The 60948-nt window shown below is 39.0% G+C and overlaps 1 protein-coding gene and 1 long non-coding RNA gene across 2 annotated transcripts; one reads left to right on the top strand and one right to left on the bottom strand.

Moving 5' to 3' along the window:
* Positions 1–271: 271 nt before the first annotated feature.
* BOD1L1 (biorientation of chromosomes in cell division 1 like 1) lies at positions 272–38076 on the bottom strand. Its single transcript, XM_065633419.1, has 25 exons — positions 37870–38076; positions 37307–37431; positions 35815–36005; positions 33950–34582; positions 33317–33466; positions 31790–31959; positions 30569–30692; positions 30073–30217; positions 29335–29410; positions 22308–28455; positions 20127–20194; positions 18579–18648; positions 16020–16063; positions 15023–15110; positions 14048–14127; positions 13386–13470; positions 12312–12385; positions 10904–10979; positions 10789–10823; positions 8386–8431; positions 5469–5503; positions 5270–5354; positions 4670–4823; positions 2816–2959; positions 272–1629 (listed from the first exon to the last, which is right to left on the bottom strand). Exons 1-25 carry the CDS (start codon positions 38074–38076, stop codon positions 1521–1523), a joined length of 9162 nt encoding a protein of 3053 aa, XP_065489491.1. The 3' UTR covers positions 272–1520.
* Positions 38077–38671: 595 nt separating this feature from the next.
* On the top strand, positions 38672–41244 carry LOC135988363 (uncharacterized). Its single transcript, XR_010606136.1, has 2 exons — positions 38672–38903; positions 39006–41244. It is a non-coding gene; the product is annotated as an uncharacterized LOC135988363 (long non-coding RNA).
* The last annotated feature ends 19704 nt before the right edge of the window (positions 41245–60948 follow it).

The following is a 60948-nucleotide window of genomic DNA, read 5'->3' as shown; positions in this document are numbered from 1 at the left end:
CAAGTTTGCTTAGGAAAAAATTATGTGTGCACCTGCTTTCGTAGTGTACTAGGCCTGGTAAATGGTGAGGTCCTTTCCCTACTGTTTATATACCTAAAATATAAGCACCTGTAACCATTTAAAGATACTTATCAAGTAAAGCTTTTAAATATGGCTCCAGCTAAATACATTTGTAAAAACAAGTTCCACAGAAGTACAATTAAAGGATAATAAAATATGGCAACTCAGATTTTTGGCAAACATTTTATAATTTTTATATAAAAATCTCAGTAAGAAACCAAGCAGAATATCTGACGGAAACATCTGCCTTACAATAAATTCAAAAAAAAATCCCCCAAAAAACGAGCCTCACAAAAGAGAAAAAGAAAAAAAGAAAAGTAAAATTCCGCCCCCCCCAGAATCCTTTTTAATTATAAACCAGAATATCAACAAAACAAAATAATCTCAGATTGTTTGGCAACTCATCACATCATAACAAGAGACACATTTGATCATAAGAAAAGTTTAACTTTATATACAACTTCACTTGAACATTTGCTCTTAACCAGAGTTAATATACATTAAAAAACGATTCTGGCAATAATACCAGGTTTTATTTTTAATACCGGTGTATAAAATGTAACACAAAATGCTGAAGCTCTATAGTTAGGAGAAGTGACATTTGACTTCAATGGGTCCCTCTGTTGAAAAAGACAAATACTGAAAGAACAGGTGTTCAGTTGCAAAATAAAACTGTTTCATTTCAGGGTAGCATTGGCTGACTGTGAGTAAATCTAACCTAATACTATTTATTTCTTGAGGTTGGTAGGAAATTCACAAGTGAAAATATAATCGAGTAAGATTACATTTTAAATTTTATACTTTGCCACAAATGTGAACAGAAAGGAGCCAAGTCCCTTTCACTATGCTAAACTACTTTAACGCATGCGAGAAAAATACTTTATCAACTGTCTGAGCATGTTTTAGAGAATTTCAGGTTTTAGACAGCCCTGGGGGAGCAGACGGGAAGTTTCCTACTGACATGTGCATAGAATGTAAAATATATAATTAAAAAAACCTAAGGTATATACTAAAGTTTACAGACCAATGCTTTCCATATAATAAATAAAATGTCCATCATTGATTAGATTCATACACAGAGTAAAATACAACCTATTTTTACAAGTTTATGTACAAAGTGTATTAGTAGGCCCAGGGGTGCCTCGTGGGTTGGAAGCATCTGCATCAGCATGTCACATTGGGAAATCCCAACTTTCCAAGTCACTGATAAAATATATAACTACTTTGTTTTTCATTCAGATACAAAGTAAACTTATTTTTCATTTGAAATAAATGTACATAATATTCTGTATAAACAATAGTTTATAAAGCTGTTTAAAATGTAACTTAAAAAGTACTGCATTGATTAACTTAGAGCTCTGAAACAAGCACGTGCAAATCCCTTTGCTTTAAAAAAAATAGAAGCACGGATATTTTTTTTTTTCCTTGACTCTTCCATGAACAGTACTAGCTGGTAAAGATTATCGTTTTGCTTTCTTGACTGGTGTCTCTTCTGTTTTTTGTGGGCCTTTCCTCCGTACCGCTGTTGGGCTGTCTTCCCTTTTACGCTTGGTAGACTGCACCTTTAACCTGAAACACATTATTAATAAAAAAAAAAGAGATGGTCAGGCACAATCCTGTTTAGAGGATGCAACTTAGCTGTCCATCTCTGATGAATTACCAGGATAGATTATTTAAAAGCTTACTACCAAAACATTATACAAGCGCAGGTCTCTCCATAGGGCGACCTTGCACACTCCCATCACACCTTGGCAAGGTAATACATACTAGTTCTGTATGTTGAATAGTGCGCCAGAAGTAGAATTTGGGGCTAGAGCTCTCTCCTCCTTCCTCCTTTTTCTTTTGGAAAGACTTGTGGATTATAACAGAATATAACGAACTACGTTATCTTGTACCCTGTCTCACAAAGACAGCAGAATAGCAATAGTCTTGCATACAGAAGAGGGAGTACAGGGCAGACATCATACACCCTTATCTCTGTTTAAGCATCCATGTATAAACCCACCACATTTCAGCTGCAACCAATTTTAAGTGTGGCTTAAACTCCTGGCCATTCATAACCACGTGAAGTAATTAACACAAAGTGAACTGTGACAGCCAATCAGCACACGATACGTGTGTTCCTGAGACTCAGTCTGAAGACACTGCCACATTTCAGAGTGGATGACAACCAAATGTATTTGGGCATAAACCCCATTTTACAGGTAAACTACAAGATGAATACCAACTGGGCATCACATTTATTACTCCCTTAGGATTTTACACTGGGATCTCAACTTTAAAAATTAAAGAGTGTACCAGAGCAGGAGGGAAAGGGAAATATTGTCAACACTTGATACAAGGACTCTCAGAGTTTCTCCTCTTTTATCAGCTGATCTTAGAAAGATCTTTGAAGCATTACAATAATGTCATCATATGTTTCTTTAACCTGAAATACAGCCGGTCATCCTCCCATTCAGGAAAGAATCACAGCTCAGGTTAAAATACTGCATAACAAAATTTTCAGATTCCCCCAAGAGGTTTCCGAGGATGGAAAGAAAAAAAGTTCTAGTATTCTAAACATTAAAGAAATGAAGAAAAAGATAAAACATAAACAGAAGAAAATCCTTTAAAAGCTTTTATAAATCACACAAGAACAGAATAGAGCAAAGCTAGACTGCTCTTCAGATTTTGAAGCACTCTTACATATAAGGAAAGGATCAATGTAGTGGCTTCCAAAACAAATAATAGAAGTAGATTCAACTTTAATGCTTACTGTGTCAATGGAGGAGATTTATTAATTTTTGTATCACTTGGAGATCTTTTTTTTGCTGCTAGGTTCTGTCGTTTTCTAGGAGAAACTGAACTTGGACTGCTGCCTTTAGAAGTAGCACGTGTGGTTGGCTTGCTGGGCTGCTTTCTGTAATACAAAAGAATGATGAATGTATATATAACAAAATACTTTTACCAAGTCACTTTCTTGCATTCCAAGCGCAGAAAATTAAGAGTGCACAGTATTTGCAACAAGTAAATCAAAGTTGCCAAAAGAAAGAGTGGAATAAACCCCAACATTTGCATGCTTCAAGACACAAACTGTGACGCCAAGCTGTGTATTTTCATAAAAAATGTAGAATCAAAAGGCTACTTTACTGACAGTATTTAGTATTTAACTAAATAAAAATCATAGTTCCAAATCTGCAATAATTCTGGCACATAAGTGTCCATGTTTGAAAAAAACAGCTTGTAGTATCAGCAGAAAAACAGAAGCAGCAAAGGTGAACAGACTGTAGAAGAAAAGAGAATTTGCTGATCCAGTGTAAAGAAAGAACTCACACTCGCTTCAGTATCCACCAGAAAAACTGGTTATAGGCGAACAGCTTCGCAGTTTGCACAATAGGTTACTTAAGGCAGAAAAACTGACAACCCAGCAATGCTTAAACAGCCCCATCCACAGAATTATCTCAAATGCTACTTATAAAATGCAAACTGTTTGCAGCATCTTAAGATACAGATGCTTTATTACAGTCAGAGCTGGAAGGACAGCATTGGAAATCTGAGACGGAAAACACACGCACACACACCCCTATAAATAAAAAAGTAGATGTCTCCACAAGCAATCAGAATGAAAACACTAATATCTACACTTCTATTACAATTGTAGAGTTAACAATTATGTGAGACTAAAGGAAGTCCTGCTTTGCCTTTACCAAAACAAAGCTGTTGTTTGCGAAGCGGTAGTAGTAAACCTTCACAGTTTTTCCTCAAATAAAGACTACAAAACTGATTTCTGATTCAGCTCTGAAATTATAAGAGTATACTGTAAACAGTGCTTCAAAGAAGCCCCAAAGCCTAATATATAATATGATTTCCTTAGGAATGATGTAAAACCAGTGAATTTACAGAAATCTCACCATGGACATAAAAACAAAACCTGGACTCCAATTCTGTTCTGGAAGGCAGCAACATAAATTAAAGCTTCCCAAAGCTGACATTTTTCTTTGTTTCTCCCACAAAGTCAAGAGAACGAGCTCTGCTGTAATTCAGTTTGCCTACAAAAAGGCAGACCCATGCTAAGAGAGATGAAGATTGACTTATTGAAAACAGAACTCTTGCTACCACACTAGTCTTTTGCAATAAAATTGCTTTCTGAGCTTGCAGATCACCATGCTAGAAACAAATTCCTCCAGTGCTGCAGATTAATGTATTTATCTTTGACAATATTTGGAAAAAGAAACGGACATGGAAAATTATATTCACTCCAAATACCAAATGGCGAATTACACAGTTAAGTCAGAGGTCCCTTTTTACCTATCAGAACTAAGTGCCCTCAGACCCAACTTCTGAGACATCACTAGGATGAAGATTACCAACAGGAACAATTCTTACCTTGATATTCAACTATGTATTTTGAGACCTTAACAGTTTCCCCACCTCCCCACCTTTCTCTTCATCCCTAGAGAAGTGGTACTAGAATTGGAACCAAAATTATTTGGGAAACTCTTATCCATTTAAACAAGCAAAACCCCCAAACAAACTCACAAGCAACAAAAAACCACAAAAAACCCCCCACAATAACTGAGAACAATGTAGAAAAAAAACCTTGGCTATTGGTGTTTCTACACACAGTTACCTTTGAGCCTCTAATCTTGTGGCTGATCTAGTTGTGGCCCCGGAATGCGCTTCATCATCTTCCTCACCATCTTCTTCCTCACCTTCCTCTTGCTCTTTTAGTTCATCTTCAGAAGACGTTAATTTCCGACGTTTTCTTTCTGGCTCCAGTGTTTCTGTCCATGTAAAATTTTACACATGTGCTATCATTTTTCAAAAGCCCTCCGAAAGGATATGGACACTAAGTTTAGAAAAGGTATTCTATTCACAAACCCCATTTTAAGTAAGTAATTTTCCATTTCCTTTATGCTTCAACATTTTTAGTTCATACTTGTTTGACTTCATCTTGCTAACACATTCACAATAGTTTACTTATGCAGCTCATAGCCAGAATTCACAGAAAATTCATGAGGCTTTATAGAAGCATCTGGGATGTAGCAATTCTGACATAAGATTACAGCAATTTACACATATTTACATAATATTTACACTAGCTGTAACTCAATGATTTTTCCTCAAGAAAGGAAAATTGAATAAGGCTTATCTTGTTGCTATTAGTAAACTGAAAGGCACAGTAATATCTTCTCATTCTCTAAGGAACAGCAGAGTTTCATGTTTTTACCAGTTTCCTCTGATTGAACCAGAGAACGCCTGGGCTTTCTTCCCCTTTTACGCACAATCATTTCTGCTTTCTCAGCTTCATCCTCCTGAAAAAATACAATGGAAGCAAGTAAGGCAAGAACAATTTAATTTAAATAGAAGACAGACATTTTTCATTACATACCACTTGTAAACTTACAAATTAAAATGGTTGCACTTACATTTGTTGTTTCTTTCTTATTAGACGTGTCTGTACCTAGAAAGAAAGAACATGACTTAATCCTGAACTTCAAATCTTTTGCCAATCAGTTTAAAAAGGAGTTCTTTCCAACTCTGTCAACTTTGCATAAACATCACAGAAGCTCAGGAAACATTTAAAGTCTCTATCTAATTGAGAATATGGCTTTGTTGTATTTTGTTATATACAGAGGCTGGGACAATGACTAATTTTTTTTTAAAGTAGTAAGGCTTTATATGACTGACATTGTTTATTGCTTTGTTGCATATGTTGTTTTGTTTTAATGGAAAAGCCAAAGTTACTTAGTCCTTCTAAGTACTGTCAACCAATTACAGAATCACAGAAAAATTTAGCTTGGAAGCAGCCTTTGGAGGTCATCTAGTCCAACCTCCTGCTCAAAGCATGGCTAAATTAATTGATGTGATCATACTGCTCAAGACTTTGTTCAATCCAAAGTTGAAAGTCTCCAGGAACATGGTCCCTCCAGGCAACCTGTTCTAGTGCTTAATGATGCCCACGGTGAAGCACCAAGGCAGCTGTAGCTCAGAAAGGCAATATCTAAAACCTGTCTAATATGTGGTAGGCAAATTATGTGACTGTTGAAGTACTACTTAGACTGGCTAATGCATGTTCAGATACATCTATAACTCTCAGACCCATGTCTCAGCCTGGTCTCTCTCCGTGGTAGATGCTTTCACTTCTACCCTGATTAACTCTATGATAAGAAAGATTATTTTACAAAGCTTTTGAGCTTTGTCAAATGGAATTATTTGCAACACTGCAAGGATAAAAATCCTTAGCAACAGGAGAGAAGCAACCTAAAAAAAGCAAGTTTTTACACCTTTTTTCCCCTGCCATAAAATTGCTGCCTATTTTTGTTTTCTGAAAGCTACACAAGAGACAACACAAACTCTAAACCCATCGCTGATTAGACTGATAGAATAAACGACACAAGAATGTTAACAGTTAGATGTAAATAGATCTCAAAGAGCAAAAACATATTCTAAAATTCACACACAAGTTTTTGGAAGTTCCTTTGTTAAAGTTAAGTGGAAAAAACTTGTACGTAAAAGCAAATGAAATAAAACACAAAGATGTTTAACTATTCAGTGAAGAAATACAATAAAACACAGGATTGTCCACTGTGTTAAGTATTTTACACAAAGTAAGTCTAACATATAGCCAACATTTATTAGTTCTGCTCTGTTCAAGACACAGATACTTCAAAATTCTGGTACATTTTGGCAAATTTGTAGCAAAATGGTTTTTGACTGAAGAATACTCCATGTAAGTACAAGACGTGTCTTCCTTGCCAGACACAATCCTCTCTTTAGGATGCAAAAATGTAGTACTTTTGCCTCAACATGAATGCAAAAATAATAAACCATAGTATTTAAATATCTTGCTAACTTTACAGCAGCAACTGCCAGTTAGCGCAAAATAATTTTAATTTCAAGCTCAGTGTCAGTGTTATGGAGGGACGTTGCCTTCAGAAACCAGATGTGTCTCAGCTGCATGAGTTGCACTGACTGAAAGTAAGTTCTCTGCTTCTCACTCTACATGTGAGTCTGTCCTTACCACAAACCCTTGTGCAGAACATCCCAGAACTACCAGAATAAGTGAACTGCACAGAGCGATTCCATTTTGTTTTCTTTTCACTGCCAAGTGTTTTCAGCTCCTTTTCTCACATGAATGCTAACCTATAATGAAAAGTTTAACAGGATATTTCATCCACTTCATACACTCTTCTTAATATTGCTGTGACATCAACAGCCTTTTTACCTGGAAAATGAAATGTTACTTAACACACTAAACCAAGCTTTAAGTACACAGTTAAGTGTCTGGCCTTTTGAATAAAAAGCAAACCGGAAAGCACTTTTACACCTTTCTCGCATTCTTGTCTGTCCTCTTCACAGTTGATAGAAACCAAGTACCACACAACCAGCTAACCCTCCAGAGGCAATTCTGATGTACATGGATTAAAGTCGACATTTTAACAAACGCAGAGAAAATAGGAAATAGTCCATATGTGCAGTGCAGCTAGATTAATATCTCTGTAGAAACCTAAACTTTTGGAAACTCCAGAAGATTTGTTTTGAAGACCTGTTTTCTCAGATTTGTGGCCTGAATGTTTGTATTTGTTTACAAACCCTTTTTTAACCTGCCTTTCAGGTTTGCCTGCTTCCTGAATGGATTTTAAAGCCTATTTTAGGAATGGCCATAATTAAAAAGGGACATTTAAATAACCAGTGCAGTTCAGACTCCATACATGTGAAAAATCGACTACGCTATCTACAATTCACAGATGTATGAACAGGATAGAGAAATAGAAAAGTATCTCACTTTATTTGACTTTTACTGCTTCAAACTAAAGTACATTTCTGAGTAAAGTTAAGTGATCATCTTCTGAAGATCTCACAGCAGTTGTGAAAGGGGAAATAGCCCCTCGAGCTACCTACAAGTTCTTTAGACACATATCCACAGATAACCCAATTAACTGAACAAAATTTGAAATTTTAAAACAGTTAGTGCAGTAAGTGTGACTGAATGGAAAACAGTCACTAAGAACCAGTTTGATGGGGTACCCACCTGCCTCTGAAGCTCTGCTGTGTGTCTATCCACACAAACAAGTTATTTGCTATATTCTGCAATCCATTATTCAGCACTTAACAGTGCTGAGGCATCTGTGAAATAAGTTATTAAGCTGCTCTTTTTTTGAGTAAAAACTCCGTAGAATTAGGGACATATCTGCAGTGTTCTGTTTACTCAGATGTTTTCATACATTGATGATACTGACTGCCAGAGATGATGTTTACGAAGGACCCATGTGGTTTTCTTAAACTCTATTCTATTTCTTCCATCTTTTGTTTTATTTGTTAAAACGGATATCATTTGCTTACCTGTTTGAGGCATTTTTCCTCTATTCGCAAAAATAGGAAACTGCAGCTGAAATAAAAAAAGTAGTTTCTTTAAATTAAAGAAAATCGGAACAATCCAGGATTGTATTACATAAACACAGAAACTTGCTCCCATTTGCAGTAGAACCTACCTGCAAATCTAGAAAACATGGACATTGTAATAAGAATACAGAAAATTTGGAGTTTCTTAACAGTAGCACGCATTTTTCCAATTTATGATAAAAATTTGAAATTAGTCAAATCAGCCCATACACAGAAGAAATTGTAGCAGTTGCAGTGATCTAACTGACACTAAAGTAATAGCAATAAAAGTTAAAAGCAGTTTCAGTCAAAAACATTTCTGAAAACTTAGTTATCAACAATGCAAAAAAAAAATTCACGCAGTCACTTTCGTGATCACACACACAGATTTGCAGAATTATAAATCACTAGAATTTTGTATTTACTCAGAATGCAGAAAGAACTGTGTATAATTACATAATCTCCTATCATGACTGTCCCAAAAATCCAGTTTCTTTCATCACTGAACAACTACACTAAGATATCTGTGCTTCCTTTGAAGTAGCAACATGTTCTCAAAGCAGCCTAGGGAAAACTGTCACACAAAGATAATATCTCATCTTACAGAACCATTATCTCAAATGGAAGGCAGATATTGCACCTCCTGGAGCCAGCCTGTAACTGACTGACACACCAATCAGTCATCACACTAAGAGATACAAGACCTTTAAAATAATCAACCTAGAACAAGGCAATTCTTTTCCAGTACTGAGGGTGTCAAGGTATATCTATTTCTGAGGGGGATTTTAAAATTACTCTTAATTCTTACTTGAAAACAAAACCTAAAATCCCCTGAAGAACACAAAAAAACCCCCGCAAACACCAGAAAACACACTAGTTCAAATTACACTTAATTAAATTAATATTGGGGGGGAAAAAAAAAAAATATTAGGAAAGATTACGAATTATAATCATGGAATGGTTTGGGTTGGAAGGGACCTTAAAGATCATCTAGTTCCAACCCCCCTGCCATGGACAGGGACACCTTCCGCTAGGCCAGGTTGCTCAAAGCCCCATTCAGCCTGGCCTTCAACACTTCCAGGGATGGGGCATTGACAACTTCTCTGGGTAATGTGTTCCAGGGCCTCACCACCCTCATGGTGAAGAATTTCTTCCCTATATCTAATCTAAATCTACACTCAGTTTAAGGCCATTATCCCTTGTCCTATCACTACACACCCTCGTAAAAAGTTCCTCTCCAGCTTTCTTGCAGGTCCCCTTTCGGTACTGGAAGGCTGCTTAAGGTGTCCCGGGAGCCTTCTCCAGGCCGAACAATCCCAGCTCTCTCAGCCTGGCTTCACAGGAGAGGGGCTCCAGCCCTCTTGACCATGTTCGTGGCCCTCCTCTGGAATTCTGAAACAACTCCATGAGACCTGTTGAAGGGGCAGGACTCAAAGGGCTGCCTGAAACGCTGCAGGGACAGACCAAGCAGGGACACAAACTCCTATCTGTCGCCTAGGGAAATTCTCAAGACTTCTGACAGCCGTGCCAGCCAGTGCCTTACCAGGCAAACAGGCAGAAAACATGAGTTTCAATACAACTTCATTGTTCAAGTCACTTATTTTCTATGCAATAACGTTGATTCTGACACACAGGAATTCCCAAGAGAGGAGCCATCCACCAGAATAAATCCAACTAGCTGGAATCCACAAATATGCCTGATCCATTACCACTCTGTGCTGTAATCCAACTGGATTGCAGAAACAGTCCAAAAATAACCCTTTCTCAGCAGTGAATGTACTTCACAAGGGTTGAAATTAAGATATTACTGAGGTACGTTTCATGAGCCTTTAAGTTACTAACCAGCACGTCCCTATCTTTTGAATGAACTGTACACACTGTAATATAGATAATACAATTGTATTACACAATACTTTATTTTACAGATATTAAGACTTACTATGAGCTATTACTATGACAGGTTCAGTAGAGATAAAGATTATCTCAAATTTTTGAAACAAAGTCACCCTTGATACGCAGGCCAAAATTCCTCTCAGCACAAATTAAGAGATGTGTGTAAACAATCAGAATTTCACCCTGTGTACCAGCATATTGCTATCCAGTGTAACACTTAGATTTGTATCAAGTATGCTGTACGAAGTTTGATCCTCTTAGGTTATTTGCTGTGCTCTGACTTAATAGTATATTTTGCTTACAAAGTTCACTTATATTAGGAGATACTATTAATAGTGTTTGTTTGCTTAGACTAAACTCAATTATCAAGTTTTCCATAAGATGTTTCTGAAATATCATTAACTGTTTAACAGATAAATGGCTCTTGAATTACTGTGTTCAAATGCACCCAAACAAAATAAAGGCACTTACATTCCCAGTGCTCATATCAGCTTTTGACTCCCCACCTAAGGGAAGAAATATGAATTCAGAACTTGAATGTCACTATTTTCCTTGTTTTTCCACACAGGTATTGTGAACTACTTACCACCAGGCTGTATAGCTTCAAGAGGATATTTACGAGGCCTTCCCCTTTTCCGTTTCACTATTACAGGCTGATTTTCCTATTAAAAGTAAAGGACAAAAAAATTTTAGCTACCCTAATGGACATCTAGCATTTGTGCAATATAATACAAAGATTACTGCTAACTTCAGAATGTGGTACTGGCGGAAGCAGTGCTCATCAGTTTAAAAATATAGATGAGGCAGGTTTCATAGGAGGAGATGCTGACTGTTATGAAATGCATTGATAGAGCTGAAAGGAAAGAGACAACTCCTAATTACGCACACCTCTCCGTGGCTGGCCTCAGGCACAAAGCATGCCTGAGAACGCAATGCCTTCTGCTCCCTTCCCCCAACAGCTCTATCTCACAAATGCTGCTGGCTTACCCCATATATCCCACTACATCTCTTCAGCTTTAGGAGAACTCCAAACTGTATCTTGCAAGTCCCTTTTCCCAATGCTGTATGGCACAGGCTACGTCTTGTAACAGCTGAGCAAGTGCCATTAAAACAGCTAATATTCTAGTTATCCTAATACACAGGTTGGTGATGTTGTCTGTATAAACAGGGCCTTTCGTAAAAAAGGCCCCTTAAGTTTAAGCTTCGAAAGACAACTTTAAGTAAAGAATATGTTCAGATGTTCAGATCATAAAGATCCACAATCTCAGATCACAAAATCCTCAATAACAGACTTAACCTTCTTTTCTTGTAAATAGGAAAAAATGCCTCATTCACCATTTGCTAAAGTCTAGCGATGTTTCCCCCCACAATGAGTCTTAGTAACTCAAGCCTTGAGTGAACAAATGTGACAATTTATTCTTTAAATTTTCTTCTACTTCCAAATTTGAGGCAAAAAAGTAAATGAAAAAACCTAATGTCTTGATGAGAACTGTGTCCATTTCTAGGGGCCAGCGACAATTTTAATATCTAGGGTTCAGACACTTGTTTACAACCACCACTGCAGACTATCCCCAGTAAATGCTTAATGGATAACAGATAGTTTAAAAATTGTTCAGTGATAATATTTTTGTAAAGCCAAGTCATATTTGTTAGTGACTAAACTGTTCACATCTCAATTACAAGGTTTTCAGAAAACAAGATTTCTATACAACACGACTCTATAGAATTGCTTTTGATACAGTTTATAAGTACTATGATACGTAGGAAGGGAGTTCCTTCAATAATCAGCCACTGATCTCTCATGGTCTTTGAGTTTTATACTTTGTGACACAGAACTACATGTGTCTTTGGTACTTCATAGTGCCAAACAAAACTTTTCACAACTATTTCTGTGTTGGAGACATTTTAATATTGCCATCAATAAAATATATACAAAGTACTTATTTTCAGTATGAACCTGCATTATCTCAGTTAACATGAATAAGACCACTCACCTCTGGAGAGTTTTCATTTGATTCTAGACCGCGCTTTTCCTTTTCGGACATTTCCTGTTCAATGGTAAATTCATCTTCACACATATCAAAAACCGAAAAAAAAAAAAAAAAAAAAAAAGAGAGAAACTGTACACTTTTGTTTAATTAGACAAAGAAAAAGGTACAAGCCACCGCCTCTTCACTAAAAGCGTTATTTCACTCTGTAGCCCAAAATTCCCTGAAAACATCCATCAGAAATTAACACTATTTGCCTTGTAGCAAATAGTGGTCTGCCAGAATGCTGCCCTAACACTAGATGAGTTAGAGAGGTCTTCTAATTTAAGGTAAAAACAAAAGCTCAAGAGTGTGACCCACTGTAAAATGTCAAGATAAATACAAGCCACTATTCAATTTTCTCCCATGTTGCAGCAAACTGAGGATACAAGCTCATTGCAGAACAGTTTCAGACTTCTTAACGTGCTCACTGGAGAGACAGAACTATCAATACGTCAAACTAACATTAAGAAGATATTCACATTGTTCTCACAGAGACAGACACAAGTTACACCAACGCCAATATTAACTCTGTGGACAACACCACCTTTTATTATTTATTTTAGTGCAATTAATGAGTCAACTACCACATTGCAACTTGCACACTCTTTCCTGGTTGGTTTCTCTACAGAAACAAACAGGACAGATTTTGATTGTGAATATGTCGTGTTATTTTTTTAATGAAAAGACACCTTTATTTGTGGTCAGAGTTAGGAGAAGTTCTTGTCACATACGCCGATTGTGCTGTTTCCCTGTCCACCTGTTTATTTGCAATTAGCTTTCCTACCCAAGGCACGTGCTGAAGCAATAAGGGAGTGGATGGGCAACAGCATAGCAGAAATATCAAATCTGCTCTCGCCATACGAGAAACTAGGATTAATACATTAGTTGATAGGAGTAACAGAACAGGCAGCGACTAGAGAATATATGGAAGTATTTGCTGGGATCAAACTTGGATGAAGTTCCTAATTTCTATCAGAATCATTCAAATAGCATTCAGTATAGGTTCAGAAAATTGCCCAGAATGGTCAGTTTCATTACCTTTTTCTTCCATAGTACTTTTAGGAGGTGTATGCTTTACATCAATTTCTTTGGACACTTCTGCTGTATCACCTGAAATAACTTCCTACATTATTTTGAAACAACAAAGAAAATAACATCTTACTACAAATTAAAGATAATTGTCAGTTACTTATACTAAAAACAAACACACACTCCAATACATGAGTAATTATTTTATTCATCAAGATTTTGTAATGTCTTAAAAACTTTGATGCTGAGAAGCTTCACCAGAATCAACGGGTGAGACAGTCTTACTCTTAACAAGAACATCTATTTTGTTCTGAACACTTGTTTTGACTTAGAAAGGATCAGAGCAAACTCAGAAGTCAGGTAACTGGTCAGCTGGGATCCAGCTATTCTCCGTGTGATCCCAAGCTCCTCACTATTGTACAAATCAGTTCACGACACCTCAAAGGGATTCAGGTGCTAAGCACCACACAGATTCCTGCCTTTTTTTTTTTTAATTATCTCCCCCTTGAAAAGGGAATATCATTCTGTAGTAATTTAATTTGTATTTAAGACAATGCAAAAGTAGCTTACAGTTAATAATGAAAATACCTCCCAAAATAAACTGACATAGAAATAAAAACTTCCATCTTGTTTACTATTGCAGAACACTAAAAAAATGTTCTTGAAAATACCTTGATGTTATCAGATTTCATTTCAGAACACTGACTTTCTTCATCATCTTTTCTCACATCCTGAGCAATCAGCTGGTTGCCTGCAAAAACAAACAACAGTTCAAGTGCTAAAAAAGTGTCTTCTGCATTTGTCAGATTTTGATGTCACTTCTATATCAGCTCATTGTTACTGTGATTCAAAAGATTCTGAAAAGAAGCATCTTATTTACAAAAATGTGAACAGAACGTTATGCTAACCACTCTTCAAAAAAGGGCATGGCTTCTAATCCCTCACTTCATCAAATCAAAATTCTTACAAGCAGAACAAAAACTGTTATTAAAAAATGACACCATTAATTATCCTTTTTAAAAATTATTCTGATGCTGAAAAGACAAAAGCAGTTGAGACCAGAGCTTGAATAGATGTTACATAGTCAGTCTCATAATTATTATGTCAACAAAATGTTTAACTTAAGAGATAAGTTAACTTTATCTAACTTTAACTTAGAAATGTTTCTGCCACTTAGTGGACTGATTTCCTTCTCACTTCTTACTTCTAGACAGATAAAAGGTTGCACTAAAACTCAGTTCTTTCCAATTTAACAGAAGGAAGCAACCAGCCTCACAAAGTCTATTGAATGGCTAGATTTTCCTGAGATGATCAGCTTTCCTCAGCTTTGTATTCCTTCCCTGTGTTTTATTTAAAAAGGATAAAATTAGTAATTATTTTGAAGACTAAACAGAAGTTTGTTTACTTATGATCAAAAGAGCTACTAAATGCTCTTCCATGCAGTATTAGATTTGTTACCATACTTTTATCAAATATACTAAGTGTACTTTAAAAAGTTGGTTTGGGAAGCACAATTGCTTTTGAGTTTAGAATTCTCCATTTTCTATTGTTTCCTCCAAAATACCATTTTATGGCCTAATTGCTGTAGAACTTTGGTGTGCAGCAGAAAAGTTTTACACAAATTCACATAGTTCTGTATCACTTACATTTTTCTTTATCCATTGTTCCTGAAGATTTACATTGTGTACCTCTGGATCTATGTTCTTCAGTTATCTGGGTATCCAAGTTTTCTGCCTACACATAAAACACAGATATCTCCTTACCTTCTTTTTTCCATAAAGTTATAAACACAAAAGGGAGAAAGTTTTTTCTACTTGCTACTTTCAAGTAAAACATACACATAACAGTACCACAAGAACAATTTATTCCTAGAGCTCAAGTAATGTTACTGCTATAGGATAGCACCATGAAAGAACTTCTGACTCATAGCATTTTCAGAATTTCTAGTTTCTATTTTTAATGATAAAACTCTCAGTTATAATTAAACACCCTACTGTGTGCTTTAAAAGCAGTTTATCGTGGCAATTCTCACAAAATATTTTTTGATTTAAAAGGACAGTCTCCTACATGCAGAAACAGAAGAATTTCACTAGCCCCAGAAACATGGCCAACCACCATTACAATACAGTAATAAATAAATTTACTACAAGTTGAAGAAATGACAAACACATTTTTTAGCTTGTTATCTGTACTATGTCTTGTTTCTGCTCCATAAGAAACACTTTACATTTGCAACTTTCCCAGTCATCCCTTTTATACCTACAAGCTCCAAGTTCTTGTGAAACCACAGCAGACTGCATTAGAAGAACAGGCTTCTAGTCCTCATCAAAAGCCCCAAGAATAATCCCTACTTTTGTCCCCTATTCTCAATGAGGACAATCAAGCTTCTCTTTTCTGCCAGTTAATAACAGTTATAGTTATAGACTGTGGAACAACAATACAAGAAGATTTATTTACTGGCAAATTTGAAAGAATAATTAGACATCAACCTACACAGCTGCACAGTCTCAATATACATAGGCTCTGCATATACAAAAATAATATTTTCCTTTAGAGAATATTTAATGTAAATACAAGTAAATGCAAGTAAGAAAAAAAAGCAGCACAGACTTAAGAGAGTAAATTTAAAAACCAAGAACTTACATGACAAGTTTCTCTTTCTAAAGCAATATTCCTCTGCAGCAAATCTATTAAAAATAATTACAAAAATAATCAGAAAAGCTAAGCAAGAGTAAAGTATCATAGTATCTTTTACCTCACCTTCCTGAAAGGATTCCAGAGTAACTGAAACTATATAAAACTTACTTGCAATGTTGGAAATAAGAGGCATCCAATCTTTAACAATATTTAAAAAAGAAGAAGAAAAAAAAATACGGATTTCTAAAGCCATTTTCTGAGAATAATTTTATAGCTAAAATACAGGCAATCATGGGGTTGTCATCTTTGAAACTTTGACTTTTCCAGTATAATTCTACCATTTGAATTAACCTGAATTTTACTTATCACAACCTTAGATGCTGGATCATGGGATGAAGTAAGATGCGATGAAAACTATGCCGTAACATTGTGCTTCCATACAACTGGAGTTTGCATAATTGTACTAGTAAGACCTGCAGCTGATGCAGTGCATACACAGAAATTGTCCAGTTGCTAGATTCTACTGTGCTCTAACTCTGGCTCAGATAAAGTAGAGCCTTACCCTTCCATACCACAAAAATGTGGAAGATAATTATGAATTAAGGGAGCTGATGAGTGCTCCACACTTTTGAAAATTTCCATAGCTTTAAAAGCCATTTCATATAGATACATAAAGAGAATCTTAAAAATGCTGCTCCGTCAAGTGTGCTACAAAACCCTTGAAGTCTGATTCACGGGGCACTGAATTAATATTTTAATTAAAAAAAAAAGCTAAAACATTCCGAGTGGTGTTTCAGCTACAATAAGAACATAAACCTATGATCCAATAAAACCACTCTATTCTACATAGAATTTTATATAATTAATATCTCATTTCTTCAATCTACACGTTTTAGCAACAATTCTTCCACAGCTATACTGTTCAGTTGCACAACATCTTCCAATTTTTAAAGCAGTGTCAAATGAAGAGCTAGATCCTACCCACTCAAACAGCAATGATCTGTTTACATTCCAAGGAATCTTGGACTACTAAACTACTGTGTCTGCTGTTCATACTCATGACAGGACACACATTTGTCTTTTAAACAACTTCCTTTTACGTATGTTGAGCTATATGTATATATGCATGCATATATATAGAGATTATTGTGTGGTGGGGGAGAAAAAGAAAAAACCCTCTACCAAGAGCTATGATGCATTATTCTTCAGTGTGTGTCATATCCAACATGATTTACACAACAAATGGCTTTTTGTTAAACATTTTACATGGAGCAACATTATCACAGCTAGTTCAATCTGCACATTTTAAATTTTAAGTACTGTCTGGGTGACCGAGTGATGTGGCCCAGTTTTTCAAATAAAGCTCACAGTAAAGAAAATCTGATCATAGTTTTGGATCTGCTGTCTTGAAGACCACATTCTTCTAACCCCTTCTAAGGGTTTCCATTTTCTTTCTGGTGAGCAGAGCATGTCTCTTATCACTTACATGAATACACATCACCGCTAAACCAGGTATGCGCATTTGGCCTACCACAAGGATAAAAAGGAACCTGGTTTTATACCAATGCTCATATCTCACCTTACTCTACTCATTTTGGTGCATGTCTAATTTGGCAAGTGAGCTTTACAGTGTGTCCTTTCATAGCATTTAGGCGTTCAGCTGCAACCCTCCACAAGAGGAAATGCATCTTTAACCTCTTTGGACTCCACATACAGCAGTGTCACTGGTACCTCTCGTATTTCACTTCAGTGTTGCTTGTTATTCCATTAAGTGAGAATTAACTCTTATCTGGTAGTGCTGTAAACACATTTGTAATGCATCTGGAGCATGAAATCCCTCAAGATAGGAACAAAGTAGGGGTTTGTTTCTGCTTTAAAAGGAAAGCCAAACAATTGCGACACATTTTAAAATACTGTGGTTTTGAGAAACAGGGACTTTTTTTTTTCTTCCATTTAAGATTAACTTAATACACAGAAAAGGAATTACTGAGTACAGATTCAAGTTGACTAATTGAGATTTCTAGCTAGGTGATTATCTACTTATAAATGTTCCTCAAATCTCAGTGGATGGCCAGAAATATTTTAATCTTCTGCAGAGAAAAAAAAAAAAAAAAACCACTTTCTATAACCTCTGTGACTTAAAGTCATACTCCATTTACTGTTGTCATATCCTCGAAGGGCCTGTCACAACACCCAAAACAAGGATATTCTAAGTTAGAAGGAAGAAAGCCATTCTTTGGATAAGTTTCTAAATTTTTCCCAAGCTAATGTTTTTCTGTATTTACCGATTTTGAACAGAATGTTAGCAGTCTACTTCGTTAAAATCCTAAATGCTTTCCACCTTTCTTTCAGCATATCATATTGGAAGAAAAAGCTGACCTACCCCGAGCCCCTCTTTCCCACACACCAAATGCAAAGCCACATGAACTCCTAAAAACATTTCAAGAAGATTTCTGAAGGCTTTGTTTCAATCCCTCTACTCATATCAAATCTAGATCCCCTGCCCCATCATAAGTAACAGTCAAATCAGTATGAAAAGTAAACTGCTATCAGTGTAAAAGTCACCTTTTTGAAACTCTTTAGTATGAGGATCCACATATCCCTCTTCACTTCTTGGACTTTCAGGTTGTTGTGGCTACACATAAAATAAAAAAGGAGACAAAAATAACACAGACATCCAGAACAAGTATGTCTCACTCCCTTTCCTCATGTCATGACGAACATTGGCTTATCATAATCTACAACAGGCTTCCAAAGTTCTTATTAAGACAGCAATACAAATATTAATAAGGAACGCTGGCAGAACTTAGTCACATTACTGTTGAACAGTACAGTGCCATAACCTTGACCTCAGGGTTAACACTGGTACCAGAGTTCAGTTTAACAAGTAGATCTCAAGAGAAATATCAGGAAGTCGAGGTGCAATGCCTACTCTAAGATGAGCTCCAAAAATGAGCAATATTCTAGAAATGTTCACATATACAGAAAAATATGTATCTGCAATGTATAACAAGGTACAATGAACTCTTTTCAACTTTTTTTTTTTCCAATTCAAGTTGCAGATCAGCTATATGTTACTGATGCACAGATAAGTAAACTTAGCTCCATATAGCATTAAGTCAGATCTGAACATTGTAAATTCAGATACAGCATCATGTGAACATGGCTATGCTGACTCCAGGCCATCTTATGCTGGCAAAGAGTACAGGTGTTTGCAGGTGGAACTGAAATCAATAAAACCTACTAGACTGAAGCTGACGTGGACTTTCCTGAAGTGCATGCCAGGCATCAAAACCATAGTTCAGAAATACTCAACTGGTCTGCCCTGGAGCTGAAGTCAGTAACCCTGTGCAGATCCACCCTTTCAGACGTGCTTGGGAGCCTCTGAACCATGCTCTCCCTCAAAATGTTTATCATGAAAGTCTGGCAAGATATGAATACACGGATCCAGTCCTGTGTCTGAATGATTAACCCATCTGGAATCCTGGCTAGCATGGACCACAGCACAGACACACAGCCTCAGCTTTGGTCTTACACAAGCTGTAAGTGATCGTGAGCTCCAATACTCTGGATTATCCAGGATGTCCTGCTCTTCTGTTCCAGTACATAACAGGCTACAGTTATCACAGCACAGAACAGCAGCAAGTGTTCCACAAACACAGAGAGAAGTGGCATGTCTGAAGACTGACATGGGACCGATACAACAAAACGAAGAGCGGTGTGTGTTTACAATTTCAAACCACTAAACTAACAATTGTCAGCAACAAGTGCTAAGGCACGTATGACTATTTTACAAGTACTGTCACAAGCAACATGCATACAGTATGACCAGTTCTAGAAAAAAAGCACACTTGGATGTCATGGCCACAGGAAGAGCATGGCTGGGGGCGCAGGGATTGGTTCTACCAGAGTTTAACATGGACAGCCCACAATTTTAATGTCAGCTGCTTAGGAAAGCACAGCTGAATAATCTGGAAAATTACCCTTTGAAAGTTTTGAAGTTCAAATGACACTTTGCTGCACAAAAATCAAAAGATATAGTAAGAAACCCTAACAAGATGTATAATTACACAAGAAATAGTATAGTCAAAATTTTCAAAATAACATAAATACCTCTTCAGGTCTCAAGTTAGTTTCAAATTCTAGTTCTTCTGCCAACTTTGGTAAAGCTGCATTATTGCCTAATGAAATACAAATATGTTAAAATTATTAGATTACATTATGCTGCATTTATCTCATGCTACAGTAGGATGATATTTCTCAGTACCACCTCGTGAACACAGCACAGGAATTTAATCCCTTCCTGTAGGCAATGGAAACAATAGCAAGTCTGTCTGCAGCAAACCAGCTCAAAAAATAACTTGGCATCTGCAAGAATACAAGTACTTCTATGTTTTCTTTAAGAATAAAAGGATTGGAAAATATGGGCTATCAGGATTTACCATAGCTTATTTACAAATTCTGACTTTGGCTTTTTTTCCTTGCTTCTCCTTTAAAAAACACCAAAAGATTTTCTGACCAAATTCCAAATCACCACTGTATTAATTAATGCAGAGTAAAGAGTTGACATCAAGGATAATATTTTTCTTTAAGTGACAATAATACGTAAAACTGTAAGTTCTAACACTGTAACCACTGAAATAATCCCATTTCCATAGACTGAAAGCTCAGCAGCTCCTGTTAGTGTTAATGTAATTTCATATAATCTTCAAACCCCATCCATTTCATTCCCCATGGGAACAGCTGTACACTTATAATATCTGAAAAACAGGCCACACTGACAGCATCTTCACATGACTTCTACAGACTTTTTGGGCACCTAGTTCAAAAGCCCATTTATACAGCTTTTCCTAAACAAAAAGAAATAGTTATAACATGACAATGCATCAATGATGCATGTAAAGTGATTAAATTGTGGTTGCAGTCCACGAAATAAGGCTACCATTGCCACTGGTACTTACAGAGGCTACATTGATGGACAACAAGGATTGAGCAAAACATCAAGACAGAAATACCTAAGTGTGGCAGTTTACATTTTCGTGGCTCATGTTTGTCTTTGTTTTATAAATGTTGAATAACATTTTTCAAATTTACTAGATCAGCATATTTCCTTGACAAATTCGCAAGATGCCCAAATCTGCAGAGTGAGCTTTCTCATCCCAAATATCAATAAAACTAGAGAATAAAGCCAACTTTTGAGGAACTGGACCTATACTCACATTATAAAAAGGTTAGTGTATTTTTTGAAATAATAGCAAAGACAGACATGAGAAGGAAAAGGTTTTAAAAGCAGTGCTTGATTGTCATCATTCCATTTCCCTTGGTATAAACAAAGATAAGCAGATTTCTCTACTGTGTTTCTACAGTTTAATTTCTCCAAAGTTTATAATGAAGTCATAATCTTGACTTCGTTATGTCATCTAGAGAATTTACTAATTTTCATAAACTTGGTGCTTCAGCTACTCTGGAGGGTCAAATAGGAGAAAAACTGAAAATAGCAGGATGTTCATAACATGATATTTTAGGAACTAACAATCATGCAAGTTCATTTCAAATGTTAGTTTCCAGAAAAATGGATTTGGAAATAAAATACGATATCCTTAAAGTCATATACTATCATAACTAAGGTTTTCTATTTAAAATAGATAGCTTTCATAATTGCTCACTTAAAACATTCATTTATTTAGGATGACTGCCTGATTCTTTTGTAATATGAAGTAGGACCCTGTCAAGTGTATTCACAACACAAAATTCAGCCTAAAAGAGTGAATCTGAATATAACCATTAAATAACCATCCAGAGAAAACCTGCCCTTATGATAAAGGATGGCCACTCTTACCTTCAAAATTACTAAGAAATTACCTTTTTAAAAATGTTGAACATATGTATAAAATAAACTGTTTGCCTATAAAAGCATTTTTGGATTTCAACACACATTAATAACAAAACCCTTCTGTAGCTTCATGATAATTACCCCTTGCAAACCACTTCATACATTAGTTCACAAATTTACATCACTGTATTTTAATATCATTTTTGGACTCTAATAACATTTGATTCTTTTCCAACATACCTCACATAGTTGTGTTCAAGCACTCCTATACTCCCAGTCATAAGCTTATTTAAATATTTGTCACCAATTCTTAAAGATATTATTAACAGTTATTTTGCAACCAACAAAGAAATCAGATCTATTTGAACAGTGTACGTTATTTCTAACTATAATCACAGTAAAATGCATCTATTTATGACAGCTTATAAACTGAAGAATTTTAAAAAAAGAAAAATCCTCACCTGAATTAAAGTTTGAGTTACTTTTTTGAAAAGTAACTTCAATTCCAATATCATCTATTTTGACCAAGTTCGTTTTGTCATCGCTGCCACAAAGCTCTTCTACATGTAACACAGGGAAGTTCTGTTTTTCCCCTAATTCTGCTTCTATTGAAACTTCACCATTGTTGGTATTTACAGTCACTTCATCTGCAGAAACTAAGGAAAGAGCCTGTGCCTCAGGCAGGGGAGTCCTTATTTCAGAAAAGTCACTTTCTAAAAGCAAGTTTGAGTTAAGTTTATAGTTTACATTCCTTAGAGTTTCACTCTCTACTGTTGCTTCTGAAATCATGCAAGAGAGTTCTGATGTAACAACCTCATGCAAAACATTTTCAGCTTGCTCATCATCCTCGCTTGCCTCTGACGAAGGACTTGGACTCACAGCAGTCTCCGTGCTAATCTCCACGCAAAGGGCTTCATCTACACTCATGAGGTTCACTGAATTTTCATCTGTTTCTGTGATTTCACTGTCTACTGTTGTCTGAGATGCTGCTGATTCTCCCCTCACAACACCCTCATGGGCCTCATTCTCTCTACCAATGACAAGCAAAGAATTACTGCTGTTTTCTGGACCTGTAGTCGATAAGATGCATTCGATTTGGTTAGCAGTACTGAAAATTTCCTCACTTTTGTCTTTTACTTCTGTACTCTCAGCAGCAAGCTGACTTTCTTCTATGACTGCGAAGGTGAAGAGACTATCACATTCTTCCATTGTGCTCAGAGCAATCACTTCCCCCTCCTCCTTATCGCCTACACTTGAAGCAGCATGTTGTTCTTCGCTGTTGGTGGCAACCCTCAGCACAGGAGCTCCACATTCTCCCACAAAAATCACAGAACCTTTGCTTTTTGCATCTGCATTGAAAGCAGCTAGTCCAAACTGTTCATCTACAGTTGCAGTGGTCTCCACTATCTTACATTCCTCTGATGCATTTGGCGAGATAATGGCATCTTCATCTCCGTCTGCTACAATGAGCTGACTTTCAGCTTGTGGTGCTGCGCTGATCAGGACTATCTCGCATTCTTCTGTCATGCTTGTAGTGATCATAGCAGCTTCATATCTTCCTTCTGTTTCTGAAGCAGTGAGTTTGTTTTCTTCTTGCATAGCTACACTAGACATAGGAGCTTCAAAACATTCTGCTGTACTTGTAGATATCATGACTGTTTCATTTTTTGACTCCGTGTCTGACACATGTTGAATCGCTTCTTCTGTGACTTCACCTGACATCAGGATTACTTGTTCTTCCACAACACTTGTGGAGATCATAGCACACTCATCTTTTTCTTCCTTACCACTAGCAGTTGGGTGACTTTCATCACTGTCATTATCATCTCCTCCTGCACTAGATTCACTAGGCATGGGAACTTCATATATTTCCATATCTATAGAAACCATAGCATTCTCATTTATTTCTTCTGTTTTCACAGAGGGGAGCTGACCATCATATTCAATAGCCGCACTTGACATAGGAGCCTCAAATTCTTCCACAATACTGGTGGAAATCATAGTGCATTCATCCTTCTCCTGCTTACTGCTACAAGTATGCACACACTCTTTGAACTCTGTAGCTGTACTGGGCATGGGCACCTCTGTGTCTTCAGTGTCTATTAAGATCATAGAGCTTTCCCGACTTTCAGTGGCTCTTGCAACAGTAAGTGGACCTTCCTCAGCATCCAAGGCTGAATGTAAGGGAACATCAGTTTCTTCCACTGTACTGGTAGAGATGACATCACCTTTTACTTTTTCTTCTCTGTTAGCAGGAACAGAATTCTCATCTTCTGTTGGAACTGCACTACTTATAGAGGCATCAAGTTCTCTGCTGCCAAAGGAAGTCATGGCATTCTCATGTTCGTCTTCAGCATCGGACTGACTCTTATCTTGCACTGCCATAGCACTGGTCATGGGACCCTCACATTCCTCAGCATCTAAAGGAATCAAGGTACCTTCGTGCTTTCCTATATGCGGAGTCAATGCCCCCTCATCTGCAGCACTTGCACTGGTTACACTGCTTTCAACAATCCCTTTACCATTTTTGCAGTTTGTGCCACAATTAGTTTCTTTCTCTGCACTCATCATGCTGTCAACAGTAAGCTTATTTATATTTATGCCAGCCACTCCTGACTCTGCTTCCATTTGTTCAGCAACTATGCAGATAATGGAACTTTCACCTTCTTCTGCACCTATACAAATCAGTGCATTTTCACTTTCCATTCCTGTACAAGTAGAAGCATGCTCATTTTCTTCATTTCCTCTTCCTGTACTGGTCACAATGTCCTCACCTTCTTCATCCTCTTCTTTTGAACCTGTACTAGTCACAAAACCTTCATCATCACACAGACCTACACTGACTGTAGCGACACTGGCTTCTTCCTTTGCTCTTGTACTGTCCATTAGACTTTCACATTTTTCAGCTTCTAAGCAAACTGCAAATCCCTCATTGCTGTCTTCTAGACCTGTGCAGACTACTGAAATTTCAGCATCATCTTCTGGAGTTATGCCTGTGCTGGTCACTGCACTTTCACCATTTACAGTATCCTCAGATTTGTCACCGCTAGTTCCAGTTGTGGCACTGTTGTTTGCGACCATTGCAATACAAGCGCCAGTTACAGTGCTTTCTCCCTGGGCATCTGTACCAGTAACTGAGCAGATGATGAAGTTATGACCTCTTTCTTCTGCACCTGTGCAAGTCACAGTACCTTCATGTTCTTTCACTTGGCCAGCTGTCACACTGCCCCTAAATTCACTTGAACTGTCACCACTCGTTGACCCTTCACCTGTTTCTGTCCCTGCACTAGTTACAGCACCATCGCTCTCCACTTCACCTAAGCAGGATACAGAACTTTCAAATTTGCCTGTATCTACACAAGTTGAGGTCTTTCGCTTTTCTTCAGAGCCTGCACTAGTCACAGCATCATCTTTTTCTTCTGCCCCAGCACTATTTACATTATCTTCAATTTCTGCTCCACTTGCATTGACTGAATCCTTATCACTTTCTTCTGCATCAACCATGGTACAGTCACCATTTTCTTCTCCTTCGGTACTTGTTAGGAAACTTTCACTTTCTGCTAATCCTTCAGTGACAACACTGCCACCACCTTCTTCAGCTGCTGCAACAGTACACTCACCAACATCTGCTCCTGTGATGAAACTGCTGCCCTCACTACTTTTTACCCATATGCCTGTTGTGAAACCTTCATCAGCTTCTATGCTTGTGCAGATTACTGTCACCTCACCTTCTTCTTCTGAGCAAGTGGTTGTAGCATCACTGTCCTTTTCAGAATGTGATGCACCGTCAGCTCTTTCTTCTCCTGTACTAGTGGCCATTACAGTGCTCTCGATGATCTTTTCTGTGCTAGTTCCTATCACAGTGGCTGGAGTTGTTTGCAGGCCACTGTACGACAAACTAAATTTACTACTTCCTGCACTGGTACCTACTGCACTGCTTTCATTTTTATCTTCCACACCAATCACGCTATTCTCTTCTTGCCCACTGGCTATAACAGAGTTTTTGACTGTTCCTTCAGGAACTCTTTCAAGCACTAACACAGAGGAAGATTGTATCATATCATCAATATCATGCACCTCATTCTTTTCCATGTTATCCATCACTGAGCTGCTTTCTCCCTTTGTGGAAGGATCACTATTCAAGCACTCTCTTGCTTTTCTTTTTAGAAGTTCTTTTGTTGTTATATCTCCACAATCTTCGGTTATGTCAGTCATTAAGTTTTCCTCTTTCATTTTCAACCCACTTCCCTGAGTGCTTTCTAACTTTGCTGCTTCATCATAATCTTGACTAGGTAACCCAGCTGTGCTGTCTTCCATTGCAGGTTCATCAGGCTGGGGCACCTCGTTATCTTTTTCTGTATTTTTTGTCATACTGTTGTTGTCACCACAGTCTTTCATGACAGAACTCAGCACTGCACTATCTTGTTGCTTCATGTATACAACCTGTGCTGCATCATTCTTCAAAATAAAAGTATCCTCAAATAAAGAAGTCCCATCTGAATGATGGCATTCTTTAGACGTACCACTACAGGAATCTATAAAATCTGAGATATCCATATCCATGGACTTTGCATCAGCAGTATCTTCTCTGGAAGAATTAATAGCTAAAGGATCATCATCTGAATTAGAATTTATCACAGTTTTAAAATTCTTTGGTCTTCTGCTGTCTTCTGAAGCTTGATCCTTACTGGGAACATTCAGTAAGACTCTGCTGCTTGTTTCATACACAACACTCATTTTATAAGCCCCTTGTTTATTGGGTCCTTGATCCATGGAAGCTTGTTTGGACAAAATGTCTAAGGCACCAACTTGTTTATCAGAGATATCTTCTTGTTTAATAGTTTTTTCAGCTGCAGGTAGAAACTGCAATTCACAAGCTTCAGGATCTGCCAAGCTGTATTTTAATTCCTTATTTGAAACAGAGAGAGGTATTTTTTCATTTGCTGCATATTCAGCATCTGTGGCTTGGATTGAGTTTTGAATGTTTTTTCCTTTGACATTAGATGCTTCCTGTACTTTCGTTTGTTCCAAATCAAGTTCCATCAGCTCTTCCCCATGACCAGAATGCAAGTCATCATTATTCATACTTGACTTCTGAGAGGCCAGAGCATGGCTGCTTTCAGTTGTGCTAGCTGTTTGCTTTTCCTGTCCAAGTAAATTTTGGTTTGATATACTGCCTTTTCTGTTTTCACTGGGTATTTTCTTACTTTGTTTTTTATCCATTGCCACCATGATGCTCAATGCTTTTTCATGCCCACTATCCATTTCTTTAATATCTTTATCTTCCGATTTGATACTCTCTTCCTTCTTCTTTATTTCCTTGTTGCTGTGCTTTAAGTTTCTGCTTTTGTGACCTTCAGCAGAGAACCTCCTTTCTAGTTTGGAATTGCTTAAATCTTTATCACCTCTATATTTCTCTTTCACAGATCCTCTTTCTCCAGAATGTGACTTCACTTTGTGACTGAAGTCTTTTTGTGATCCCTGAGTCAATTGCGTACCACTTACAAGCTCAAACTCAGCACCACTCTCCTCAAAAACTTTGTCTTCATTCTTGGATTTACGTTGCTTATCTGAATCATTCTCTTCCATGCTCTTATCTTTGTCTAGTTTCTGACCAGTCTCTTGTTTTATTAAAGTTTCCGGTAATTCTGTTTCAGATGCTTTGAATTGTTTACTATGACTCTTTGACTTAGACTTTAACAAAATTTTGTCTTCTACAAGGCTCTTAGATCTTCGTCTGTCTTTATGAACACCATCTTCTTGTTTCAAATTATTATCAGAGTTAGTTGATTCTATTTCATGTTTATCTTCCGAGTAGCTTTCGCTCCTCCTGTGCGTTGCAGAAACAAGTTGCTTTGAGGCACTTAGGGAATCCTTTTGTGGCCTAGAATCACTCAGGGACCTTTTGGACTTGTATTCTGCTCTTGATTTTTCTGTTGAGAGATGTCTGTCTTTTTTATTTTCCTTACGCAGCAATTCTTCAGCTTTTAAAGTTGATTCAGAAATATTTTTTCCATCTTTCCCTGTTACTGATATTTTCCGTTCACTTCGGTGTTTATTTTTTCTTTCGGATTTGTCATCTGAAGAAACCTTTATTTGTTGATTATGTTTCTGACCCACATCCTCTCCTTTCAAACTTTTCTCAGATGAATGGAGTTCAACATCTTCACTTGATTTGTGAAGACCATCTCCTTTATACTTGTGCTTTAAAGAAACTTTATCTTCTAAACCAGTTCTTTCCTTTTCATTTTTGTCTCTGTAAGACTTGGCTTCTTTTTTGGCAGCATTTCTCGTATGTTGAATTTCTGTGTCACTATCTTTTTTGGGGTGTTTTTCATTTTTAAATATGGATTTCTGCTTCTGTAGTTCTTCAGTATTGACTTCTGCTCTATCCAGTTGTCTTTTTGGATCTCTCATTTCACTGTCCTGCTGAGCTCCTTCAGCCTGAAGAGAGGTGGAGGTTTTTCTTTTATGTTCTTTTTCTGCTTTAGAATCGCTTTTGCTTTCCTCAGTTGAATGCACTGATTCTGAAAGTCTTCTAAGCTGTTTAGAGATTTCACTTTTCCCATGATTATGCTTCAATTCTTTGGAAGAATTTTTTTCACAAGTCTAGAAAAGAAAGTTTATTATATATATATAAGCAAATGTTACACAGCTCCTTTGCCACATGACCAAACAGAATTATTAAGGGCAAACTCTCCATAAAAACAATATACCAGAGAATACACTTAACATTGCAATAAAAATTTACCTGAAATATAGTCAGTAAGAAAATGAAACTTGCCATTTTCATCCTAACTATCTGCCATTGTGGGAAAATCCAAAGAAACAGAAGTCAACCTTAAGCAGTCTGTTTGAACTTGAGTATCTTTTCTTTATAAAGTGATTTTTCTTTCTAAAATGATTTAAATGGCTTTTAAAATGGACAATCACAATTGCAAATACTCCATAAATTATTTCAAATAGCCATTATGCTATCTGTCTAAAAAAAAAAAAAAAATACACAAAAGATAATTCTAGACTTCCAGTTGAACTTCCAACTATCGCTTTTTCTTTTTGTTAATAATATTGTTGGTAAAAACTCACCATAAAAACTCTCTTTACTGTTTGCACTACATTCAGTTTTCATTTAACTTCCTAGTGAGAAGTTTACATAGATTGAGCTCCTCAAGTCTTTGCCTATTAGACACACTTTGATCTTTTATAAAACTCAACATGCTTCACAGAATAGGGCTTAAATTATGTGTCATGTTCTACTACAACATGCATCAGCACCAAATACATAAACTGTATATTCCAGTGGCTACTGGAATTCAGAAAACATTACTACAGCAACGTCAGATCATTAACCCAACGGAAAGAACTAGCAGGAAAAAACAAACTAGTAAGAACAAACTCAATATTATGCAGTTCGGTATGGACATATGAACAAGTACTGTTACAACTAAAAAGGAAGATCATAAGGTTTATAATTTAAGAGACACATACCTCATTTGTCTTTTGCATTTCTTTAGTATCTTCTTCAGATGGCTCATACTTCTTTTTGCAGCCATCTTCAGCATGCCTGAAACAGGTATTTGGACAATTAAGAAAATAAAAATGAGTATCAGCCTAACATTAGTTTGTAAACTTTCTGCTTTCAAAGCTGAATGAGAGAGAGTTACACACACTGTCACATAACTTTTGACAAGCCAATTTGTCAAAGCTTTTTTCTCTTGGAAAATTCCATGTGCCAACTTCACAGATATTCTCTGGACATCAGTGCTTTAAAGCAGAGAATACCTGTATGACAATATTAGTACTACAGTTGCTCCTGTTAAATAGGTAAGAGATCTCCTTGCCTTAGAGAAAAGTCCACTCTGCCCTTATTGTAGAGAACCTTATAATACTGGTTTTCTCTTTCAGAAACCCGTATGTAAACAGATATATACATGTGTACGTATCTATGTAAAACATCAATTTAAAGACCAAGCCAAGTTACTGATGCACAAACATCTAAAAGCTGTCCATTCTCATGCTACTGCAGTCTGAGCTGCAGCATACTTAAGCAGCTATAATTTCATTTTCTGCCTGAACTTCATGCTTACTAGTAACAAAATTATGTGAATATTTTAAGAGCACATTGTTAAAATGGGTAAGGCTAGCTGCAAAGTTGAAGAGAACCTTTTCAGTCTGCAAAAATGAATATTCAAAAACATAATTCCTTTTGAGCAAACATATGAATACCTTGAATCTCTTTTTCTTTTCCTGCTCAAGGCTACTTTTTTTTCTAAAAATTTCTGTTCTTTAAGCACATCCTTAATGCTGGTACCAGTAGCTTTTGACTCAAGACTTCTTGATGAAGGTTCTTCTAAGTTCAAGCCACTTTTTCCTAAAATAATACACAGATGGTAAAATACATAAGCATGTAATTATATTACTGTTTCAGCTACAAATGTGACTGAAAGCGGTACAGAGAGTACTCACCTGTAGCAGAGAATACTAGTGTATATAGGTATTGTGTTTAAGTAACGTAATGATATACGAAAGGATATATGAAAAAAAATACATGTAATTTTGCATTAATAATTTGAATTATAAATTTTTCTGTTACATCACTGTTGAAATGTTGGGTTTTGAAGGGAAATTACTAGAGACCTATTACAAATATTTTGCCCTGAATGTTTTTTTCCACAGGAAGAGAGCACAAGACGGGTGGGGGATAATGTTATACTTCTCATACCTTTAGCATTTTGATTTCCAGTTTTTAGGGATTTTGTTTTTTCTGCAGCCTTCTGTTTACGTTTTTCTTCAAGTCTCTCTCTGTTAATTTGTCTTCTTAGGAGTCTCTCTTCCTTTTCTTTGGCCTGAAGATATAAAATCAAGGAAAACAATTAATTTATCATTAGGTCAAAGAGTATTCTTTGAATACAAAGGTATGTCTAAAACTCACTGAAAACAGTAGCTTAGGGAAAAATAAAAAATAAATAGTCCTTAGAAATGATTATATGAAAGTTAATGGAATCCTCTAATACTTCTGTGAAGTGAAACAGCTGAGTTTCAGAGTTTCATTGCCACTTAATACTGCGGATTGAGGCTATGAGACCTTCTCAAAGAATATATATATTTAATTATTTAAAAAACATATATAATATATACATAGAATACAAATATTAGAGATATATATACAAATACATATAAATTTAAAAAAATATTTAGCCAAAGGAAAAATATGTACAAGAACTGCTGTTGTCTCTTCTGTGTGCTGGTCTTTCTTCCACATAACATAGCGAACATGCTTAAACTTCTCTCTCCATTCTCAACGGCTGCAGACATGCTACAAACCACTGATTTCATGGACAGGAAGAACTACATTAGTAAAGAGATGACGTAATGAATTAGCCTGCAGTAGCAAACACAAGCCCAAATTACACAAAACCACATTGAAGGCAGGCTGCAGATGGATACTTTTTCCACTCATATTGTCATTACATACACTAAATCTGCTGAAGACCAAGCTTTTCATGTGTGTCAGTTTTTACTCTCCGTATCAAATCACTCAGTTAAGAAAGAATCCACCTATTGCTGTGATTCTGCAAAGACACTGTGTGTAATTAGTAACTCCTCTGTCAACACCAAAAGACTATTCATTTTAGAGCAGGGGAAAAAAGGTGGAAAAGTGTGTCATTGCTTTCACCACCTGAATCCTTCAAACTATTTTATATATATGTGTGTGTGCGTGTATATCTGTATAAAAATAACTATTCCCTGGAGAGCAGGTCATGCGATATTGGTGGGAGTCTGAAAAAGGGGCAGTTGTAACACATAGGGAAAAAAAAACCCCAGTGAAGTGAGAAGAAACAGAAGACTCCCTCTCACAAACCATCACCAAATAAGAAGTGGAATTTCTGTGCTGAAAAGTTTAAGGAGCTAGAATGCGAGCAGTAACAAAATCCACACTTACAATGGACTGACGGCGTTGTTCTACAGTTCGTTCATCATCAGAATCACTGAAGTATTTGGAGTACAAGAAAGGCTTGCGAACATAAGCGTGACGAACAGGCTTGGCTTTTCCATCACTCAGCTCACTAGCATGAGGCTTTGTCTTATGCTGACTGTTTTTCTCCTCTTCATCTGATGAAAGGTTAGTGAAGTGCAGAGATATACTCATAAATTAGAGCAGTGTTTTCAACGTAACTTTTAAGGAGGCAAAGCTACTCAAAATATATTAACAATTATTTATTCTAAAAACAAACAGTTAAAAATATTTAACTCTTTAAAAAAACCACCAAACAACACAAACCCACATTAGATTATGAAAACCTGAAAGGTATATTCATGTATTTGTGCACACCATTCAGCCAAAAAATTGCAAGATACAAACCGCAGAAAAAAATGGGATATAACAATTGGGCTTACCCTCTTGCCTGTGATCATGTTGCCTTTTTACATATAGTACTTAGTAGTTAACACCACATAGTAAATCAGAATATGATTTCTGCTATGTATTAAATTAAGCTTCTTCCCTACACCCAAAAAATTTGTACAGTATTTGAGAACATAAAAACTAGATAGGCTTATTGAAATACACGCACAAAACACACTGTTGTTTATACTCATGTATTATTCAAGTAGAAATAAATAAAGGTATTTCAGTTTTATCAGGATTATTAGAAATAGAGCAAAACCATTTCTGCTCCATACTGTATAAATTATTTGTATCCCTGAAATATACTTAGGACTTGTTTTTATTTCACAAATATTTAGTCAGAGCTGAACACAATATGTTGTGTTTAAAGATAACACCAAAGCCAGAGAATATGCAAGTAATTCAGTACTTCTAAATAATATTCTTAGAGCAGAAAAGATAAGCTCACAGCATACAAGACACAACTCATTCAGATATTAATGCACTCTATATCATGAAGTGGAAAGTCCTATTAACTGCAAAAGCCACATATCTGCAGAAATCAGAGTCTGAGGCCTGCTCTAGATAAGGAGAACACAAAAAGGTAACCCAGGCAGTGAAAAGATTTGGTGTTGCCAAACTCTTCAAGCTAAATCCATTCCTGTTCCCTCTACTGTGGTCAGGCAGAATTTGGAGATCCCTGCAGTCCTAAATCTGTAAAACCAACCTGATCTGCAAAGCCAGCTACAACCACTACCCTGTGGTCACAAACCAAGCACTCCAATGTTATAACATAGGAAAGTGACATATCCATCACCATTATGTGTTTTTGTTGCCTATGAAATACTGTAGTACAAATGAGATTTAGAGTGCTTAGAATACATAAAGCTATTAAAAAAATACTAAAAGCATGTCCACTACTCATATTTTGTAAGTTTGTAAAATACTATCCATTCCGCATCCAAATTCCTTCTCTAAATAAATACAAAAAAGCATACTGCAAAAACTCGAATTTATGATACAATGCATTCAACAAAAACATTGTTAAGTAGAAAGGAAGAATATGCAATCTAATTATTTTACCATCTGACGTGATCTCCCCCTCTTCAGTACTGTCAGAAATTACAGTCTCCTCTTCAGTCTCCTCTTCAAAGGATGAAAGGTCACTGGTATGGACAGAGCTGACAGTGATGTCACTGAGTACATCCATATCTGAATCTACTGATGTATTTTCTTACAAAGGAAAAAATAGAAAGAAATGGCTGTAATGCAGCACACCGTATTTGACAAACTTTTCCTACCAAAACAGTGATTTTGCCACTGAAAACAGATTTATCTTAAGAACAAGATATAAGAAAAAAAAATTGTAACACCTTAGTGAAATGTGCTTAGGCTAATTCTGACTTACTTAGAACAAAAATCGCCCTGAGGTACAATCAGAAGCTTTAAATGCAGACTAGAATCTTTGAGAGAACTTGTCAGAGTAAGGCAGATGAACAACCACACACTTGAGGAATCAAAGTTCATCCAATTCCTAATCGGGGTACCTCAGTTAAAGGAGATGAACGAAGACTTAGCTATGGCTAGCTACACAAGTTGGCTAGCACTAGCAGAGAACATACATTCCAAATATACTTCTGATTCACCTGCTCAATACGCTTAAAAAAACCCCAAACGATACGCGTATTTTAAGGAAGAGCATTGCCCACACCATACCTTCTTTAGTTTCTTTAGTGCTTTCTGTTGTTTTATGTTTATTGCTATTTTTTTCTGAAACTAACTGTTTCACTGGTTCTGACTCTCTTGCTTGCTTTTCTTCTTTTGACTTGGTAGTATCATCACTTTTCTTCGAATGCTCAGACTTTTTGTCAAGTTTTTCCTTCTTTTCTTTCCTTCTTTCACCTTTTTCACTGCTGTCTGGTTTCTTGTCATATTTATCCAATAATTTACTCTTTTGATCTTCACTTTCCTGTTGAATTTCTTTACTTGTATCTTTACTTATAAAAGTCAAATTATTAGTATCCTTTGCTGAAGTTTTTATTTCTTCACTTTGGCAGGGAACATCATTTAAATCTTCACACTTTGCAAATGTTTCAGCCCCTTCTCCAGAAAGATCACAAATTGCTTTCTCCCTGTCTGGCAAGTCCTCCACATTTCTCTCTCTATCAGTGCTACCATCCACACTTTGCTGAGATGAGAGTCTTTTTGCAACTTTGTCATTGTTCTTGGGATTTGAGTTCTCCGTTGAAGCCCTGGCAGCACTTGCTTCTTGGTTAAGAGAAGTTATTGTTTCCAAAATGGACATTGCATCACTAGCTACATTGCCACTAGGAGCTGTAGCAGAGACACCTTGAACAGTAAGGAAGAAAATAGTTTTAGTTCATCTTAGTTTCTGTAATTCCATTCAGATAGAATTTTAATCAACTGAAAGGAAAAACAATAAATTACTCTATTTGAAACAAGTATAATTAACTAAAATGATTGACTAATTTTGCATCTAGAGGTTTTGGTTTAAAAAAGAAAAAAATCCAAGAAGATGCATTCCTGCAGTGATTATGATCTGGTTACTGGAGATTCATTTTGCTCTGTGACATACCGCTGTTCCTGAGATCAACTAAAGGAAGCAGGGGTTGTCTATGGGTAGGATTTTCTGAGCACAATCCTTGTTCAATTTCACCACCATCCCATTTGGGATGATGACTCTGCAGAAGCACAATATACAGACTTTCAGCTACAGTATCTCATACCTCTGATTATCTCCGTGAGTGACATGGAAAATGGACTCAGCATATTTATTATATAACAATAGGACTATCAGAAATACCGTGTCACTTTCCCATCTTCTTAGAAGTAACTCTGAAGACGGATGAGAAAGGGTTAACTCGACTAGCACTAAAAACTGCAACTAGGTAGTTAACCCATGTACTTTAAAGGAAGTGGGCCTCACAGGAAAAGGGGTAGGATTTAAATAAAGGCTCTGGTTACAAATAGATGGAGAGCTGTGGAGTCTCTTAAGCAGGGAAAGAATGGACAATTACCTGCAGGAGTGTTTACGAGTCAATATCTGGCAACATGAATGAAAATAATAAAGAAAAAGTGCTGTGTTTATAAACAAACTAAAGATTGGCTGATTTACAGCAAAACTTAAGCTCCCGAGAGGACCTTAGCCATTCAAATTTCACGGCACACAGCAACTGCATTAATACAGCTGTCTCAGATTTTTTTTTTCTGATCTACCCATGCATACAAAAATTAGATCATTCTTCTGTTGAAGATATGTCTTATCTGATCCTATAATACTTAGAGGGCCAAACCCTGAGACCAACTTTTTTCCCCTGTAATAAACTCATCACTCATAATCTCAAGCAGAAGTGACAGAGTGACATGGTGGTACCTGGCGACATCTCTCTTGCCTTCTACCTTTATACAGACAGTAAGAGACAAGTATTATGGTACACTACTGGGAGCTCAGCTTGTTAATACTGATGCCAACAATTATGTGCTAGCATCAAACCTAGTCAATGTTTCCTCTCTCTTGATAAACTTTTGTTAATAGACTGCTCAGAGAAATGGCAGAATACCTTGTACTGAAATAGAACCATCTGTTTTCTCCTCACTTGGAGCTGTACTGGGGCCTGCCTCCTCTTTGTGATTCAATGTGGCTAAAAATTCATGGACAGCTTTTTCCACCTGAGGTCTGAATGTATGGTTGATCTTTGGGTCCACAACCTGAGAAATAATCCTGTCAATTCCAGATTCCAACATTCCAGACCTGGAACAAAGTTACATGAATACTTAATAAGAAAAATTACTTTTCAAGAACATCTTAACAAAATATGCTCATTTAGATGTGATGTAATCACTCTTAAGAACTTCTAATGAAACATTAACATTTTCTGAGCATCACTTCACATACGTATTTAGCCAGCTGCTCTAAGCCTGGTAACTAGGAAAAAAATACTACGGAAACAAAGCAATCCAACTGCACGGAATCAATGCATCAAACAGCCTGTTGTTATGTCATTAGTGGTCATGCCTAGAAGTATTATTTAACCATAAAAGGGACGTTTGCAGAAAAAAAATAAGAACAAAGATGACGTTATTATTTCCCATGGCATAAACCAGAAGAATTATAGAACGCATGAGGGACAAACAACTACTACACCTGTCATCATCACCCTAAGTTACATTCTTCCCAATACAGTGTAACATCTCAGAGTTCCGCAGCTTTACAGAACACACCTAATATTCAGTAAAATCAAGTAAATGGCAATAGAGAGCCTTGTATATGTGAGTTCCCTGTAGACCCCTGTAACATTTTGTGGAACGTACACTGCCTCTTGTCCTCATTGCTTCTCTAAAAAGAACCAAAAGCCCCCCAAACAACAACCACTCCCCTCCAAACAAACGAAACAGCTCCTCAGTACCATTTATCAATGGCATCATTACAGCATAACTGAATAAGTTCATTCCCAAATCTCGTTTGACCCAATTTAGTGACAAAACTCATGCTACTTTGAAGAAATTTCCTAGTGTTTGACTCTGTTTTGAGAAGAAAAACTTGAGAAAGCCCTCATGAAATAATGTAACATTAGATAAGTGATTGACATCATTTTGACATAACAGCAGTTCTGAAAAGTCTCTTCTCTGTCTAGCTAGATTTACATCCATTTTTTTGATTTGTAAATTTAACTTTGTACTCTGCAGATGTTAGTTTGTCAAATACTTTTTTCTTTGCTCAAAACTTGATGATAATCGCAGTTTTATGAATATCTCCCTTAAAACAAACAGGAAAGGCAAACTTTAGCTAGGGTGTTGCATCTCAAGTTATAAACAAGCTTTCCACCTCTGCATCAACTTGGATCTGATAAAATAATATTTGCAGTGTAATTCTGACTAACACTGATGGCGAGTCGCTATCTGAAATAATACCACGTTTTAAATGCTAATGAAAAAGCTTCTTCAGAAATTCCTTCCAAGAAAGCAGATACTTTACAATTGACCTAAAGCTTCTGTCACCTCCTATGGTATATGAGCACGTTCAAATAGAGAAAGCCCAGGGCTGTCACTTACTTGAGAACCTGCTGCCTAATGTTATTTCTCAGCTGGTTCTTGTTGAGATGAGGACTCCAGGTATGAGTTGCCAAGTGATTGGAAACAAAGTTGTCAACACGCTGTCTCAAATTCTGGTAGGCAGGCTAGAAAGCAACAACAGAGAGATTGGACAGGAGGGTTTTGGGAAGCAGTCATCCTCCCGGAGGCCGGGATGAAGAGCTGGAAGCCCCAACGGGCCCCATAACCCCCCAAAAGTGCAGCCACTCCCTTGCAGCGACCACAGCGCGTTAAACAGGCCCCTGTCGCGACAAGCACCGCACAAACCCGGGCGCGCCCGCACCGCCAGCCCGCGCTCCCTGTGCCAACAGGGGCTCCGCTCTGCCCCGGGGACACCGAGCACAGCCCCGGGCCCGGCCGCAGCCCCGCGCGGATCTCCCGCACCCCGCCGCCACCCCCGGGCCGGGCCCCGCCGCTCCCGGACGGGCCCGGCCGCCCCCGACGTGCCGGAGCCCGGGGAGAGCCACCGGCGGGACGCCGGGAGCCCCCCCGAGGCGCCGGCAGCCGGGCCCGCCCGCCCGCACCTTGGTGTCCACGTCGGCCAGGCAGTCGCGGCGGAACTGGTCGAAGAGCCCCTGGCTCTTGAGGTGGTTGACGATCATGGAGACCAGCTCGGGCTCGGCCGCGCCGCCCCCCACGGCGGCCCCGGTCCCCGGCAGCGGCGGCGGCTGCTGAGGGGGCGGCGGCGGGGGCGGTGGCGGCGGGGGCTGCGGCTGGGGGTTGCTGGCCATGGGGACGGCGGGGCGGCGCGGCCTGCGCGGAGCGCGGCTGCCGGCTCTCCCGGCCGGACCCCGGGACGGGGCTTGTTACCGAGCAGCGGCCGCGGCGGCGCTGACCCCGGAAGCGAAAGGGAACGGAGGGAGGAAGCGCCGGCCGATGGGAAGGGAAGCAGCGACGCCGCCGCCCAGAGCGGCGCCATCGGCGCGAGGCGAGCACTGCCGGAACCGCGCGCAGCCGCCGCGGGCCCTTTAAGGAGACGGAGGGGGCGGAGCCGCTGGCGGCCCGCTCCAGTGGGGCCCCGGTCCGGCGGCCGGGGCGGGGGGGGGGGGAAGCGACGGCCGCGGCGGCCCTCAGCCCCCGCCCGCCTTGCCGGCAGCGGCCCCCCGGACCGTGCGGCCGCGCCTGGGCGCTGCGGACACCGCGGGGGCGCCCGCCGCCCCAGCCGCCCGCCGCCCGGCGCCGCGCAGCTGCCGCGCTCCCCGGCGGTGCCCTCGCAGCTCCGCCCCGCGCCCCGCCCCTTCCTGCGCTGGCCGCCATCATGGTGGGGGCAGCGTCGCGCGCTTCCTCCCCGAGGCGCGGGGCGGGGCAGGGGGCGGGGCCTGTGAGACGCTGCGTCCGGCGGGGCGGGGCCCGCGGGGTGCGGGGCCGGGGTGCGGGGCCGGGGTCTCCTCCGCGGGGCCGGCGACGGACGCTTCTCCCGGCCCGCCCCGCTCTGCTGCCGCGGACGCTGCTGCTGGCCCCCGGAGGCTCAGGTCTTCGCATGGGATCCCGTGTCTTACGTTTCCTCAGCCGCCGCGGGGCCGTGAGAGGCCTGGGTGGTGGCATTTCAGACACTTCAGTGAGTTTCTTTTAGATTTCAATGCAATACAAATGTTTTCAGGCCGCGCCTTGTATGCCACGAGATCTGTTAACGCCTTCTTTCTATTGTCTTTGTGTTCAGTCACAGCTGTTTCATACGCTGTACTGGAGCCTTCTCTGCGGCTGCTCTTGTCGCTCCTCTGAGTATCTTCTGTTTCCACGAGTTGGATTCAGCGCAGACTGCAGCTGGCGGTGCCCAGGCTGACCTGTTGTGACTAAACCAGGACCCCAGAGGCAGGAAACAAAATCTGGAAATAGAGAAGTTAATACGTGAGACAATAACGAGGAGCAGCGCTGCCTTACTGGGTGTAATTTGGCCCTCCGGGCTTCTCTTGCCAGGGTGGCTGAGCTCCTGTCCTAACCAGGATGGGGAAGGGTGATAGGAAGTATAAAAATGTACTTATAATAGGAAGCGTGACTAGCTTACAGTAAAATGAAAGGGACTTGGCAGTAAGAGTGTTTCAGTTACAATAATTTGGTGGCATAATGAGTGGAGATCTTGTCCAGCTACAAATGTTAGGAATCGGCCTCTGCAGTAGTAATTAAGAATCAGTTTGATTGTAGTGGCAGGAGTGTCAAGATGGTTATTGTAGACTTAAAAGTAGATCAGAAGTGTAAAGCTGGCGTCCAGTTTTCCTACTGTAAACCAAGTACTCCTAGACTAGAAATCCACAGAAGGAAACAAGTCTGACAAGTATTTAAAAGTATTGTGAGATTTTTATCTCTGGATACCAGAGTAATTTTAAGAATTGGTCATCTTTTTGTGTAGTTTCTTATTTTCTGCACAGATGTCTGTAAGGATTAAAGCACCAAAGCTTAAGAGGGGTGAGCAATCTGCAGCTCAGAGCCTGGTACAGCCCCTGCTGGTATATCCATATGTGTGTTCTAGTGACTTTGTGATATGTCGTCTCCATAAAGAAAAGTTTATTCACTGCTGACTAAAGATCATGTAGCAGTAAATGAGAAAGGGCAGAAGTGAAGGGTGTCATTTTAGTAAATGCATCTACTAACTTTAGAAATAGTGTGTGACTTACTGTGATAGTGTCCTGGTTTTGTTAAAAACAAGACCGGTTCTCTTTTAGTGAATTTTTCTTTCAGCTAAATTCTTCTAAGTACCTCCTAAGTAACTGCACTTTTCTGAATTTAGCTTCCTGGTTTTTGAGACACTGTTCGCTCCGGACTGATAAGATGACCGATGGAATGCAGGAGAGGCTCATGTTTAGATTGATTGCTATAACAACTAAGAATTCTGATAACATCCCATAATTGAGAGGGGCGTATTTGCAAGGAGGGGCGGACAGAACAGGTGACTAAAACTGACCAACTGAGTATTCCATCCCATCCACATCATACACCCTATAAAAGAGGGAGATCACAAGGGTCTCGCTCTCTTCGACCATGGCCAGCATCTGATGAGGACCTGCCAGCCATGCCTGCAAATTCGAGGCCTGGTCCCAGTCCCTGCATCCCTGAATCCACTTCTGGTTTGCTGTGGGGTCCTGCCCAGGACTTCTGGGTGCCTGCCCTGAAGCTACTGGAGTGACGCCAACTCCATGTCAGGCAAAGCTGCTACTCCGGGATATTCAAGATTGGTTTTGTATATTTTGTATTATTTTCTCTATTTGTTAGTAGCATTAGTAGAGCCTTTAAAAAACTTTTTTTTCCAACTTGCAAGACTCTCTTTCTTATCCTTCTTATCAACTTCTCCGGGCAGGGGGGGGATTAACAGAGCATCTGCCACGGTTTATTGTCGCCTTGCAAATAAACTTTGACAGATAGTGAACAAAAATTTCAGACTTTAGTGGGAAGTTAACAATTTGAGAACTTTGTGTTAGGAAAAGTGACTGCAACTGCCTGTGCTTTCCTTTTTTTTTTTTTCTTTTGTCTTTTTTAGTTTTGTTCCCCAACTACCAATCAAGGGTGATGCAGGAAATGAGAAAAAAAAATCTTATTTTAACAGCACAAGCAAGATACCTGCCCCACAGAAGGGTGTACCGTTCACACACAAGATGTCATGGGCAACCTGGGATATCTGTGACCTTTGTCTCAGACTATGTCAACGAATGCGCTGGGAAGGATACGTACTAGGGAGCGGGAATCCATTAGTGAGATGGGGAATTTAACGGCTATTGGGGATCAGTTATGCCCAGTGTTCTGAAACGGTTGCAACAAGCAGTCCATACTCTACTTGATTCAACAGTTGAGTGTAAAAGATTGTTCTGTGCTCTGTATTCTGTATCATCCCATGTTTCATGCAACATACTGAGTGTTGCAGGCTTGTTGAATATCTTATTTATCAAATAAAACATCTTTATCCTAAATGCTGGCTGAAAATGGCTCTTTTGTTGCCTGGGTCTGACTACATTGTCCTATGGGAAGATGGTGTAAACCAAACTGGAAGCTGCCTGAAAATAACCAAAACATGAATTTGAATTAAACTGAAATCAGTCCTTTGTTGTCTCTTTGTTTGAAGGTTGCTTTGCAGTCCTATATTAGCTGAGATATGGTTATGTGAAGTCTTGTATGCTGATAAAAAGGTACATTACTTGTTGTTTGCGCTATGGTATAGCTATACAAAGAGTTACGAATGCATAACTAAATGTTAAGCCATCTTGCTGTTTTCAGTGAGCTCACAAATGAATGTACATATTTAAGTGTAATTATTTCAGTTGTTCCAGAACTATTCAGTACTTATAGTTGTCCATTTTGTACTTCGTATTTATCTTTGTAGTTTAGTGTAGTTATTACTGTCATTTGATGTAGTCACTTAGTGATGCCTGATATTCAGTGCTAGTTTTTTTTTTTTGGTTTGTGAGATAACAGATGGAAAAAGACTTGTCAGATAATTAACAAACAGTTTGGAGTGAATACAAAGATTTCTTTTCTTCAGTATTTTGTTGTTCTGAGTTATCTCCTTGTTTACTTTCATAGTCCCAGTTGAATTTCCTAAACTATAATTCTGTTATCACGTGAAATTTGCACATGCTTGATATCTTGCCTTATGCTTGGAACAATTCTTTTTCCAGAGAGTCCTAAGAGTACCTTCCCTTAACTTCTGCTTTTTCCATATTCACCTCATGTGAATAGTTGAATTACATGTAGTGTCTGTTTGACTTATGTGTCGCACTACAAACTTTCTGTACAGGTAATTATACTTTTTCTAAAGTCATTTGGAATATTTCCAGTGTTGACATCTGTGACTCCTAATCACTGTATAAGAATCTTCATTTTATACTCTGGGTTCTGACTGTGGTCAATTTTAATCTATCTGGAACTTTTAGTGAAATATTTTTGTTTTAAATAAATCACAGATTTGTTATTCGTTCATTTTTTTACATCCTGCAACCTGCTATGAGTATTTACAAACTGATAATGACTACAGTTGCTTTTTCATTCCCTTTTAGGGAAACAGTCTCATTTTAAAATACTCTTGACATATATTTAATATTAAAAGTCCCAGCATTTTCTTAATAATGTAGATAACAGATATTTCTTAGTTGCAGCTGCCATTCTTAAAGTTCAAGCAACATTTAAATTACTGAAGAAATACTGAGACATGAGACAAACAAAAAGGAGGTGTGTATGATACTGTGGGAACAAATGGCTGCAAGAGGAGCCTGGACAAGGACATGTAAGTACGAGAAGTTGCAAAATTCAGGGAGAGTACTTCTGGCTCCGAATGTCCCTGCACTGTACACTGCTGTGGGCTGGGAGAGTGCTGGAGTCTCTGTCTAGGTCTAGGCTTGGTTTTGGTCTCCCTGAACCAGACACGGGACTGTAAGGCTGAACAGACCCACATCCGCCGTTGTGGTTGTGGCAGCAAGTCACACAGCTTGTGAGTTCAGGTTGACGTCTTTTTGTCTCAGGTTATGGTTGAGTAGTTGGGGACATAAATGGAGTAATTATGCCACCTTCGAAGCAGATAATCTGCTCCTGAATAGTAATAAAATAATATGTTGAATTTGGAAATACTGGTAGTATATAAAACTCAAAATAAAGCACTTGCAATAGCTCTTTTTTAGACAATGTTGCAGAAACCTTATTCTGTGAATGCATACAAGCATCAAATTCAGCGTGGCAAACATCCCCAACTGGTTTCCTGGGCATTAATAAAATTAATCTCTCTTGAAACCGGCTCATAACATAGCTGATAAAAGTGGTAACAGAACTTGGCAGGCAAGCTTTTTCCTCTCAAAAACTTCGTTAATGCAGTGTATCCTGTTAATGAATCTAAATTTATAAAGTATCTGAAATACAGGTGACAGCTAGATTAAGAAGGTAAAAAAAAAAAAGTAAAAATCCTTCACTTTGCATAGGAGTGAAGCACCGATCTGAGTAAGTTTGGTTTTGATAAGAGACACCCTTCCTCCTTGGTGAGCTCCGTGTTGCAAAGTTCTGTGCTCTCTGAAGGGTTGCTGGCACTGTTGAGTTACAAGGCCGCAAAGCTTACTAGGATAATGTTCCACTTAAATCTCTGTAGTCTTTTATAAATGAGGATATACAGGAAGGGGAGCTCTTTAGAAGCAATTTGAGTTTTCTAGGAAAAAGAAATTTTCTAGGACTTTGCACCATGAGTGACTGGAATTCCTGAGCAGATTCTTGGATAGTAAAATCTCTAAAGCTGCCCAATGCCAGCCAGAGATCTGGCCTGGCTGAATTGCTCACTTCTTCCTCTGTGAATGTGGTAACCTGTCTGTGCCTTGCACCATCTGGGTTACCGCTGTTGCTCCATTCTCTGAAGCTTATTTTCTTCTGGTGTGTAGCTCATCTGTTGTTTATTGTGGGACAATAAAACCCAGAACCCAGGGTGATAAATTGATTTGTTATATAAATATGCATCTCCTGATGCATATTTCATATTTGCTTCTCCCTGTGCAGAAACAGTATATTTTATGATCGCCTCTAGTTAAAGTCTCAGATTTTCTGATGCTTGCTAATGTGGGACTTTTTTCCAAAAAGGGCAAAGTTATTATGCCTAGGAGCAACATCAGTAATCACAATCTAGTCCAACCTATTTTGAAAGAGCAGAGAAATTGTGCCAGCACTGCTGAGGTTTTATGCTTTGTCAATAACAGCAAAAGTGGCTTCAGCTGAGCTGCAGCATGAAACGTTCTAGTTCCCAGACTAAAGTGTAGCCAAGACATGGACTGTGCCGTCAGCTGTGATGTGATCAGAGTGATGTCCATATCCTGACATGGCGATAGTCGCGGTGGGTGAAATGCTCTTGAACTTCCAAGACTGGAGGATATGATTTTTTTTAAAATTTTTTTTTTTTAGGGAAAATAAAGAACATTTGGACAAACTGCTTGTTGTTTAATAAAGAATGCTTGAAGTGCTCTTTCTAGCTTTACAACCATGGATCTTTCCAGGTGTCGGTAGTGTTTTTATTTGTTCAGGCACATATATACATACAGACATTTTTCATTTGGCACTGGCAAGTAGCCCCTATGTAAAAGCTGAAGCTTAGTGGCTTATCCATGGAACGACAAACGTATTTTGATTCACTAGGAGGCTGCCTGTCCTATGTGTTTTCCACAGGCAAGCCTTTGGCAAATGAAAGACTTGTCAGAGATGAAAACAGTGACAGGACAACGTGTTTTAGAGTGACGAAAGGAAAGCTTTTATTTAAACTAGCCTGTCATGACCTTGTGCTGACACCTCTAGAACTTTTCAGTCACTTCTAAAGAGATTCCTTGAGCAAAACTAGAACTAGTGTGAGATCCTGGGCCTCCCACCGGAGCTGAGCAGGGGGATTGTTGTCAGTGACGCTTCAGATCAATGGAAACAGCACGTGGTGGCTCCTCAAAGTGGCTAGTCAGATAGACTGAGGGGCTCTTTAAAAATCTAAGGTTTTCGTGTTCAGTAGCTAATACTACTGGTTGTATTTACTGGGAAGATTGTTTGGTTAAAGTTTAAAAAAACTTGTAAAGTTGTAAAGTCGTCTTAGTCATATTTCAACAAACTGCATTTTCTAATGCATTGATGTGCAGAGAAATGAACTCATCTTTATTTATCTAGTTTTAACATGTAAAAATGATTTAAAGTTACACTTTTTAGTGTAACTATCTGAAAGGTTAGGGTTATTTTTTCCAATTTCAGAACTTCAGTGTGACACCTAGTTTACAGATTATACTTTTAAAGTACATTATATTGAAGGTACAGCTAATGCCTCTTTTCCATTTGTTCTCATTTTATGTCTCTGTCAAGGCCAAAGAATGAGTTCCTGGATCCCCAGGTTTTGCAAGAAGACGAGTAGTCCCCTGCTTAGCAGATGACATCTGAGAGCAAAAAAAAAAGATTGCTGTCACAAATAGCTTAATCCACAGACTTATTTGTTTTGGTTTTTGTGTGTGGGTGTTTTGTTTTGTTTTGTTTTTCTGTAAGCAGGAAGAAATCTTCAGTGGGAGAGGGAGCCTTGACCTGCCTGTGAGAGGAAAGCCCATCCATGTGGCCATGGCTGCGACTCTTGTACGGCTCCTTGTGCTGCACTCTTCTATGGTAATGAAGGGAGAGAAGCAGTAAAGCTTTCTCACCTCTTCACAAGCCATCAGTGACTAATTGATGCAATATGCTTGAGATTGTTATTGGCATCTAAGGGATTGGACATCTAATTCTCACTAATGTGATTGATGATCTCAGCATTTTTTTTTCTTTTTTGAAATGTAGGTTCCTGCCTGTGAGAGAAATACCACTTTATTTCTCCATTCAGATGAAAAATGTTAGAATGAGTGATTGTGCTCCGTTTAATAGACTTTTTACTTTTCTGTTTGTTTTTGACTGGAAAGTACATGGTTTTGCTACTTGTATACAGGGAGGTGGAGAAAAACTTAATGGATGCTTGTTCTCCAGAGAGAGCACAAGAGATTATACACTCTTTCACTTTTACCTAAATGTAATTTTAACGGTAAGGTAAAATGGTACAGCTTAAACATGAAAGCAGAGTGAGTGGATACACGAAAGCATGACACCTTCTATATCAGCATTCTTTGCTGACTGCAGCAAGGTGAAATCAAGGTGAAGGCATTGCTTAAATGGGATGCATGAAGCCTAAAGTAGAGCCGATGGACTGAATTTTGCTTTAATTTATACCTAGTGTAGTTCCATTGAAGTCAGCAGGGAGACGGATCAAAGCAGGACTTTGCTACTAAATAATAGGGTGCTCAAAATTGCTCATGCCATCATTTTTGCAACCTTGGTTGTAATCCTCAAGTAAAAATTAGGGTTATTGTATCTAGTACAAAAATAATGTTTTCCATGGACAATTTTGAAAATGATGTTTAAGGAAATAAAATTTAAAAAGGAAAAAAAATAATTTGGGCTTTTGACTTGTTCATTTTTGTTGGGGGTGCCACACATTCAGAGGGGAAGGGATGCTGAGTCACCTTCCAACAACATTCTTTCAGGAGAAGCGATGTGGAGGGAGGGAACAAGATGGGTTATTTTGTTCCTGTTGACCTACTTTCTGTGCTTGGTTTCCTGTACAGCTGGGCAATTAGGAAAGCTCTGAAGTCATCGGTGCGGTGGGAGTGTGCAGAGCAAGGGCCGGTGTGATGAGGCGAGGGTAGAACACACCACCCTGCTGGGTCTGGCTGCGAATTGGGCTGTGGGTCCGGTGCAGTCGAGGGTGTTCCTCTGTTCCTAGTCTGTTGCAGATCCCACTGGCTACCCCAGCAGCACGCCTGGGATCCTCATCTGGCCCTTCATCAAGCAGGGGAGAGAAGAGGAGAGAGTTGGGCTTAGGACCTCAGGCTGGTCCCACTGCAAATCCAGGTGGCATCCAGTGAGAGCCCAGAGATTTCCTTCCTACCCCGAGGAGTACCCCAAAAGAGTGCACTTTGTGGCCAAGGGCAGCTCTCAAGACTTGTTCTGAAGAAGATGGAATATGGGAGAAAAAAAATCTTCAGTGAAATAGCAGAAATAATAGTGCTTGCTCAAAATCTTTCCTCCTCACCTATTGATTTGCACAAAGATGGCAGGAATTTAATGTCTTTAAGGTTCCTGCTTTTCTGCCAGATTTCATTAAAATTGACCAACCGTTTCAAAAGTTATGGGGCAGGGGTTGGAGAAAGACTGACAAATAGTGAAATAACTGTCTCTTAGGGGAAAAAAAATAATAGAAGCCTGGATCCGCTAGGCTACGTTGTATATGGAGATAACCAGCTCTGAATATATTCAGAGACCAGCTGCTGTCTGAATAGAAACTGATGTAGGACTCAGACAAGGGGAACAATTCCAGACTAGTGCACCCGCTCACTCATGCTGTGGAGTGTGAGAAATGCAAGGTTTTCCGTTTCATTTGTTTCACCAGAGGAAAATAGAAAGTCAGGGAAAAATATTAACAGTATTACCAATGCTAACCCCAAACATTCAAGCATCCTGAGTTTGATCCTATAGTAGGAAGACAGCATTTTAAAAATTTATTCTCATGAATGTGTACAAGAGTAAGAAATCTGAATGTATTGGTGTTTTTTACTTTTATTTGTTCCTAGCAATGTTTGAAACCTTCCTGAAATGGAGAAGTGTGATGTTCACTCCAGCAACAGGATTAATAAAAAAATATTGAACATTTTTTGTGCTCAGTAAAAAGGAGCTGTTGAGGCTGTAAAGGAGGAAAACAACTTTGCAAGAGCCTTTTTCTCCTGTTTTACAAGTGTGCTGGCTGGCAGGAGGACGGAGGCTGAAGCATAGCACGGCTGTCACACAGCTGCTGGATCCAGCCGCTTGTCTGCAGCGCCTTCGAGCACAGAGGGCAAGACTGCTGTGTCTGCAGCCTCTTCAGCAGACATTGCCTCAGGTATCACAGATCTGTCCTTTTTCATTCTACCCCATGGTCTTTCTTGCTGTGTGTTAATGATCATCACCTGACTGGCTTTGTTAATGTCATGCAGCTTGTTTCGTAAGAGTAATTCTTAAGAGAGCAGCATTGCACTTCAGTGGATTTATTGTGTAGTTAGAAATATCTTCAAGCTATCTCCATTTGCTGCAGGCTCTTTTAACCAGCTGTATCGTATGTTTTACATAAAGACAGTTTTAATTTCTTTCTTGTTATACACTGACTTAAAAGGCGTATTCTTCACTTTTATCAGTAAGGTGCTGGGAAAATCCTGTATGTTGTTATGTGACAGTGGATCAACCAAAGGGAACCCCATCATCCAAAGTACCTGCTTGCTTAGGGTTCCCTGAAATGTCTTAGCAATTCAAACTTCAAGAAAGGCAGGCTTAGAAAAACAATTAGAGGCTTAGAGAATTAAAATACAAACTGTATACCGGTAAGCCTCTGCTCTCCTCTGCATCCTAAGCTTCACTTGCCCCTCTGTCCTAAGGACTGTTGAGCAAGAACCTGCTCTGCATCTCTGTCTTTTGCTATTGCAGTAACATCAGTGCTTCCAGCTAGCGCTAGCAGATGTTTTTGTGTAGAGGGAAGAAAATGCTTCTGCATGCTGCAGGGGCTCGACGTGTCTTTTGGTGTGCCAAAAGCACGCGTGTCAGGTTCAGAGGCTAGTAGCTGGGGTGCCTCGCCTGAGAAACAAGGACAACTCTCTTTGGACCTCAGACTGCTCTGCTGCCCTCAAGTGATTGATACCTGCGGTGGGATGTTTTACAGTGTTTACCACTGATAAAAACTAGTCCAGTCCTGCCAAGGCTGCTGGCATCAAAGGAAATAATCTAAAGTGATTACAGTTTTCTCAGTCTGAACATTGAGTATAGATGGGAATTTATTTCACTCTCTATAATTCTGAAGCCCTTTCCCAGGACTGTTTGATTTCTCTTGTGAGAAAACAGAATCTGAAGTTTTCCAGAGTTTTGATTGTATCTACTTCTGTCCATTAATGAAAAAAGCATCAGCTTCCAACTCTCCCTCCACTGAGACAGAATGAATAATTGCCCACATTGGACAAGGATACTTTAGTCTCCTTTTTGTTGCAACAGGAGAGAGACCACGAAGCTGTGTGCTATAGGGGAAAGAAACTTCTCAGATCTGCTGCTACAAAGTCCTTCCTCCAAGTCCATCTCTGTCCCTCTGTCTGTCTCTTCATACAAATAGAATGACTCTCCGTCTGTATCCTGTATGTTTCTCCTGGCATGAGCTTGGGAGTTGTGTTGTTGGGTTTTTTGTTTGTTTGTTTGTTTTTTTTTTGTTTTTTTTGGTTTTTTTTAACTTTGATTGTTAAAATCAGCTTTATTTAAAAACTAATACAAAGATCTCCCTGGCAAGATCTGGATTTTTTTTTAAATTCAAAATATCCTTCTGTACTTGCTTGTTTCAGCCAAATTTGTGATTTACTGCTTGTTGAAAGGAGTGCGAAGAGACAAGATTATCAAAAATACGATGTACACACACTCCCCGTAAACTCAGATCCTATACAGAATAACAGAGCTTTCTTTACAAGCCTGCAATAAAATATCTCAAGAGCAGAAGGGAGTCAGGAGAAAGATACATAAAGTCTCAGAACTCAATGAAGGCTGGTTAATAGTGAAAGTTTGTGATATCTACCATTCTCAAAAATTACCTATAGCACTAGATTATGCCTTGACTTTTCCTGCCACAGTTCCATTAATTGCAATGGTGGAGTACTGCATGTAAACCAGAGTCAGATTTTACCTTATGTATAGCAGAGGAGGGAAGGACAGAGTTGCCATATGCCAAATTTCTCTCTTTGCCTGGGGGATGGATTAAAATAATTTATTAGACAAGTAATCCAAACCTCTGGGGCAGGTGCAAGTATTTCTAGATTCTCCTGGGATGTATATTATAGATTACTCCTCTGATACTAAAACACTCAGAGTAAACCATGGCGGGGGGGGCACATCTGTTTTCTCTGTAGAGTTATTCTCAAATTCTCTTCCTGTTAGAAAATAGCAAAGAGAGAGTCTTCTGACTAAGAATTTTGAAGATCGATCCTTCCTTCCTTCCTTCCTTCCTTCCTTCCTTCCTTCCTTCCTTCCTTCCTTCCTTCCTTCCTTCCTTCCTCCCTTCCGTCTCTCCTTCCTTCCTTCCATCTCTCCTTCCCTCCTTCCCTCCCTCCTTCCTCCCTTCCTCCCTCCCTCTTTGTCTCTCTCTTTGTCTCCCTCTCTCCTTCCCTCTATCTTTTTTTCACTCTAGTTTCACTGCAGTTAGAACTTGCTTCTCACAATTACATTTTATTGAATACTACTCTGTGTAATTGCGACACTATTTGAGATGGCTATTTGCACTAGCATATGAGCAAGCTAGAAATGTAAGTAGTGCATTAAATGAACAGGGATTTTGGATAATTTTAAAATACTAATTTTATGCTTTTTTGGATCCTTTTGCTCCTGGGTAGACAAAGAAAACTTAAGTTATGGATACTAAAATTATTCCATATACTCATCTAGGCTTATTCTTCCGTTCTTCAAACCAGCTCCCCACAGACACATTTGTATAAACAGAAGCATGCTAATTAAAATTGCCAGGGAGACATGATCTATTTAAAGTCTCAAAGCACAATTTTACTTTTAGGCTTCATATTGTGATAGTGTAAAAGAGCAAAGTTTCTCTTCAAGGTTTAAATATAATGAAGTGAAATTTTTCGTTAAGTATGTGCTATTTGGCTGCATGCTGCTCTTATCTCCACTAACATGCACCTGATTTCCTTTTCTATCTTGCCTTTGTTCGTTGTTAAATCTCCAGTGGTCTTTCATGTTTTTTAAAGGTCTGCAAAACTCATTAAAACTTTGCAATTGTTTATTTCCTTGTGCTTTCTCATTTAACCCTCCTTTCACAGTTCCCTCAGTGTGACATAAAGTAACAAACTTTAAACAGTTCAAATAAGCTACTGTCTATACTGATGGTATTTACGTGTCTATCTATTGTAAGTCTGTTTATTTCTTCTGCCAACATGTAGGTTTAGATCTGACTTTTTTTTTTCCTGTTATCTTAATTTGCCAAACAAGGACCATGTAATTCCATTTCTTCTGATCTGTAACAATGGTCATCGCTTTTTTTTTCCCAGGATGACAGCTCCCTTATGTTTTTTTCTCTTTATGTCTTCTCCAAGATGCTGTGTCAGTCTTCCTTTGGGGACACTCATGTAACTCAATAGCTAAGTATATTTGAACCTAATTTCATAGGTCTTCAGGGGAAGAACCTCTCCACTATTTATATAAAGGGGCACATTCTCTCCTGTAGCTAGAAGATTAAAATTTGTTGTTGAGGAAAGTGTTCCCACATTCCCTGTAACAAGAGGCAGGCAGTAATCCACAGAGCTCATCCAACCTTCTTCAGCCCAAAATTCACCTCCACGACAAAGCTCTCTGTGCAGTGTTGTGTGACTTATGCATTTTGGCTAGACTCTCTGAAGCAGGCAGAATTGTTAGGCCCTCATCAAAACCAAGTATAATAGCCAATTTGGGATTTGTGTGCCACTTGCAGCAAAATGGCAATTCTGAGACAAACATCAACAGCTTGTTTAGGGAGTGATAAGTCTGTTGGTGGTGGGGGGGTTGCAGGAGGAAGCAAGAGAGTAGAAGAATGAATGGCTAATACCTAAAATAAATAACTTCCTTAAAAGTCATGAACAAAAGTTGGTGGTGGAAGATCTGCAAGCTCAACACATACGCTTGTGCCTGTAGCACAGAAAAGTGCTTTTCACTTGGAGCGTAACTGCAGCAATGTTTTGTTCACAAGAATAAATTGTTTTCCGATAATTTGGGAACTCCTGGTTTTGCTTAACATACAGTTCTAAATAGAATAGAATAGACCATTTCTGCTGGAAGGGACCTACAACAACCAGCCAGTCCAACTGCCTGATCTCTTCAGGGCTGAGCAAAAGTTAAAGCATGTAATTAAGGGCATTGTCCAAATGCCTCTGAAACACTGACAGGCTTGGGACATTGACTCTAGGAAACCTATTCCAGTGTTTGTCAACCCTCTCAGTAAAGAAATGCTTCCTAATGCTAAGTCTAAACCTCCCCTGGCGCAGCTTTGAATCATTTCCATTCAGCACCTCCCTCTCCATGTCCCCTCCTCAGGAAGCTGTAGAGAGCAATGAGGTTGCCCCTCAGCCTCCTTTTCTCCAAACTAGACAAGCCCAGAGTCCTCAGCTGCTCCTCACAGGACATTCCTTCCAGCCCTGTCACCAGCTTTGTTGCCCTCTTGGACACACTTGAGTACCCGAACATCTTTCTGAAATTGTGGGGTCCAGAACTGCACACGTTTTACTAAGCCTGTAGTGACAGGACAAGCAGCAACAGTTTTAAACTGAAATAGGGTAGATTTGCATTGGCCATAAGGAAGAAATTCTTCACCATGGGGGTAGTGAGGCACTGGAACAGACTGCCCAGAGAAGTTGTGGATACCCCATCCCTGGCAGTGTTCAAGGCCAGGTTCGATGAGGCTTTGAGCACCTGGTCTAGTGGAAGGTGTCCCTGCCCATGGCAGGGGGGTTGGAACTAGATGATCTTTAAAGGTCCCTTCCACCTCAAACCATCCTATAATTCGATCACTATGATCATAAGAGCTCATCAGCTGAAGCCAACAGAAGCGGAGACCTGCTGGCTGAATATGTTTCTTGTTCTGACAGATGTTTTCTTCTGCAGATAAAGTAGATAAAGTAGACAGCTTTGGGGTTTTACGAGTGCATGTCTTGGTTTGGCTGGCGAGGGAAGTTAAGAGCAAGGGTGGGATCTGGATTCTGCTGAAGGTAGCGGCAAAATCCCCATTGATTTAGTCAGAGCCAGGGTTTCGCTGCAAATGCTTCTTTTTCTGGTCCCCGTTGCTACTCTCCATTTGGTCAGCAGGTGGCAATCTCTACTTTTCGTCTGAACTTCAGAAAAGTTGTTCGTGCACAACACAAACTCTTTATTCAAATAGCTGGTTTTGCTTTGCGTCGGGTATTCTGGCTGGGAGCTGTGCGAGATCTCATTCCAAATCTCTCTTAACATTTAAACGTTTACTTAGTCGGAATATTTTTAAAAGCAGAACTTAGAAAGCCTATTGCTTTACAAGTTGTAGTTGTTCCTTTCCCATTCTCAGCTCCGGGCTAAAGACAGGAACTCTCACAACTCAGAACTGAGCCAGATAAATTGAGTTGTGTGTATCATATCTTTTACTGTCAACCATAGACATTAATTAATATGCCAGTACTCAGACCTCATAAACTTGCATGTTCTAGTGTCCAGACTTAATGTCACTTATTAATATTTCAAATGAATCTTGTAAACAGATGATGGAACAAGGGAAAAATACAGGTATTTTCATGCCTGTTGTTGAGCGTTTGTCTCACTTGTTAGGTCCAAGCAATCTAATGTCCTTTGCCTGTGAAACAATTGGCAAGGTCAGCAAGTCCTTGAGCTCTCTGCTGTGTAAGTGCCAGTCTTGCAAAGCAGCTCTAAAGCTATTTCAGTGCTGACATCCCCTCTCCCTGCCCCACTCTGAGACCTCTTTTGCATACCAAAATGTTCAGCAGTGCATGGTTTCATATGAAAGTGGATGAATACTGATTTTTTTGCCTAAGCTTTGTGGGAAATTTGAATTTCTCATCGTAACTGGGAGAGACGTGTAAGTCTTTTCACAACAGGTATTTTTATTTTAGCCTTGCTGTCTGAGGGACACAAGCAAGCTAAAATACTTGTTGATTGCTTGTCTATCAGCAGTGGCAAAAAAAAAAAAAGTTTTTCATTGTTTAACTGCCATTTGCTCTGGACTATTAATACCTAGAATCTGCTATTTAAATATGGTCTCTATTCTAACAGCTTGAGGAAATTTGATGAGGATTACTAGGAAATTAAGTTAAGTTACAGCTAAGTTAAACAATTATGCTAAGGGCATGCAGTCCACCAGAACAAATGAACCTGCACAGATTCACCATGTCTGTTGGTTGAAAGCAGAATATGAAACATTATTTTTGCTCAGTTAAAGAAGTACAGTGATGATTTTCTGGAATTTGTGCAGTAACATTAACAGATAAAGAAAAAATGTGCAGGTCGCTACATTTTCAAGTGTAATCTCTCAAAGAGAGGTCCTGTTTTTAAGAACCTCATCTATTTTGTTTATGACCTGCCTTGTCGCTCTGCCTGTGCCTGCGAGTATTTGTGCGCCGCTGGTGATGATACCCGAGCATCCGCTGACAGCTTGGGAAGCGCCGTCTGCTTTCACAGCAGGTGGTCAGCTGAAGGTGTCACACCCGAGTCACCCAGGTTTAGGGTGAAATAAGAGGGTGCTGTTAGCCCCTAGCAGATGCACTGGGCATTGCATTGCCCTTGAATCCTCTTAGCTGTGCTGGAAGCTGCCTTGCAATTTCCATATTGTCCCTTAGGTGATTGTTCCAGGTGCTTGGATGCTATGGTGATGACTTCTGTCAAGACAGATAAGTAGGAAACAGTTGTTGCCTTAAAACCAGTGGTATATTCAGGCCTGGAAAAAATTCTGTTATGAGGCAGCACTTGAACAACAGATGTCTTAAATGACACATTTTGCCTGGAGAGGCTCTGCAGTCTCTGTCCTCAGAGGTTTTCGAAACCCAACTGTATAAAGCCCTGAGCTACCTGGTCTGATCTCACAGCTGACTCAGCTTTGATAAGGAGGTTGGACCAGAGCCCTTTGGAGGTCCCTTCCAGCTTGAGTGGTTGTGGTCATGCACGTGGACTGCTGCAATGCCTCAAGGCTTGAACCTGGTTAAGACCTCTTATTCCTCTACAAGTCCCGGCCATGAGAGCTACATCTCTGCCAGTACTATTAATTTCCAAGGTGTGCTTCAAACAGCAGTCAACCTTCAGTAGTTATGTGAGCTGTTATCTCATGTTACTATTTGGAAACCATGGAAAAGGCGGCCCTGGCTGAAGCCCCAGCAATGCAGCTGGAGAAGGAACTGTTTTCCCACCCCAAATTCTTTTCTTGCTTTCTACTAGGGTGAAACCAGGACATTTCAAAGGAAAGATAAAGAGGAAGACCTTTTTTTCAGAGCAAAGAATACCTAATAACTAACTGGGAAGGGCACTTACGGAACATACAGGAGACAAGGTTAACATCTCCAGGCCAATGAGACACCACACAGATCTTTTGACCTCTAGGTATTCTGGAGTTGCCTAGTCTTTTTCCAGTGGTTACCAAGAGTTTTTCCAGCTTCTACAAACTTCGTTTGGTTTCTCCTCCCAAAACAATAGAGTCCTCTTATATTTTGCCTTGTTGTTAATCTGTCTTTTTATCAGAACATGCCTTTTTTTAAATTCCAGCTCCTAATCATGAGCTGAAAGCATTAGAGAATATAGTCTCTTTCTTTTGGGAATAGCATTGTTTAAATTGAATGGCTGTTGTATGTGGAAATCACAGGTCACTTGAACTAGAAACTCTGGTTATCAGTGAATGAAATCCAGACACCATAGAGTCTAGCAGATTTTGCATTCAGTTGAATTAACATCTCTTAACCTCAAGTCTTGCTCTATTTCTAGTTTGCCTACAGACGTTTAATGCTGTAATAATTTCCTCTAAGAGTAAAAAGACAAAACATGCCTTTTCTTGTTGGAGCAATTTGCCTCTAAGGCAAAGCAGAACAACCCCGAAACAACGGCTTTTGTCTTTTACACCTTTAAAAAAAAAAAAAAAAAAAAAAATATATATATATATAACGTACTCCTTGGTGCAAGAACATTCAGAATATTCCTTCCAAAATTAAATAAAAACCCCCAATAATCATGTAGTCATCTTTTTCCGGCAATTTGTTCATGCAGTTATTCTGTCTAAATAGTAGATCAGATTTGAAATCCAACTAACTGCCGTGTTTCACTTTTGAGACAGCATCAGGTTCCACAAAGGTGTTTTACAATGTTCTGACCTCCAACTAAATGTGCAATAAATGGCCACAGATTTTTCTCTCATATTTGGACCTAAGGAAGGCAAAGTGGAGTGTAATGAAAGAGGCTCATGAAGAACAGATTCTGCTGGACTTCTCTGGTGTCACTCCTTGATAAAAGCGAACATATGGTGCGGTCCCAAAGTGAAAGCTGCTGGAGCAGTGGTGACCTGAGGGAACTAGAAGGCAGAGACCAGGGCAACAGTCATCAGTGCTGGGAAAGGAGAGAGAGAGAATCAAATATTGTTCTCATTGGGCTTTTCCTATTTCATACCTTCATTAATACTTTATTTGAAACATAGGGGACCATGCTGGCTGGCTGGAGTTTGGAGGCACTGTTCGTCCAGAAAACGTCTGCGATATAAGATGGGAATGAGGACTGGAGTAAGAGGAGTGGTATGAAATTCAGTAGTTCAAAATGCGTATTATATAATTCTTCTGTATTCAAGGTAATTATCATGAGGAAATGCATGAGGAAGAGATAGATCTAGGCATACTACCTGAATGGATCATGATTCCAGTCTTATAACATGATGAATCTGTGAAAAAAATATATGTGGTGCATCAAAAGAGGTGCTTCCAGTGGAGACAGGGAATTCTCTAGAAGAATTAAAGCCTGGAAGGGAATATGATTGTTCTGTATATCTATGTGGCTGTAATACTTCTGTGACTAGTTCAAAGCGCTGCTATAGTTTTCCTTTAGAAATGATGCCATTGAAAAGTCAAGACCCCTGTTTTTGCAGAAAGCTTAACAGGACCAGTTGCCTGCAAAAAGGGGACAGATTTGCTCTGTGACTTACTAACTATTATTTTATTGGTGCATGTTCAGGAAACTTTGTAAGATGAGCCTTGCAGAGTTTCATGGAAATTTCTGTCCCACAGGAGGAGAGCAGTTTGGCTAAGCATGAGGTTCATTAACTTTTGGGTGACCTTTTCACAGTAGATGCATGGCTGTTGCAGAAGCAGGTAATGAAATACTAATAATTTTGCAAAACCCAGAAAAAACATTCCGTAAATGTGGCTAGTGGCAACAATGCAAAATCTGAAGAAATAGGTTTCCTGCTTCTCATTTATAGTTAAAAAATAAAGCTGAATTAAAGGACAAATCAAATTGTGAAAGATTATGAATATGATTTAAAGAGAACCAATGTTGTTGGAGGTTTTGTTTTGTTCTTAGCATGGAGACACAGTATTTTCATTAAATGGATGAATAATAAACGGATTAACCTGTCAGGAAGGAAAACGGCATACTATGCTCAAATTCTGCAGCTATTTTGGGGAAGGTGAAAAATGTGTGAGTGGAGATTATGCTGTTTTTCTTTTAACTCCTTCTTCCCTCCACCAGAAAATGCCCTGTAACTGCAAGCAGAAAAGGCAAGAAAGGTGTCTGTAGAAGGGTGGGGGGTACATTTTCTTTTGGTGGGAGCAATTTGTTGTAAATAGGAGGTGACATATTAAGTAGCCTGGGATTCCAGCAGCACGGGAACAGAGCATGCAGTGCTGTGGCACATCTGATTATGTCTTCCTTGGGAAGAGCCTCATGGATCTCATCTTTGGTAGGGTTTGCTGATGCTAGTAATGCACCTCAATGGTTAGTTTTGTACAAAACTTAAAAATCCAAAGGAAGATCTGTTAGTTTGTTGACCAGCTATATGCAACAGTTCCATCAGCAAAGTTGCATTTTCCACCTGAGTCCAAATGAACCAGAAATCATTAAAATACACCAAATCTCATATGAAGTGTACTTTTAGTGCCACTGTTTTTTGCTAGAGTGGTTATTACAAGTTGAAGAAGTGAGACAAACCTCCAACCTAGTTTTTGTTTGCAATGGAATTGGGAAAGGGCTGAGAAATTCTGGTCTGACTCGTGAACATTTTTGTATACAACTTCTCGGCGATTAAGGCAAAGAAACATATTTGTCATCCTCTAGTCCTATAACAAGAACTTTTGAAGAGCTATCTTCCATCAGTGAAATTCCATTGAAGGTATTGTAAGTAAGTGTGAAGGCTTTGTGGGTTTTGAGCTGTCCTGAAGAGATTTGCTCTGACCTTCGGTAAATACACAGGTCCTTACAGGATGGATCTTTGTATATTCCACAAAATTATCATAACAGAAGCTTAGTGTTTCTGTTACCATAAAATGAAATGCTGACAGGCTCATGATAATGATTCAGATGACTATCATCAAAATAGTGATGTTTCTGCTTTAAAAAATTAGTCTAAAATATATATCGGTAATCAGAGGTGGGGCTGAGCAGTTGTCCCTGACCTCTGGAGAGAACTGGAGTGAAGCTCTGTGGATCATCCTCCTCAACAGGTGTTTCCAAGCACGAAACAAAGCATTTAAGATGGAGGAGAGAGGAAAAGGGAATATGAAAATCCCAGTGAGACATCCTAGCTTTCACATTAGTTTATTTGGTTTACTTTCCCTGAGTGTTTCTGGGGGGAAAATGGCTAAGAAGCAAAGCAGGTGTCATCTTTTGTCACCAGAGCATTTCTGGGTTTTATCTGTAACTTGAATTAATTTTAGAGTGGTTTATATAGCGATAATTGGCCGTTTATAACATTTTTCTTGACTTGCTACTCTCTGAGGAACGTTTTGAGCTGAATTGGTTACAAAGTGTTAGCAGCCTTACAGAAGGGAGCTTGAGGCTTCCACTATCTCCTTCACAAACATTTTTCTTGTTATATTGAAGACATATATTTTATAACCTCATAATTCAGAGTTCTAAATTGCCATCTCAGAATATTGAAAACAAACTGAACCACATCCAGTCCCTGTGTAAATGCCCTCAGCCACTATTTAGGTGACTTGAATTTTCTTGGCGAAGTACGGCAAGGGCAAGTCTATATAGATAAATTCAACAAAGCTGAGCCTCTCTGCCCTCACAAGTGGGCTGTATGGCAATGTTAGTAGCTTGGACATTGAATGCAGTGATTTAAGCTTTGTCAAGATACTCTGTAGATCAGAGCTAGTTCATGTTCACACAGTTCAAAGATTTACCAGTGAATTTCAGGGACCGTAAGGTAAACATGGGCCAAGCATTTACTTTGGGCTGTGTTTGTACCACGTGTTAAGCCTCAGTTTGGGCTCTGGACTTTGGTCGAGCAACAGACTTGAAGTACTGTTATTACATCCTCGGATACAGGTCTCAGCTGGGAGGGAATAGGTACTTAACATACATGATGCAGGTCTAGTTCTTAATAGGCTAGAAATAAAATAGACTCTATACTGATTGTTGATGCACATTTATAGATCTGAAATTTGTTGTTTGCATTTGTTTCTTTTTCCTTCTTTATACCAAAAAAACATTTCTACATTGCAGTCAAAGAGAATATTTAATGGAACTAAACTGAACTCTGATTGTATTGGGTCACTCACCCAATTAGACCCAGGACAAGGACATTGTCTCTAGTACAACAATAGATTGGTGTTCAAATTTTTTAAAAATTCTTTGATTGTTTAATAAAAATTATGCCAAGTTCCTACCAGAATGAGATCATTCAGGAATACACATTGTTAAACTTCTTCCTTAAAAATCAAGAAAAATATATACAGGATATGTTAATATGATGAATGCTATAAGCATATATTATAGATGCTTTGTGATGACATATCAAATGTAATTTATACATGGCGGCAGATAATTCTTCATTTTTCGGAGATGATCACAACCACTTAATGTGCCAGAGCAGGGAAGTGGAATTGAACTGGTAGTAGGTGAGTGAATGAAGAACAGAAACTCATTGAATACTGTGGTGTTCTAATGGACAGAAGTTGGAGAAGACAGAAGAAAGCAGTAGGTGAGTGTAAAAACCCCACATATATATATATATAAATAAAATTATAAATATTTCAGAAAATAGAAGTAAAAATAGAAATTAAAAAAATCCTAGTTGTAAAAGGATTGCAGAGCTCTACCATTTGTAAAGGGTGGGGAGAGGCTCTAATAGGTCTTGATTTGTAGGAAAGAATTAGGGGAATTTTATTTTTACCATCCCGTTCGGAACAGAGAAAGTGAAGTTCATTTTCCTTTTGGAAGCTGACTCTTCACAGCTGAGAATCCAGCCCATGGCTCCATGCTTTGTTTCCATGCCCTCCAATTCTCATTTTCCAGATTGCAGCCTAGTTGCCTGGCTAAAACGGGAATTAGTCCTCTAACCACAAATAATGTCAGAGAAAACGAGGTTTTGCAGTGTAGTAAACTTACACAGTCAGTGCCAGATGGCTTTTACAGTCCAGTTTGGCCCATGAGCATTTGCTCATGTGAGTGCATGTGTGTATTAAAAAAAAACCCAAAACAACCCCAAAATCTAGTAGCTGCTGGTAACTGGACCATCTGGTAGCTGTTCCATCCAGTATAATGTCATTTACTTTTTTTGCTTTTCAAGCAGGTCTGTTTTTAAATGGCTTATTTTAATCACCAGAAATCACATATGTGCCAGTCAGTCGTCTAGTAGTTCCCAGCACTCTTCCCTCTATGCAGCCTCCTTCTGTCAGCTGGGGTTTTCCCCAAGATGCCACTCACACTGATACCAACTTTGTCTTTTCCCCTAGGCATCTTCCAGCTTTGCATATGTGGCACGTTTTTTCCAGCAGAAAGCAGTTTCTGTCTCTGTTGTTTTCTCTTTGTAAGGAAGGAGTCTATTCTTCCTAAATACTCATATCTTTTAGCAACCATTGCTTGGTGTTGTTCTCTCTTAGGATGAGATCTGATCTCAGCTACATTAATGAATGCTGTAAAAATTTAAACAACAAAACCCAAGTTACTTATAGCCTTCCTTCTCTGCAGCTGAACTGGTTATAGAGCTGTGCAAGTCCCCAAAGCAGGTGCATGGAAAATCATGCCTAACTGCCTTTGTCAGTGGGGAAAAACATTTCAGTAAGTAGATCAGGAGGAAGGCATACATGTCCGTTGGCTAGAGAGTTTCTCCTGTATCACCCTTGAGCAAGCCCAGCGCCTGAGGCTGCAGTAAGTGCTATTGTTTAACTATTTGTGCTCTTAACTAATGGATTGAACATGATTCAGGGTCATGCAAGGACCAGCTGAACTCAATATGCTTTCCTATCTAATCAAACTATTTTCTCTAGCTTCTTCACATCTGGTATGTGCGTTTACTGTCCGTGAGCTTGTGTTGTGACATACTTCCTTCTGGTGGAAGAGACTTACAAACTGGGGCTTCTACTGTGAATGTTTATGTCTGTCTTTCCCAG

Source organism: Caloenas nicobarica, chromosome 4 (assembly GCF_036013445.1).
Source record: "Caloenas nicobarica isolate bCalNic1 chromosome 4, bCalNic1.hap1, whole genome shotgun sequence".
Classification (NCBI taxonomy): Eukaryota; Metazoa; Chordata; class Aves; order Columbiformes; family Columbidae; genus Caloenas; species Caloenas nicobarica.
This window is presented reverse-complemented; position numbering and strand designations above follow the sequence as displayed.

Coding starts and splice junctions, on each gene's coding strand:
- BOD1L1 (XM_065633419.1), bottom strand. CDS start 38,076: ATGGCCAGCAACCCCCAGCCGCAGCCCCCGCCGCCACCGCCCCCGCCG. Junction 37,432..37,869: donor TGGCCGACGTGGACACCAAG/GTGCGGGCGGGC, acceptor GTTGCTTTCTAG/CCTGCCTACCAGAATTTGAG. Junction 28,456..29,334: donor AAATGCAAAAGACAAATGAG/GTATGTGTCTCT, acceptor TTTCTTTTCTAG/ACTTGTGAAAAAAATTCTTC.